The sequence below is a fragment of the Narcine bancroftii genome, chromosome 3 (assembly GCF_036971445.1).
Source record: "Narcine bancroftii isolate sNarBan1 chromosome 3, sNarBan1.hap1, whole genome shotgun sequence".
NCBI classification, from domain to species: domain Eukaryota; kingdom Metazoa; phylum Chordata; class Chondrichthyes; order Torpediniformes; family Narcinidae; genus Narcine; species Narcine bancroftii.
Window position 1 is genome coordinate 341,267,885 of NC_091471.1, and position 72,089 is coordinate 341,339,973.

Sequence of the window (72,089 nt, forward strand, 5' to 3'; positions counted from 1 at the left end):
CTACCATGGACCTCCACCCCCTAAAATGACAGAAGGAGAAGACAACAAAATAAACTGACTCAGTATATAAAAGTAAAAGATAAAAATTTCTTGTTTATTTTATTGTGACAACATTGTTTAACGGGTTTAATGTATCTTATAGATTGAACTTTGAATAAATGGGAAGCGGGGTGAGGGAGGGAGGGAAGGAAGGGGGGGAAAAGGGGAGAAAATGACACTGTATATATTCAAGAGAAAAATGTCTGTGCATTTTCATCAGTATGGTTCATAGTGTGAAAAATAAAGGATAACAATCTGAAATGTCAGTGATGGTTGCAATCGACGATACATTTGGTCCAGTGCTATCTTTGTTGAAATGATCTGATTTTGCACAATTTACAAAACAAAACACTTAATAACATGTACATTACATTTGTGGTCAATTGCATAGAGAAATTAATTCCAGAGAGTGCATCAAATCCTAACATTTTATCGTGATTAAGTGAAAAATTATCAATAAAATTTCAGAACTTGATCTCAACTGCTTTGTTTATTGTGACATACTCAGCCGATGTATGTGGTATGAATAGCACCCAACTACTTTTCATATATTAAATCATAGAGCACAAAACAGATGCCAGCCTACAGAGTTCATGTCAATCATCAACCAACCCATTTACACTAATGCTGGATTAACCCATTTATTTTATCCTCCCATATTGTCAGCAACTCTTCCCAGATTCTACCACTTGCCTGTACCAGGAGTATATTACACTGGCTAATTAACTGACACACCCATTTGATTTTTAGGAAATTGGAGAAGGCCAATGCAGTCACAGGGAGAACATGCAAACCCCACATGCACGGCCACAGAGTCGGGATTGAATCCTGCTCTTAATTGTGTGCCCGGAGGACTACCAATGGTGCCACTATGCCATCCCACAGGATCAAAATCAGTGCACTTTCAGATAACAGAATCATTGTTTCGGGCAACATGGAATATTTTGAGCAAGGGTTACGCTTCCATTGCACGTCATCACTGGTAGTTACATGGAAGAACAAGATCGATCTCAAGGGGAATGGAATGGCTGCAGGAACTCAGCAAACTGAAAAGGAGGCAGTTGGCAAAGAAAGACATGCCAAAAATAGTACTTCAATTTAAACAAAAAAATTAGACCAATAAATTTAAATTAGTGAATGGTAGGTTTTAAACATATTAAAGTGAAGTAATTTATTCAGAGCGTTAAATGTTTGGAAGAAACTGCCAGATACAATTGTGGCAAATAACAATGGACTCAGAATGGAGCTGGATGCTATAAAGGGATGGGTTACCACAGGGTTTCAATTGTTAATAACTTTTAAGATGTTTTGATCTGTAACTACATGTCCATACAAGTGTGAAACTATGAAGGAGTTTAGAAATGATTTTCCAAACTAGTTTTCTCAGAAAAAAAATTCATAAAGAGGTACAAATCATGTGGGCAATTTTGGAAAAAAATCATGGAAAGACAATGTTGCTGAAATATAAAGACAAAGGGGATTTGAAGGTTCTGAATGGTAGAATATACAAGACTTGCTGAATTAATCTATTGACAATTCTAAAAGTTAGCAAGTGAGAAAGGAATGAGTAAGAGCATGAAGAGGTTGCAAGGAACAGTGTAAAGACAGGCACTGAGTGAGTCACAGAGTGGATGAGAAAGTCACAATGATAAAATCATGCTTTTGTTCAGGAGACTGTCTGCATGAAGCTGCTTAAAGCTATCACTCCTCGGAGACAGCGCACATATTTTTGTGTCTGGCAATGAATCAGCTTGACAAAAATATGCGCAATTCAAAATCTTCTGACCCAGGAAAGAAGGTAGAATGGCAGTTGAACAAGAAAGCCCTTTTCGCACTGGCTAACCAATAGATTGGCCATTCAGTGAACCAGTTAAAGAAGCCATTGGTGCCTTTCACATTTGCCCCCTGTTAACCAGTTTCTCTGTGTCCTTCCACACTCATTACACATCTCCGGGGATAAGGGATTCTATTCTCTGCCGGCAATATCTGAGTGACACATCGAGAGATGGTGGACCTGCTCTAAAACCTGATCAACGTATTATGATCTTGAATTTAAACAAAATTATTCATGTCTAATTATAATATAATTAAGCATTATACTCAGCACAGTATGAGCCCTTCAGGCCCTGTTGTTGTGCCGACCTATAAATTTATAAAAGACTATGGGAAAGAATAGTTGCACAAATTATAAAGACCGTGGGAAAGACCGATGGCGGACCTGCCCTCCCAGAATTCCGTGCGGTTGTATCCACAGAGCACTTATGGACCATTCATGGTGGGGTTTCTCTGCTCCATGGAATTCTGGGAGGGCAGATCCGCCATCTCTCTCTCCCGTTGCATGGTCCTTTAGACATTTATAAAGATTTATATAGGTCGGCAAAATTCATGCTGTCTTTTTAATCTTTTGTTTCCTTCACGTTCCTGCACCCAAGCAAAAATGTAATCAATGTGTCGCTACTTTATTCCAGGATATCCTATTTCCCTTTCGCACTGGGTTAATCAGCACGCAGGCATCATGAGACCGAGGTAGTATCATCCCTGGCGTCTGATGACACCTGTGTGCCGATTAAAGAACTTTCACATTGGACCCTTAACCGGTAGATTGGCTGTCAATTACTCAGACAAGGGGCCAGTGGAAAAAGGGCTACTGATTGTCGTTTAATACCCAAATGTGCTGGAGAAACTCAATAGGTCATACAAAGCTCTTTATTGGAATGATATATAACCAACATTTCAAGGCTGAGCCCTTTGTCAAGGTATGTTAGTTTGGAAACTTAACAAGAGTCAATTGCAATGAAGAAAAGAATGAACTCAGGGCCTGCCTGAAATCTTCAGCTATGTATTTATCCTGAACAGACAGCAGCTGATTTAAACTTTTATCTTCCCTGTATAAATAACACTTCTGTTAATATAGCCATACTTAGCAAGTCCCTTCAAGGTTAAATTGACCAACTGCAGAATTAGACATTTGGGAAATGACTGTCATTCAATACTTGAATCACATGACCACCTTCACATTCAAATGCTCTGTAATTTGAAAAAGTTAGTGTTTTTATATAATGCAAAGTTTCTTTATTTATGTTTATGGGATAGCATGTAAGAAACTTTCAAATGGTGTAACGAGCCAATATTCCCTGTTCAAATAAAATACTGTTGAGTACAGGGGTTAGTGTAAAGTATACTGAGAAATAGACACATTTTGTCACTGAATGTAGACCTCGTGGTCAGTTCTCAGCAGGATTACCTGTAATCGCCAGGTTATAAACCACAACAGATGGAATTTGTCTATAATTGGAACTTATTCAAATATAATGCATCGGCAAAGTCATTCCGCTCATCTTACAATAGTGAAAGAAACATAGAATCCTGAAATAAGTAGATGAGAAAATACTTTGCACCTTAATAACATCAAAGTGTCACGGCCGGAAACATTTCATCGCACTGAGTCCACACCAACCATCATCCACTCACTTTTTTCTCCCCTCAAATACTAAGGGTAATTAAGAAGTCAATTAATCTGCCAGCCAATGCTCTGGAATTCAGAGCACCTGAAGGGAACCCACATGATCACAGTGGGAACATGCAAATTGCACATCGACAGCATCAGAGTCTAGCCCTTGAAGCTAAGCTGCCAGAACAGCTTTTCTCACTACACCTGAAGTTTCACACTCAGGTAAATATTATTTATTCATTAACATTCAACCTATTTTGAGCTCTTCTCTCTCATGCACAGCACTGGACTTGAAGAGGCCATGTCTGCTGAAATCCATCCTTTTATTCAGCCTGTGCTATCCGCACTTTTGAAGGTTACGACGGCAACAAGATCACAAGAACTGCCACACACGAGCCAAGAACCCAAGAGCTGCTATCATTTTTTGTCACCCTCCTGAATCAAATACCTGAGTTCACGGAACACTAGTAAGGCTGTTAGCTCTCCCAGCAGTGCTCAGTTAAGACATTTTAGTCACTCCCATCAATAGTCTCCAGTAAACAAGACCGAGGAAATAAATGAAAAAAAAGAGTTTCAAAGTGAGGAGAGGGGCTCACTTTAATTTCATTATTTTTGGTCATTCTTTTCAGATTGTTGTTTGCTGAAGGAAATAAATTAATTTGTGCTAATTATAGAAAAGACTAACAGAAAGTAAAAGGCAATTACTCATTTTTCATCAGTAGGATTTCTCTCTTTGCTCAAACTATCAATCCAATGAGAAAGATTCTGTGTGATCTTGCCCAGTACAGATAGCGTACAACGAAGCTGCTTCTATGTGAAGCAAGCACTGTGCTGTATCATTTTTAGTGCCTGGTTGATTGCAGAGTCAAACTCTCAAGACTAACCTTCATGACAAGGAGTAAACAGAAAGCTTGAGAACAGCAGGGATTACAGACGGGGAGTAGTGAGAGAGGGCTGGTGAGTCCTCCCTTCCTTATCTACCTCTTGCACGTGGGACTGTGCTCCTCTCCGGCCTCTCCACCCTACCATTTTGTTCGAGCACCTGCCCACATTTTGCTCATACCCTGATGACGGGCTCAAGCCCCAAATGTTGGTTATGTATCTTTGCTACATAAAGTCGATTCTCTGACTCTCTTGAGCTCTTCCAACACTATGTTTTTATGGTAATGTGGTTGAGTTCCCAATGTCAGCTATGTCAAGTTGAAACAAAAGTAGTCTGGAGAAGACACATCTGTCATTGATATAAGAATCAGAATTTATTATCACGAGCAAGTCATGAAATTCAGTGTTTGGCGGCAGCATCACAGCGCAAACATCCAGATAAACTTCTCACAATGATAAATAAAAAGAATGCATGAAAAGTCAAACTAACTGTGGTGCGCTGTTAGACAGAATCAAACAGACACAAGGTAAAGACTGTACAACAGGCTTTCATCCACAAAGACTTCCACAGAGCCAGGCTGGCTGTAGCTGCAGTAACTCTGAGAGACTTCGGAGGCTGGCACAGGCTTATATCCCGGAGGGTGATTGACATCCGACTGGGTGGGGCTTGATCCATTCAGGTTGACTGTTTGACAGCCAGCCAGGTGTAGTCCTGTCCCCTTTAATCTACTGCAAGTAAAGAGGTTGCCCCCTGCAGTAGGCCGGCGGTACACACCTGCAGGTACAGAGGTTGCCCCCCTGTAGTAGCCTTTGGTTCATTGATTATTCAGGAATCTGATGGCAGCAGGGAAGAGGCTGTCTTTGTGCCGCTGAGTGCTCGTCTCTCAGCTCCTGTACCTTTTTCCCAATGGTAGCAGAGTGAAGAGGGCTTGGCCTGGGTGATGCTACTTTCTTAAGACACCACCTCATGTAGGTGTCCTTGATGGAGTGAAATCTGCTGCGTGTGATGTCACATGTGTTAACAACCCTCTGGAGCTTTTTCTTGTCCTGAGCATTGGCACTTTCATGCCAGGCAGTGATACAACCAGCCAGAATGGTCTCCACAGGATACATGTAGAAATTTTTGAGAGTCTTCAGTGATGTACTGAATCTTCTCAAACACCTCAGAAAGTATAGCTACAAGTGAGCCTTCTTCGAGATTGCATTGACATGGAGGCTCAAGGACAGATCCTCAGTGATGTTAACGCTCAGGAATTTGAAATTATTGACGCTCTCCACCGAGCCCTCGTTGAGGACTGGTTTGTGTTCTCCTGATTTCCTCCTGAAGTCCACAGTCATTTCCTTCGTTTTGCTAATGTTGAGGGCAAGGTTGGTGGCCTGACACCACTTAATGAGTGATGGTAAAAGAGGTGAAAATTAAGACAAAGTGTTTTACAACTTAAAGTAAATGGCAAATGGAAATTGATGGTGGCTAAAATAGTTGTGAACCAGTATCATCCTTCTCCCAGCGAAAACACTTCCCTGTCTTTGGTCCTCCACCTCTCATTGGTTTGTTAATCTAATTGAAGTATTTTGCTTTGAAGGAGATTTAATTTTTTTCTCGATCTTAGAATTATAGAATCAGATAGCCAAGCAGCATAAAAGAGGGCCTTTGACCAAACTTGTCCATGCAGACCAAGCAGATATTTTGGGACAGTCCCATTTACCTGCATTTGGTTCACCTCCACACACATCCAATCTTGATCCATCACCTTTTCTGCTTATTCCAACCTTCTGTTCGTTTTATATTTGAAAGAAGGTGTTGTCACACCAAGAGAAATTGTTACAGTTCAGGAGACAAGTTATTCTTCAAACATTTACAAGGGGGAAAAGGCAGTTGAATTATGTTTGGAATGCTGCATCCAAGATCCAGTTCTTCAAACTGGCGGCACTGAATGAAGCCGCAGAAGATAAAAGCAAAAGATATTCTGTATGACTGGAAAAGGCTGGATGTTTGGAGGAGGATCACTGGCAGAAGTACAAACTTAGCGTTTACTAAATTAACAAACCACTCAATCTCCACTCTTCGATTTATTATGCCATCTGCACCCTTTTATTGGACTGCTGCCAACCTTTACAATATCTACTCCTACCATGTGCTGAGAAAATTTTGCTTATAGTAATTATACTTTATTTGTTACAAATTTACAGTAACTGAAAGATAATTATTAATCCAATTCTTCTGGGTTAATGACTTCATGAATCAGTGCTAATCATGTTCTCTATTACTAACATTAACTTACAAAGCTCCTGTCAACGAACAGAACAGACCTAAAACTAAATAAAAGTTAAATAAATCTCCTCATAAACTTTATAGTGCAGATTATATTTAAAAAAAAGAATAGATACTTTGGAGGAACTTCAAGGCTCTAATTCTTCTTCAGGGTTCAGATGTCACCGCTGAACTTATAAATTTCTCAAGATTTGCTGTTGTGGTTTATGATGTAACCAACATTTCCCAATGAGGTAACAGCCTCAAAATCATCTCTGTTTTCATTACCATTCTATATTATTCTATCAATCAACAGAATGCAGTTAAATAAAACCGTCCAAGTGAATTTTACTGATGTTGGTAAGGATTGGAAAACTGTTAGGACTAGATCGGTGGACAAAGTTAATTAGCACCAAGTGACAGCCACAAAATAATGTTCTAGTCCCAGTGAAATCCACAATTCCACTGATTTAGTGGCACAGAATCTTGCCCAGAGATAGCCGAATGCTTCATGCTAGCATCCTTGTATAATATAATGAACCGTGATAAGAATTGAGAAATAAATTTGAAGATCAGGTTTTCTTCATTCGTTTAGAATTTTTTAAAGATTTAGAGTAAGGTATTTGGAAAAGATGGGAGGAGAGTTGATCGCAGCACTTATATTTCATTTGTCTAAACAATGGATTAGTACAAGGGAATGTATTATCAAGTCAAGTTTATTGTCATCTGATTGTAAAAGTACAATCCGACAAAACAGTGCTCTCTAGTCCCATGCACACAACCATACATAACACATGTCCAGACAAGTAACACATAAGCAGGACAAGTACTTTATCAATAAAAATAAATAAGTGTGAGCAGTTCCTTTGGTCGTTCCGCGTTCTCACTGCCTGTGGGAAGAAGCTGTTCCTCAGCCTGGTGGTGCTGGCTCTGATCCTCCTGTTCTCTTCCCCGACAAGAGCAGCTGAAAGATGCTATGTGCAGCGTGGAAGGGATCCTCAAAGATTTTGCATGTCCTCTTCAGACAACAACCCTAGTAGATCACGTCGATGGGGGCTGGGGAAGGGAGACCCAGGTGATCCTCTCTGCTGCTCTTATGGTCCTGTGGATTGACCTCTGACCCATTTCTCTGCAGCAATTGTACCACACTGTGATGCAGCCAGTCAGGAAGCTCTCGATAGAGCTCCTAGAGATGGTTGACATAATGGTATCAACCAGTGGAGAACATTTAACATGGAAAAATCAACCCTAAGTAGATTATCAAACAAAATACAATTGAAGCCAGGCAGTTAAAGAGGTTTATATAGTTATGACTAGAGGCACCTTCTTTACAGGATAGAGCTGAAAAGCTTAATGGGGAATTTTTGGACTTTAAAGCCTTGACAAGTGAAGGCATGACCAGAAGCAATACAATGAATAAATCCAGATATAAACACGTTTAGATTTGGAGAACATCAATGCCACATTTATTCATCTTCAAGATATGTCACAGCATTTCAAAGCTTTCTTCAACAACACTTCCAAAACTCAAGAACAGTAGATGCACAAGACCATGATGAATTCCAAGTTATACTACAACATCCCATTATCGCTCCTTATAATCCTTGAATGTATCTAATTAACACAACTTTGGGTCTACTTTGACCACTTGTATCAGAGCAGTTCAAGATTACATTTTTTCTCAAATGCAATTGGGCATTTTCATTGCATAAATGAATAATAACTAAACAGCTCAAATAGAGAATTTAAAAAAAAAGTGCAATGATTAAGTGGCTTTCACATCTCATGCATGAACCTTAAATGCCAACTTTGCTGGTGGCCCCCATATTCCATGCATGAAAACGAAGCTTAAACATGGTAACTTATTTAGATATAGCAAGATCCCTCATAAAGCAAGATATAACCAGAAATTTGAGTTGTGTTGGTTTTGCTCTTGATTGACATTTCATTTATTTTGCGTACAATCTGACTTTATTCCATGTGCTATCTAGATCTGTGTGGCCCACTGCAAGATTAATTCTTGTTCAGTTTACATCGCTTATAGTCACATCAAGTCTTAATTACATCTGGTATTCTTTGGCCTAACCGGTCAACATTTAATGGTCATGCCCTAGTGAAGATTTCAGGCCCAGAAGACAGGACTGGCCCTAAATTGCTCTGCAAAATGGTGAGCATGCTCTGCACATCATCAGTGCAAAGCAGCATCCAATGTCTAAACACTTAATATCCATAATAAAATAAAGCATACAGAATTTTACATGTCCACACCACAGAGCTTCACAGCCACATGATGTACATTTAAAATGCAATTGCCATTTTCAGTCCAAAAATATCCCATTTACACTCATTTTCAGCTGATAAGAATAGTGAGAAATTATAAAGCTGAAATATAGACTCACTGGCAAAAATTCACAGTCAAAATACTGCAGATGAGGATATCTCAAATGAAATAAAAATGCTGGGAAGGTCCATCAGGTCAAACAGCAGCTAAAGAACGTGAAATAGGCTTCACATTTTAGAATTATACCTTTCATCTGAACTTTGATCATTGGAAAAGTCAGGAATTCAGGATACAGGATAATGAGAAAGTGTCCAGGAGGGAGATAGATCAGCTTGTTGAATGGTGTAACAACAACATGGCACTCAGGTTATCAAAACCAAAGAAATGATTGTGGACTTCAGAAGGAAGTCAGGGGAACGTGACCCAGTCCCATTCGAGGACTCAGTAGTGGAGAAGGTCAAGAACTTCAAGTTGCTGAGGATCTGGAGCCTCCACGTTGATGCAATCACAAAGAAGGCCCGCCAGTGGCTATACTTTGTGAGGTGTCTAAGGAGATTCAGTCTCTCATAAATTTCTACAGGTGTACTGTAGAGAACATTCTGGCTGGTTGCATCACTGCCTGGTATGGAGGCACCAACTCTCAGGACAAGAATAAACTCCAGAGGGTTGTTAACTCGGCCTGCGACATCGCAGGCACCAGGTTTCACTCCATTGAGGACATCTAGATGAGGTGGAGTCTTAAAAAAGCAGCCCCTATCCTCAAAGACCCACCACCGCCCAGACCATTCCGCCACCATCAGGAAAAAGGTACAGGAGGCTAAAGATGAGCACTCAGCTATAATTAATGAACTAAAGACACTGCCTTACTTTTCGTGCACTATTATTTTAATTTTTTTATTTATAGTAATGTTGTAAGATGGTTATAATATGAAAATTTGCACCAGAACACCAAATTTCATGACTTGTTTATGACAATAAATTCTGATTCTGAAATACTATTGCCTAGTCCTCTGTGGGTTCCATTTGAAATTATGACTTTTCAAAATAAGTCAATTTTGCAGTAATTGTTTTCATGAAATCATGGATTACTCAAAAGGTGCTTGACTTACAATTTAGATAGACCCTGTATCAAAGAATACAATTATTTTTTAAAAGTTTTCTTTTAATCTCAATTCATTTAGATGTGTGTTGCTTTTCTACTGTTCTTAAATGGCATTTTGTAAATGTATGGACAGGGGTCATTTTACTTCAGTGTGTTCCTGTTTTTTCTGTAGAGTGGTTTTCCAGTGAAGCAAAAACATGATGGTGAAAATTCTTCCAGGCCATTTTGACAAGAAGACTGGTTGATGCATAAAGTACCTCTTTCTCGCACTGAGCACCCAAGCAGAGTCTGGCTCAGGTCATGAAACTGCAAAATATAAATGAGGTAAGCTGTTAACAATGCAATGTGTTAACTGATGTATCAATTAAAAATTCTGATAATTTTCCGGTGTGTACCTCAGCACATACTCCTGCAGCCTGGAATGTGCTAGTTGACAGAGTTCTCTCACACTGGAAGAATAACAGGTTTGTGGTTGACCAAATGACATTTTTACCAAGTGGATATCTTCCTGCAGCTCTGGATGTCGGTCTCTGCACGTGTCCCCAGTAACAGGGACGTTGCTGCTGTAGATGAACCTTGTCAAGATCCCTTGCATCCTTCTCTGAGTTCTCTTAGCAAATCTATAGTCTGCAAAAAGGTGGGCGACTGTCTACTCCCTATTTCAGTTGTCTTGAGGCCATCATGCATTGGAAGGCAATTTTCCAATCATACAGGAAGGAACTGACCTAGAGGGTTTCTCTCTCTGCCGGCCAGGTCAGGCCCTGGTACTTATTTGTTAGCTCTGGTGATGAGGTATTCTACTGGATAACCTGGTCAGTCTGTTCTGGAAACCACCCCACAGTATCTATTGAGTCCTTGTCCCTCAGTGTCTGCAGGACATTATGTGCTGACCACTGCCTGATGGACTTGAGTTTAAATATGTTTGTCTGAAAAAATATTTCCGTGTAGAATAAATAGTGTGGTATCATTCAGCGAACTGGTACATGAAGGTAACAGGGCTAGGCCCATCCTTCGCAACACATAAAACAAGTAGAACCTCAGCATACAGTGGCACTGGGTACCCTCATACCATCATACACAGCTTGATGCAGCCACACATGAAGGCAATCATCAGAACGAGAGCTACATTGGGTGTGCACTTGCCACCACGTTTCAGTGACTTGCACTCGGCCAATGACCCATTGGACCTATTCCATTTTGGATCTTAAGATGAAATGGAAGGTGGCTCAGCTGTCAGTCAAGGTGGAGGCACGGGGGGTGGGTGCTGAGCAGTCCTGAGAGCACCTTGTCCTAATAACCAGATTCTTTTCTGTCATTGAATGGGAGTGCCGGTCCCACAGTCCAAATTCCAGGTGGACCTTCATTATCCACTCCAATTTTTTGTGGGATGCCTCGGTTCCCAGCATATTCAGGTAGCTGTACCTGACAGTAAACCTGACTGTGAAGGGCACGATGTCCCGGTCAGGCCAATTACCAAAGAGCATTGCCTTGCTCTTTTCCTGATTAAATCTGGCACCCACAAATGTTGATCAACATAAACACACTGAACTGCCAGAGGAACTCAGCCGGTCTTTCAGCATCCATAAGAGACAAAGCTATATTGCCGGCTCTTTCCTTGAAGAAGGGCTCAGGCCCGAAATGTTGGCAATATATCTTTGTGACTGAAAGACCAGCTGAGTTCCTCCAACATTATGCTGTGTTTTTACTACAATCACAGTGTTTTCAGACTTTGGTGTTTTATGCAGATGTTGATCAGACTGCAGATCAGTCATGTGCCTGAACAGAAGATGGTGACATCGCCCAAGTACAGGGAGGCTTTTATAGTGCCTTCAATGCCTGCCAATGTCACCGTTATGCCCTATCCTTGCTGATGGATTCAGCCATGGGCTCTATGCCGCACACAAACATGACATGAGAGAGCAGACAACCTTTTCTGACTTCATTCTTGATGGGGAAGCTCTCTGTTTTCCACCCATTGATTTGAACTGCACTACAGGTGGCTGCGTCAAGCATTTTAATCCTGTTTCTGATTCCCTCCCCATTGCCCATTTTGGAGAGCATGTCCATCATGTACATGTGCAATATTGTTTTCTCCTGGTCCAAGCCCACCCTCTTGTCCTGCAGGAAGGCATTGGTATCTCTGAGTAGCAAAATGTTTTCAACATTTTTTCTTCCAGAATAGCGCTCATTTGCATAAATCTGTGGTTGCGAAAGAAACCCGAGATAACTTGAGAGGGGCAACATTACCACCAATACTTTATTATTGTGATGTGGGACCTCATTCAAATAACATTGTTGTTGAAGAATGAGGACACAGATACGCATTATTGAACAGGCAGGGACTATCATTTGACAAACTAATTTTGCTGACCAGAATGAGGGCAGGGTTTACAAATCTTCGTCAGTGCAGTATCATGCATATCTCCTTCATTCTGGTACATACTTTGCAGCCACACTCTGCAGTAGAGAGAAGTACTTCCACAGTCAATGTTTTCAAAGGTTCCTCATCAAGGTGGCAGAGCAGTAAGGCAATGCCTTTACAGCGCCAGCAATCAGGACCGGACTGGGTTTGAATCCCGCACAGTCAGTAAGGAGTTTGTACATTCTCCCCGTGTCTGTATGGGGTTTCTCTGGAGGGCTCCAGTTTCCTCCCATCATTCAAAAAATATACTGGGGGGGCTGTTGGTTAATGAGGAGTAAATTAGGTGGCATGAACTAAATGGCCTGTTGTCGTGCTGTATGTCTAAACTTAAAATTTAAATTCCAAATCACTCCAACAAATATCATAAGAAATAGCCACATTAACAAAGTACAGGTTAACATTTCTTCCAATGCCAAAATTGATTGATGCAAATATGGATTATTGGTCACTGGCTCATGTTTCAAATCGGGTGGATGAGTGGTGGGGTACAGAACTTGAAGAATGACTCTCTGTGGAACTTAGTTTGGGGAAATAATTAAGTGAGTGTAAGGAGGACCAACATTGGCCGAGCACTTCAAAGAAGACAAGAAAGAGCAAAATTCAAACTGCTGGAGGAGCTGAGCTGGTCAGGAAGCATCCACGAATGGATGCTTGCTGACCCGCTCAACATTTCAGGTCAAAATCAGCTTCAGCACTGACAAAGGAGTGGGAAGATAGACATATCTTTTTTTTTTAAATAAATTGAGACATTCAGCACAGTAACAGGTCATTTCGACCCACAAACCCATGCTGCCCAATTACACCCAATTAACCGACAACCACCGGTATGTTTTGAAGGGTGGAAGGAAACCGGAGCCCCTGAGGAAAACCCACACAGACACAGGAAGAACATACAAACTCCTTACTGACTGCGTGGGATTCAAACCCAGTCTGGTCCCGATTACTGGCGTTGTAAAGGCATTGCCTTACTGCTCTGCCACCTTGATGAGGAACCTTTGAAAACATTGATTGTGAAAGTACTTCTCTCTCCTGTAGAGTTTGGCTGTGAAGTGTGTGCCAGAATGAAGATGCTATGCATAGTACTGTACTGACGAGGTTTTGAATCCCAGTCCCAATCGCTGGAGCTGTAACAGCATTGCGCTACACCAGCCTTGATGCCCTAGATATCAGAGAGGGGGTGAGGTCAGGGGAGTTTGGAGTCAGCTCCATCCTATTTGGGTCCATGTGCTTGTCATTTGGTTATTGAAACATAGAAAAATACAGCAGAGTATAGGCTCTTCAGCCCTCAATGTTTTGCCAACCCATATATTCTTTCCTTAGAAAGAAAAGGACTAAACCCTCCTGACCCCATAACCATCTGTTTTTCTTTCATCCATGTGTCTGTCCCCAACGTTTCAGCCTCCACCATCATCCCCAGCAAGGAATTCCAGGCACCCACAACTCTCTGTGTAAAAAACTTACCCCTGATGTTTCCCCTAAACTTCCCTCCTTTAACTTTGTACTTGCGTCCTCTGGTGTTTGCTGATCCTGCCCTGGGAAACAATGGGCTGGCTGTCCACCCTATCTATGCCTCTCATAATCTTGCAGACTCATAATCAAGTCTCCTCTCATCCTTCTACGTTCCAGAGGAAAGCCCCAGCTCCGCTAACCTGCCCATCTATTGCCATTTATGCTGCCAGATCCGCGGAATTCTTTCACCAGGTTGCTTCTTCCTCTCAATTCTGGTAACTGCAGTCTCTTGTATCTCCTGAATCTCCTCAGCTGGAAGGTGGTTTTTGTTAAAAGTATTATGCTTTGCCATTTATACCAACAGTGGAAGCCTTCACTTCACAGAAATGAAATGCAAGTAAACAATTGTGGCAAAGTGTGCATTTAACATGATTTATGTAAACTTGAAGTGCACTGAATATAGCTTTGTACAAACATTCTGATTTCAAAAGCAACATTTATACTAAGTAACGAGGCACAAGTGACCAGCATATATCCCTGAATGATTCCTGGATAAATTGCTTTTAAGTAAAATACTACTTGATATTTTGGATTTTCCAACACAAATAGCAATAACAAGACTAACTCAGGAATTATAATAAATGATTATCATTAGTTGCACAACTATTAACTCCCTATTTGCTAAACATACCAGCAATTAATATTTCTGTTTAGACAGTGATGTCACCAAGATTACACTTTCCAACCATCTTATAACCATATAACCGTTTACAGTGCGGAAACAGGCCATGTCAGCCCTTCGAGTCCACACCGGTTCACTGTAATCAATGCCAGGTCACTGGTCTGAGTGCTACTGGTACCATGTAATACAGTACTACCTGTCGCATGGTCAGGTGGTCGGCGACTTCTTTCAGGTCACCACAGAGTTCCTTTTTGTTTCACTTATTCCAAATGAAACATTAGACAGCCAGTCCTCTCCTCTTGCATGAACCACAAGGGCTTTCACTAGGCCAACTTCCAAACTGGGGCTTCTTGCCAGCTTGTCCTGTTCCAGTCCCAGCTGCTCTGCTGGCTGTAACACCATCAAGTGAACTCTGTGTGTCTCTCTCTCTGAGCAAAAAGCCTGTTTGACTCTCTCTCTGCTTCACAGAACTCTTGGCTGAATGGCAGATCTGAACAATGAATTAACTAATGAGGTGAATTTATAGATTCCAAACAACATCAAAAAAAAAATCTGTCGAATTTTGCACATTCCTACAAAGATAAAAAGCTGCTCCATATTTTTGGTTGCGTCATCCTCCATTACAATACAACATTTGGTCAATGAGCTTGCAGATCCATTCAGCAATCTTTTCCATCTCTTTCTGAGAAGGAATGCAATGGAGACAAGAGTGGCTTTGAACCTCTATTGGAAGACATCTAAATATAATCTTGCATATATATATATAAAAAAACCACGAGTACTGTATACAGTAGGAGCAACAAGGTCTGCTGCTAGACGTGCTAGTATACACGTGGAGGAAATTCCGTGTGGTGACCAAGTGTTCATTCATCAGCTACACTCCAGAGTACAATGAGACTTGGTTAAATTTACGGATGGAACAGAACGAGGTGGAACTAGGAACTTACACAATATTCCATGAATTAAACAAAGAATGGCAATGGTGTGCTGTTAAAATATTGAAGGAATTATCATTGTGTCTATGTGGAACTTCTGTCGTTTGGAGAGTCAGGAAAAATTATTATTTTTTTCTTCAGAATGAAATTCAAAATTAGATAGAGTTATAGAGGGAGAAACTTCAGGCAAAAATTATCATTATCTTTGCATATTGCGTAAATATTACAGTTGTATTTAATCATCTTTTAAAGCTTGTGCAAAGTTATTGTTGATCATCATCTTAGTTTGCGTAAAGTCAACAGGATCATCGTTTTTGAACATGCTCGGTAAGAGATTACCCTGTCATCCTTGTAGTAAATGAAGCACTAGGTATTTATCTCCACAGGAGATGACTGAAGACCACAAAGGACAGAATCCTAAGATTTTGTTCCTTTGTTACCCACAAGTGTTGATAACAACTGCCCCAAGTACTCCTCATGAGTGAATTTATCCTTCCACTCAAGAAAAGATTTCATGATGTGGATTTTACCAGATGCATATAAAACAAAGAGTATTTCGAACGGATCATGAAAATGCAAGGCAAAACGGAAATAGGAGGCCACCTTCTTTTGGGTTGGTTTGTGTTGTATAAGGGATTCGGGGCAAGGATTCTGCTCCAAGTAAAGAAAAGATGGCCACCAGTCAGGACCCTCCATAGAGCAGTGCTCATTCTGAGAGTCACGTTGGAGAAAACATCATCACTGAAGATTCCTGGCAGATTTTCATTAGTAGTTGACCTCATTATCTGGAAATGAAAATGTAAATTGGTTTTGATCAGTTTGGCACAATTTCTCTTTAAAAATGGGTTATCTCAAGTTACATATTTTAATGCTGTGATGGTTTATATCATTCTATTAAAACATATTCTTTGAAACAAAACAACTCCATACATGGATTTGATATTGATGTGATCTAGAATTAACAATTAGACTGTGAATGTGAATTGTTTTAACCGATTTATTGCGCTATTGCTTTAACTTTAACTTACTTAAAAGTTTTCCATCTATTCCTTCCACGTACAAATTTTCTTCATCTTGGAGCCTTTCCCTTCTTCCTAAAAGTACTTATTTCACGTTTATAGGAATAACAATTCAGTGCAGTTAGAAATGCAACCCAATATACATCTGGTAAAGCATTTCTAGCAGCTTTTGAATTCATTTTTCACAATATTTAGTCTTGTCTTCATTTGCATAACACAGAATGTGGTTTGGATTGCACCATTTCAAAATTGTATAAATTATTTGTCATAGTAATAAATTTTCACAAGCACATTTTGAAGATGTTCATTCCTGGTAATAGATAAAAATAAACTGACAGGATTTATATCATGAAATGTTAACACTCAGCTGTATAATTGGGAGCCAGGAGTTTGCCACCATGATTATTTGTAATGGAAAAACTCATAAATGTATTACATTATCAATCTTATTTCAAATTCTAGAAGTTGTCAGAGAAAACTTCCTGCTGCTTTTTAGATTTTTAAACATCTTATTAATTGATTCTAAATTCTTTAGGCAATAACTATTAATGAACCAACTTGCATTGGCAAAATAATAATCAATAACTTGCCATCTTTCATGATACAGAAAATAGTTTCCTCTTAAATGGCTAACCATCTTCAAAGGGTGAGCAGGAAACTGAAAATAATCCAATTTCCATCCTAAACCGAGATGAAGACATTGCAACTACATTTGATCTTCTAAGCAGAAGGAGGTGTAAGCACTTTTAGTGGAAACCTAGCATAAAATTCAGTCCAAATTCCTAACAACTTCTAATTCGTCTCACAATTATATTTGTCTGTGATTTATCTTCCAAACTTAACAGCTGTAACAGTTTGTAGAATTATAGAGAGTAAAACATCCACACATCCACTTCTTTGAAACATTCTGTGGGTGGTGTAGTCATTAAATTTAGTAAAGTGTTCTCTGGTTTATACATGAAACCCTTGGAATGCAGAGCAGGACTAAATAGACAAATTATCAACTTCTTGAGGGCAACACACACACACACACACACACACACACACACACACACATGTATATGTACGCATGGTCACACCACATGCATGCGCACTCACAAAACTTTAGAAAAAAATTAAAAATGGTCTCTCTGAAGATATCTGTAAATTAGGGGCATGGTTTTCATGGTGCACAGAGCCACCAACTTACGGGGTCATGGACAGAACCTCAACAAAGTGTTCCACAGGCCGTGTTCGATTAAGACCGGAGAACTACAAGTTATAACTGGCAAAAAAAAATGTCTGCTGATCCCAGGAAGGAGGGATTATGGAAAGGAATGAGCTGTGGTGAATTACAGTCATAGTCTGCAGAAAGAGACACTTCAACCAATTAAATTCACACTAACCATCTACACTCATCCTATACTAATGCCATTTTCACTCTCCCACATTCCCAAACACTCTCCCCAGAATCTATTATTCACCAGTACAATGACCAATTCACCTCCCAGCCGATGTGCCTTTGTGATGTAAAAGGAAATCCTCCATGTTTCCAAGGAGGAAACTCCATTCAGCGAATGGCAGCACTGCAGCTGGTGTGGATCCATGGAGAGCGAGGAGACACAGTGCTCCTCCTCAGGTTTCTGGTGCCCAGTCCGACTACAGCCAATTCTGTAAATGCTTTACAGGAGTCTTTTAAAGGAGCCAATGGTGGTTTACTATAAAATCCTGAGACCACATGGTCTAGCTTCCAGATGGCGACACTTGTGTTCAGCAGCAGTTTTCAGGAGTTGCAGACACGAGAGAAGCAGAGGACTGGTGCAGGGTATCAGAAGATGGGGAGAACACCTCCCGTTTGAGAAGGAGAAGCAGAGGAGATAACCCTATGGGACAGTGACCATGGGAGCGGACAAGTGAGGGGATCTACTGGTGAAGAACACACAGGCGATGGTGACTTGAGGCGAGGAACGCATGCAGGCTGCTAGTGACTGTGGTCAAAGTACTCACACTAGTCTGTAGACTGGCGCAAGACAAGCTGAAGTGGTACCAGTTATCGGAACCGGGTTGCGAGAGGGTAGCGAGGGTGTTGAAGGCTTCCAGATCATGTCAGCAGTTTGGATTTGGAGCTCAGGGTGCCGATGGTTTGGACTGAAGTCTGTGTGGCTGTGGAGTCTGGGGGAAGCAAATCCACGGACACAGTGGGGGGGCGGGGACTCTCTTTTGCTTCTCTTCTGACTGCAAGAGGTGCCCTGCAATTTCTGCTGATGTCTGTCTTACGGCAAACTAAAGCAAATTTTGTCTATTACATCTGTTTTATTGCATGTCCACGTCCCAGCTTGCTTGGCCACGGCACACGAACCATGGGTGTAAAGGATGGGGCCAGTACTGCGCGCACTGCACTCCACCTAAAAGCTCCTTTGCGCAGGCCCGAGGACAGGTCCACGTCCTCCCCCTCCACGTCCTCCCCCTCCACGTCCTCCCCCTCAAAAGATGCTCACAAACTCAAGCTAGCATGCTGGAACATCAGAACCATGCTAGACAAGGCTGACAGCCACCGACCTGAACGTCGGTCTGCCCTCATTGCACATGAACTCCTCAGACTTGACATCGACATAGCCGCTCTCAGTGAAGTCCGCCTGGCAGATGTAGGCAGCCTCCAAGAACGCGGCGCGGGCTACACACTCTACTGGTCTGGCAAGCCTTCGGATGAACGACGCCTATCTGGTGTAGGCTTCATGGTCAAGAGCTTCATTGCCTCCAAACTCGAAAACCTTCCGACAGGCCTCTCGGACCGAATCTTGTCCATGCGACTCCCACTTCAAAACAAGCGTCACATCACCCTCATCAGTGTCTATGCTCCAACCCTCCAGGCGGAACCAGCAGAAAAGAACAAGTTCTACACCGACCTGCGCAACCTCATCCAACGTACCCCTACAGCCGACAAGGTTGTCATCCTGGGCGACTTCAACGCTCGTGTCGGCAAAGACTCAGAAACCTGGCCAGGAATCCTGGGCAAGCATGGCGTCGGCAAGTGCAACGACAATGGGCGCCTCCTGTTGGAGCTCTGCGCAGAACAGCGGCTTATCATTACAAACACCCTTTTTCAGCAGAGGGACAGCCTTAAGACCACCTGGATGCATCCCCGATCCAAACACTGGCACCTCCTGGACTACATCCTGGTGCGAGAAAGTGACAAACGAGATGTGCTCCACACCAGGGTCATGCCTAGCGCGGAATGCCACACTGACCACCGGCTGGTTCGCTGCAAGCTCAACCTTCACTTTAAACCAAAGCCCAGGAACAATAAAGCCCCCAGAAAGAGGTTCAATGTTGGAAACCTGCAGTCAGACGAAGCGAGAGGAAACTTCCAGGCAAACCTCAAAGCAAAGCTCGACGATGCAACCCGCCTCACGGACCCGTCCCCTGAAACCCTCTGGGATCAGTTGAAGACTACCATACTGCAATCCACTGAAGAGGTACTGGGCTTCTCCTCCAGGAAAAACAAGGACTGGTTTGACGAAAACAGCCAGGAAATCCAGGAGCTGCTGGCAAAGAAGCGAGCTGCCCACCAGGCTCACCTTACAAAGCCGTCCTGTCCAGAGAAGAAACAAGCCTTCCGTCGCGCATGCAGCCATCTTCAGCGCAAACTCCGGGAGATCCAAAATGAGTGGTGGACTAGCCTCGCCAAACGAACACAGCTCAGCGCGGACATTGGCGACTTCAGGGGTTTCTACGAGGCTCTAAAGGCTGTGTACGGCCCCTCACCCCAAGTCCAAAGCCCGCTGCGCAGCTCAGACGGCAAAGTCCTCCTCAGCGACAAGATCTCCATCCTCAACCGATGGTCAGAACACTTCCAATCTCTTTTCAGTGCCAACCGCTCAGTCCAAGATTCCGCCCTGCTCCAGCTCCCTCAACAGCCCCTAAGGCTAGAGCTGGATGAGGTTCCCACCCTGGATGAGACATATAAGGCAATCGAACAACTGAAAAGTGGCAAAGCAGCAGGTATGGATGGAATCCCCCCAGAAGTCTGGAAGGCTGGCGGCAAAACACTGCATGCCAAACTGCATGAGTTTTTCAAGCTTTGTTGGGACCAAGGTAAACTGCCTCAGGATCTTCGTGATGCCACCATCATCACCCTGTACAAAAACAAAGGCGAGAAATCAGACTGCTCAAACTACAGGGGAATCACGTTGCTCTCCATTGCAGGCAAAATCTTCGCTAGGATTCTACTAAATAGAATAATACCTAGTGTCGCCGAGAATATTCTCCCAGAATCACAGTGCGGCTTTCGCGCAAACAGAGGAACCACTGACATGGTCTTTGCCCTCAGACAGCTCCAAGAAAAGTGCAGAGAACAAAACAAAGGACTCAACATCACCTTTGTTGACCTCACCAAAGCCTTCGACACCGTGAGCAGGAAAGGGCTTTGGCAAATACTAGAGCGCATCGGATGTCCCCCAAAGTTCCTCAACATGATTATCCAACTGCACGAAAACCAACAAGGTCGGGTCAGATACAGCAATGAGCTCTCTGAACCCTTCTCCATTAACAATGGCGTGAAGCAAGGCTGTGTTCTCGCACCAACCCTCTTTTCAATCTTCTTCAGCATGATGCTGAACCAAGCCATGAAAGACCCCAACAATGAAGACGCTGTTTACATCCGGTACCGCACGGATGGCAGTCTCTTCAATCTGAGGCGCCTGCAAGCTCACACAAAGACACAAGAGAAACTTGTCCGTGAACTACTCTTTGCAGATGATGCCGCTTTAGTTGCCCATTCAGAGCCAGCTCTTCAGCGCTTTACGTCCTGCTTTGCGGAAACTGCCAAAATGTTTGGCCTGGAAGTCAGCCTGAAGAAAACTGAGGTCCTCCATCAGCCAGCTCCCCACCATGACTACCAGCCCCCTCACATCTCCATCGGGCACACAAAACTCAAAACGGTCAACCAGTTTACCTATCTCGGCTGCACCATTTCATCAGATGCAAGGATCGACAATGAGATAGACAACAGACTCGCCAAGGCAAATAGCGCCTTTGGAAGACTACACAAAAGAGTCTGGAAAAACAACCAACTGAAAAACCTCACAAAGATAAGCGTATACAGAGCCGTTGTCATACCCACACTCCTGTTCGGCTCCGAATCATGGGTCCTCTACCGGCACCACCTACGGCTCCTAGAACGCTTCCACCAGCGTTGTCTCCGCTCCATCCTCAACATCCATTGGAGCGCTTACACCCCTAACGTCGAAGTACTCGAGATGGCAGAGGTCGACAGCATCGAGTCCACGCTGCTGAAGATCCAGCTGCGCTGGATGGGTCACGTCTCCAGAATGGAGGACCATCGCCTTCCCAAGATCGTGTTATATGGCGAGCTCTCCACTGGCCACCGTGACAGAGGTGCACCAAAGAAAAGGTACAAGGACTGCCTAAAGAAATCTCTTGGTGCCTGCCACATTGACCACCGCCAGTGGGCTGATAACGCCTCAAACCGTGCATCTTGGCGCCTCACAGTTTGGCGGGCTGCAACCTCCTTTGAAGAAGACCGCAGAGCCCACCTCACTGACAAAAGGCAAAGGAGGAAAAACCCAACACCCAACCCAAACCAACAAATTTTCCCTTGCAACCGCTGCAATCGTGTCTGCCTGTCCCGCATCGGACTTGTCAGCCACAAACGAGCCTGCAGCTGACGTGGACTTTTTACCCCCTCCATAAATCTTCGTCCGCGAAGCCAAGCCAAAGAAGAAAGAAGATTGCATGATAATACAGGAATCTTGAACTTCACAGAACTGGAGATCAGATTGTGGCACAGCAACTTTTATAACTGTGTCATTGTGCTGACATCAGTCCCACTCACTGCAACTCTGCTTCCAATTCTAGATATTGTTTCAGTTGGTAAGGCATACAAAGAGGAAGAAGACTATAGTTTCAAGGCTCAAGAAAACATGTAATCCTGAGGTGATTATTTAGTCATCTCATGGAGGAGAAGCAAAGAAATTTGCTTGAACTTGCAAAGAATGTCTGCCATCCCTGATATGTAATTTTAGTGCAGAATTCACACATTAAAATCCCAATTTTGGTGGCATTTTCCAAAACTTCTTGCTTTAAAGTGGCAAAGGTTTCCAAATTGGCAAGAACATTTCAGATACCCCAGAGTTAGTCCAGTGCTTGGTTTGGTATCAGAATCTAGAAAATTGACTTTGTTCATCTTGCAAAGCCATATGATGAGATTCACAGCAAGACATTGTTTCTATTTTTCCCAAACAGAACAAGACTAGATAGATTTTAGACAACTTTCGACCTCAGGTGTGATTCTATATACTAAACTGAATTAATTAGCCACACAGTCCATTGTGTTCATTCAAGAAAGTTATAATGAGTGGTTCCATACTTCTAATTTCTTGTGACAGATCTTTAAAAAACTATGGTTCCTTAATAGAGTAATGAAAAATAATCAATTATAATAATTACATGGATTATATAAAAAAAAACAAAATTTTAGGAAAGTGTAGTTGATTCAGGTGAAATGTCACTAATATCCATTTCCCTTTTCATTGATTGTACCTGACCTGTTGAGTGTTAGCAGCACTTTATATTTTATTGATTTCAGGTTTCTAACATTTGCAGGCTCTTGGGTTCGAGTTTGTTAAAAGTTGGTTAACTTTGATTGCACACCAAAGGGAAAATACATCTACTCCATGTCTTCAACTCTCACATTAGAGCCACCCATATACTCCCTTAAATATAGCTCCCCTCTAGCAGTTTGGAATAAAGAACATTCACCATTTCAAAAGTCTTTTGATAGGCAAATAAAAACTTTAATCTTTGCTAACAACCACAGCTGAAAGATCACATTCACATTTTTCTAAGTTTGGTTACACAAATATAATTGTTTAAGTTTGTTTTCCAATAACTTGGTCAATTTCCATGCAAGGCAAAAACAGGCTGATGACCATTTATTTATTGCATGGAACATGAATGGTTGCCAGTTGAAAATTACGACCTTCTCAACACTACACCACACCACACTCCACCATTTTCCAGATGGTACTGAAAATGTGAAGACACCCGGTCTGTGCGAAATAAGTCAAAGTTTGCTAACATAAAGTCAATGCAGGAATTATACTACTAATTATTCCACTAACAATTTTCAGGTACTAAGAGGCAAAGTGTAAAAAACATTTCAGAAAATCACCTAAAAGATATGACTCAGGAGATGATCCGGCCTATCATCAAAGTTCAAAGTTCCGATTTATTGTCAGAGTACATGGATGACATCACATATAACCCCGAAATTCTTTCTCCTGTGGGCCAGCCAGAATTACCATTTCTTCATAGTGCGAAAAAGCTCTACTTAAGATAAGTACTTATATATATATATATATATATATACACACACACACACACACACACACACACACACAAAATGCTTAAAAAGACTTGTTGTTTATTGTTTTTTCGACACTGTTACAAGTGACTTGCTGTTGCTACTGGGCTTTTTTTTTTAATGACCAGTTCTCCGAAAAAAAATGTTTATCTGGCACAGGCCCTGCCCCGACTATTTCAGATAATTGGAATTGTACTGTATATGTGAACAAATAAAGAAATGTAAACAGACTGATTGTGCAATACAGAGAGAAAAAGAATCAATAAAGTACAAAGGGAAGTGTCCTTAAATGATTCTCTGATTGAGTTTGTTGTTGAGTCTGATGATGGAGGGGTAGCAGATGTTCCTGAACCTGTGTATGTGCCAGTTGAAAAAAAGCAACCCAACCTCATCTTACCCTTCACCACTGCGTTCGGGACCAAGTACATATCAAGCATAACCACCTGCTTTGATATTCAGTGCTCCAACAATAAAGTGTTCTGCATTCTCTTTTAAACATATTGTCTGTTGAGACACCTTCAAGTGTATGTGAACATTTTTATTCCACGCCAGACAACAACCCCCCACCATATGATTTATATTTTTTTGCCTTGAAGTACAACCACAAATGCATAACCTCAAACTTCTTGAATGTTTTATTTTTGTTTTTTTTTTCAAAAATTTTACAGAGTTATATTTTAAATATACAATATATTAAACTTTTTCACAGTCACTCCCTCCCCCACACCTCCATACATGTAGATTTGTTCACTGTCAGAGCTTACATACATTTTAAGTATATAGAGTACCGTTGGGAAAAATATGTTTTTATATTTAATAGTTACTTTTATACTAGTATAAAAGTTACCCTTTTTCATTCCTTTTTATTACTGTATCTGGCCCTTAGGTGGTCCAGGTATGGCTGTCAGACCTTTACACAAGTGTCATATTTATTCTTTAAGTTACATGTGATTTTTTTTCCATAGGTATACAGCTGTTCATTTCTGCAATCCATTGTGCTATAAGTTGGCATTCCAAGTGATAAGTTCCTGTCTCGGTCCTACAACTGAAACACATCTCTTAAATTTTGACTTTTGATCTGTGTAACTTTTGTGGGGTAAGATATAATTGGTGTAAAAATTTATACTGAACCAGTCCATATCTTGCATTTATAATTGATGTCTTGCTGTCCTTACACCATTTGCTATTATCTTTATTCAAAAGCTTAGTCTTACTTCACATTCAACTGCATGGCCTGTACCGAGGTCTTTAGTTATGAAAGCAAAGGACATAGAACATGGCCTGAGGAAGTCCACTGTGAATTTCAGGCACAAAGGCTATCACTCTATACCTCCACCCATTGAGTGAATTTTGGATATAATTTGGTACCTTTCCTTGGAATTTTAAAGATTTTTACATTTTTTGATGATCTGATAAAAAGTCTAGAGAAAATTCACAAGAATCCATCAACAGATTACTTAATTAACCTCCTTGTAAAAATAGATAATTCTCAATCTCGACTGTCTGAAAAGTAGAAAATACCTAACCATTTGTAAATAATTATTAAAACTCCATACAAAGAAAATGTTGATGCATTAATATCCCATAATGTCTCAAAATGCCAAAAGCCTGAACAATTCAAGAAAATAACCATTTTGATGCTTTGAATCTGTACTGTTCCTTGTTGAAGGAAGATTTATATTATATACTGCCCATCTTGCCATTATAACTTACTGTGATCACAAATGAATCTAATGGCTGGTGTTTCAAAAATTATTTGAATCTTGATACGACTGCATCAATCCAGGGTTTTCCATGGATGACCATATATTCTTGGATTCTAGCTTTTAATGTTATTGCAGATTGTTATTATCCTTTGGGGCAAATTATCATGGGATGCATAGTGTCTGGATTGGTAGCCCCAAAGAATCAAAATGCTAGCAAACTAGCCTGATAGTTCTTCCAATGCTGGCTTTCAGTAGCCCTGCTCTTGACATGCTCATGATGCAACTGAAACCTTTTAAAGTTTGAAGGGATGTTTTATGAGAACATCCAAGATCAATGATCATGTTTTAATGAATCTTTGTGGTAATGATGGGAGTCTCCAAGGTTCACAGCCAAATTACTGAGGTTAAAAACCATAAACATAGAAAATGTCATGATGAAGGATTCCTTAACCTAAAATGTCAACTCTCTACTTACGAAACTGAGCCAAAATAATTTGAAAACATAACTTACCCTTTGTCTCCCAATCCACATGACCCCACTGAAAGTTAATCCTGAGGCTGTTCTATTCAACAGGGGATCCAAGAGATGAATTCTCAGCCTCAGTGCTGGATAATCACAGTGTTTGGATGCCACTGCCAGCATTAGAAGTGAAACTAGGCTCAGAACTAGTCATAGATTTAGAATAAAATTAATCAAAAATATGCTACCAATCTCTGGTAGAAATGTCCCCAGCCGCATAAGTTCAATTCAACACAGAAAGTACATGCCGTTGAAATGTAATTGTCCTGCCTCTTATATTAAAAAAAAAATTATATTTAGGAATGCAGCAACTCTAATAGACCCTTTTGGCCCAGGAAACCGTGTCACCCAGTCACACCCAATTGACCTACAACACCAGTATGTTTTGAAGGGTGGGAGGAAACCGGAGCATCTGAAGGAAACCGTCACAGACACAGGAAGAACATACAAACTCTTTACAGACAGTGCCGGATTCGAGCCCCTGTCGCTGGTGCTGTAACAGCGTTGTGCAACCGCTACGCTAACGGTGCCACCTTTGAATTTTAATTCAAGGAATTTTAAATACTACAGAATGTAAAAGTTTATTTAAAGTTGTACCTATGAACGACAAAAATAATATCTGGCTGGACATTTGCACTTTTTGCAATAACAATGTTATCAGCTTTAAGATGTGCCATTAGTATTGAAGTTCACCACAAAATAAAAAAAACGTATACAATATATTTACCTCTTAATTGTTTCTCTAATCTGGTATAAAGAAAATGGGTCATCTGGAGAAGGATACACAAATCTTTGGAGACAAAAAGGGTTGAATGCTCAACTAACATTGGATGCAAATATCAGGACAAGGGAAGTATTAATTGGCAGTATAAATTGATATAGAACTGGAATGTTGGATCAGAGTCAAACTCATTGGTGGCTTAGGAGTTACATGGAGGCAAAGTAGATTTCCACCTTGAAGGACATTCGTGACCAGACGAGGGCTTGAAACAATCTGACAGTTAAATTGTCAACATTATTGCTAATGGTCTTTTTACTTCAACTTTTTTCAATTCGCATCTCTTTTCATACACTGGAAAGATAGGCAGTGTGATGACGTGGCGTTTTCTCTTTTAAAGGATCTTTTTGTAAAAGCAGGGATGCACTCTTCACTCTCAGTGGGTTAGGAAGGCTTTAGTCCTAACAAGAGGTACAAGGACTCCCTAAAGAAATCTCTTGATGCCTGCCACATTGACCACCGCCAGTGGGCTGATATCGCCTCAAACCGTGCATCTTGGCGCCTCACAGTTTGGCGGGCAGCAACCTCCTTTGAAGAAGACCGCAGAGCCCACCTCACTGACAAAAGGCAAAGGAGGAAAAACCCAACACCCAACCCCAACCAACCAATTTTCCCCTGCAACCGCTGCAACCGTGTCTGCCTGTCCCGCATCGGACTTGTCAGCCACAAACGAGCCTGCAGTTGACGTGGACATTTACCCCCTCCATAAATCTTCGTCCACAAAGCCAAGCCAAAGAAAAAAGAAAGTCCTTGGCAAGTGATCAGACCTTTCAGTTGATTCTGAACACAAAAAGCAGAAACATAGTGGATCCAACAAAGACCACAAAGTTAATCGGAAGGTGAGAGTGGATTCAACAAAATGACAAAATTCACAGCAGCAGCGATATTTGTAATGGCTGGAAATTTTTTAGAATAAACAGAGAATACACTCAGCACTCAGAACAACATCTCCAGTTCTGATTAATTGAACAGAATGTAAAAATCTACAGCCCAGTGCAGGTCCTTTGGTTCACAGTGTAGTGCCAACCTAAAAACTTTCGCTAACAGTTGCCGAGAATTTCCCTACTGCATAACCTTCCATTTTTCTCAGTCTGTGTATCTATTTAATAGTTTCTGAAAAGGTCCTTTCCATTCTCCCTACAGCATCGACATCCTCTGTAGCGGCGGCTGCACTGCAATAACACACACACAACCAGATGGGCTGAGCTCAGTGAGCAGACTAGTTTATTGCAGGCTGCTGGGCTGCACTTATACTCCACCCCAGACCTGGCTGAGAACCGCACTGACGTCACCTGGGCGTCACGTGGTCCCCCAGCCCGGGTTTCTGAGCCCCGAGCTGGAAGGAAGGGAAACCCCCCTCGACGGCGCCATTTTGGCTGGCTGCCCCGCCACGTGGCTTACAAGCTGGGCCTTGTGGTGAGCCGCCATTTCGAACTTCTGGCATTTTCAGTTTTAGTGAAAAGCTGAGTCACAGTTACCATTCAGTACGTTAAAATTAAAAATGTCAGCTTCATGACCATCAGGGATCAATTTTTATCAAGGCCACCCTGGCACGAAAGTATGATTGCATTCCTTTCATTCAGATGTTCTATTTTTTCTATTTGACATACAAATTTTAAATCTAAGTTCAACATTCTGTCTGAGGATGGTATAAGTTTACTAATGGACTGTAGCCAGGGAAGTATGAACATTGAAGTGCTTGCAGACCTCAAGTAACAAATATAATTTAATTTATTCAAATGATTTATTTTGCATGGATCTTTGCAATTCTAAGTGACCAAAATTCATAAAAAATAGCCAAATGTTCCATGCTTCTTTCCAATTTTACTGACATGAATGCGAAGCTTATTTGGTATAAAAATGCTTTACTGTATTTCAGTTTATTCCCCCATTCCACTCATCTAAATTAAACCATTCTCTTGTTTCTTCACATGCTATCTTTCACTAACTGAAAGAGAAGTAAAGGCAGTTCCGTTTACACCTGCTTATGTTGATTGATGAGATGCAAAATAGGAATCCCAGCAATCTGCAGAGCACTGCCATCCTATGCACAAAGGAAGATTCCACCTCCCCCTTTGCAGAGCAGGAGATCTCACAGCTGCAAAAGAAAAATTACCTTGAAATTTTTTTTTCAAGAACACTTCACTTATCTTTTCCCAATGAAAATAGAGCACTGAAAGTTTGTAATTTTTGTATATTTAATGCTAGGAATCTGTTTCCTAATTGATTGCTGTTAAAAACATGAAATTCATTTATTCACTCAGGGCTTGAACCTGTTGAGGTGGTCGAATTGTGAAGTGTTAAGACTAATTTGCTTGCATCTGTGATCTCTTCATGTTAACAGAATGGAATAATGAGCAGAAACACAGACAGGGCCAACAAAGACTGTATACCAAGTAATTTAGTATCTGCTGAACAAATCCTACTGTCTGCTTTGTCGCTTGAAGATGGTGAGACCCCCTGATGCACCCAGCTCCTAAAGCTGGCTGGAGCTGCAGATTTCTAATGAAATGTGTGGGACCTTGCTGCTTGTTACTGAAATGTACTTTTAATCACTGGCATATTTAAAAACTAATATGAAAGCAAGTGAAGTGAAAAACTTACTTTAAACTAAATGAAATTACACTTAAGCAAAATAATTTAAAGAAATGTTCTTCGCCTTTGATTACTTATCCTCGGCTTTCCAATCCCAACTGAAATCAGGTTCAAGGTTCCTTTCATTGTCACGTTATAATAAATTAAAAATTTAACAGACCTGATGTACTTTTGCCTGCCATAAGGCAGACCGAGTTGCCATGAGCCTTGCAATAGCAACCCTAACAGTACAAGAGAAAGAGGCAGAGAGTCCATTCAGAGTCACTGAGTGAATGTGGATTTGCCTCCAGAGCTCCCACGGGCTCTGCAGCCATGCATCAACCTGAACTCCAGATCCAAACCTCTTACGTGATCAGGAAGTCTTCAGTGCCCAAGGCCTTTTGGAAGCACTTGGGGGAGTCCCTCTTGCTCTCAGCACCCTCTTGAATCCCAGCTCCAATTGCCAGTTCCCATGAGCAGTCCATAGCCCGTGTGGATCCCCCAACTGCAAGTCGACAGCAGCCCGCAGCCTGTGTGGGCCCTTCAGCCCGAGCCCCTCGCTGGTCTGCTGCCGCGTTCACCACTATCAAACATAGGGCACCGCCAGCTTGGGCTCAGATCTTGCAGTTGTGGAATTTTTCTTGTAAACACTGTTGGTTCCTTTAACAGGCCATTTAAAATCTCTATGGCGTCAATGGCAGTAGGACTAGTGGTTGAACCCTTTGGAGCAGCATTGTGTCTCCGCTCTCCACTAGCTCAGGTCCGCACCAGCAGGTTTAACCTATTGCGGGATTTGAGATGCTTTGTTCCTAGTTTAAGAAAAACTGGGTATGTCAGAAAGACTGAGTTCACTGTTGTATTAAGTGGTTTTCAGCAGTGGAGCTTGAAGACAGGTTGTGTTCCAAAATTTCGGCAAGTTATCAAATTCCAAGACTTATAGCTCTCAATTCCTTTCCGAACCAATGGCTTTGGCCAATGAGCTTCGGTCCAATAATTCAAAGATTTGTTTTTTTTGCAGTATGCAGTCCTGAGAGTTGAAAGTAAGTTGCCCAATTATCATCAACAAAAATAAATCATGTCTTTATACTTTTATATGTAGAAAATACCACAGAATCACATAAAAATTTACACGTTAGACAGGAAGAGGGGGAGCCATTATTAAAGGAGATTCTTAATGCAGGGCAAGGTTAATTAGATAGAGTAATTTGGCAGAGAATTCACAGTACTGAAAGGCAGACTGTCACAAATGACAAAAGTTTGCAAACATTTCCACTGAAATCTGTGAGTCAAGGGATTGACAGCAAGAGCAAAAAAAAACCAGATACTGCAAGCCTGAAGCCAAAGCAAAAAAAAAGTCCAAAAACACTCAGCACACCTTTTCCAGTTCTGAAGAAGGGTCATTCATCCAAAACATTGACTCTCCTTCTCTCCCTGTTTGCAAAACCACATGACCCCTCTTAGAAATGCAAACTGCAACCAGACAGATGGCTGGCACTAGAATCAGCTTCTGAGCCAGGGCTTCTGTTGCTTTAAGACAATAGTCCATTATTCCACAAGATCAGCTCAATTAACACCTACTTGTGAAGTCTCCATTGGCATTCTTCAACGTTTCTGTAACGTCACTGTGGACATGAAGTCTCTCCTTATGCATTTCAAATGAGATATGAAGTGTTACACTCTGTTTGTGAAGTCACCTACACTAAACCCCCACAATCTATTTCTTTTAAAGACATATTATTATAATATATAAGATATAATATAACCTGTCACAATAGGAGCTTTTAAGAATCATGAAACTTCTTGTATTGGAAACATCAGCAAGTTTCTGGACTGAGCACCCTTTGGGATTCACTCATCAACAACATGAAAACTAAAACTGGAAGGACAAGTAATGTGTTCAGGACATTTTAAATTTAATACTGCAAGCCAGTTTTACTTTGAAATACTCTTCAAGACCATTTGCCGTCATATTGGTGTGAACATTCTGGGTTCAAAGATTACAAATATGTGCCGTGTTAATAAGTGTTTTGCAAAAAGAGAAAACAAAATAAAGCACAAATATTTTGCAGGCATCATAAAAAAGGGGAGTTTGTCAGTTCCTCAGATAGAGCATTTAAAAGAAATTACTTTCATAGATCAGCAAATTACTATAAATTTCCTACACACTTGTCATTTGAGATTTCCAGCAGTTCTGCCATCTAAGGTCATGAGTATTACAACTTCTTATTGCATAAAGACAACCAAATGAAATTAAATTTGAACAACAGGTGCAATTGCAGCTTCCCATTATTTCTATATGCACATGGTTGTGACCAACAACCAAGAAAGTGCACACAGAATGGCGATGGGTAAGTTAAGTGCATGAACTTTACAAGGAGGTTTTTGAGAGAAACGTACATTTAGGTAGACAAATTATGGGATTGTCTTGATCAGCTAAATATTGTTTCATAGAATGAAATTTGACATAAAATCTGCAGGACTGCTCTATCACGATCCCCAGGTAGCTCCAACCCCACTTGCATAAGTCAAACCTTATAGGGGTAAACACGCAGGAGAATGTACCCCTGGAGTTCTCAACATTGACCACAGCCTCTCTGGACTTTCATCACAAGAGATCAATGACTGACATGGAAAATTCCTCACAGCTGAGGAATCAGTACTCCTCAATGTTGACCACCAACTTGGAAGAACCATTGGAAGTAGCAACTGTGCAAAATGTACATTGATTGGTAGATCTCAAAGCTTGGTAGAACCACATTGACTTCAGTGGGTTGAGTTCTAAAGAACACACTGGCACTCTGAGTCTGTGACGAGTAGTGAATGAAAACGACAAGACACAGTCCTCACCCATCTCTGTGATGTATAAATGGACAGGAAAGATGAGAATTGATTTGAATAGGGGAATGTCTCTATGAATGCAGAGCTGTAGGAAAGGAGGCACAGTGATAGGGGAAGGGGAGAGACAGAGGGTTTGATGAGGCGTGGGGGTGGGGGAGGTGCTGGGCTAACAGAAATCAGATGTTAATACAATTTGGTTCGAGGGGTCCGGACAGAATATGAGGTGTTCCTCAAATTTGTGGGTGGTCTTAGTCTGGCAGTGCATGAAATCATGGCCAGATGTCAGCATTGGAATTGGGCTGTGAATTGAAATGGGTTGCCACTAAGAGATCCTCGCTATTGCAACAGACGGGGTGGAGGAGATCAACAAAGTCTGCATCTAGTCTCTCCGATGGAGAGGTGGCCACAACAGGAGCAATGGATGCAGTAGAAGACCCCTGCAGGTTCACAAGTAAAGCGTGGCTTCACTTGGGAGGACTGCTTGGGGCTTGAATACTGATGAGTGAGGAGGTGTGAGTGCAAGCGTCGTATTTCTTGTAGTCACAAGGGTAAGTGCCAAGGGGCCAATTGGAAGGGAGGAGTGTACGAGGAAGTCACAGAAGGGAGTGGATCTATGGAAAGTGGATAGGGGAAGATGAGTCTGGTGATGGGATCGCGTGGTACGTGGTGGAAATGGTGGAGGATGATATTTTGGATGCAGTGGCTAGTGGCATGGTAGGTGAGGGCAAGGAGAATCCTGGCCTTGTGTGTGGGGGCTGAGGAGTCCAGGGCAATGGAAGATATGCGGGTGAGTGCCAATTTGATGATAGTAGAGAGGAAACCACATATTTGGAAGAAGGAGGACATCTCTGATGATCTGGTATGGAAGATCTCTTCCTGGAACCTGCAAGGTTTTTCTACTTTTATTTTGAGCAGTCAATGTGGGAACACCACCACTTAGAAGTTCCACTCCAAGTTCCACATATTCTGACTTGAAAATACATCACATTCCTACATTGTCGTGCCTATCCCTTCAACTATGGAAATCTCTTCATCAAGAGGAGTCCAACAGTTCAAGCAGGTGTTCTGCCAACATATTCTTGAGGGCTATTAGCAATTATTCATAAATACTGATCTTGCCAGCAATACCTAAGTCATGGAAAATAAATGAACAAAACAATAGGCAAGCCTATTAATCTGAATGTTATAAATTGGCAATTATTAAAGACATTTCAAAGAAGTGAAACAAATCCTATTACAAAAGTATTTGAGTATAAAAGTCATGTCATGTTGCAGCTGTATGAAATTTTGGTTTGGCCATCTTTGAGTTTGTGAACAGTTCTGGTCATCATACTCCAGGAAGGATCTGGAGGCTTTGAAGTGAGGGTAGAAGTGGTTCCCCAGGATGTTGCCTTGATTAGAGCGCATTAGTTCCAAGGAGAGATTGGACAAACTTAGATTATTTTCTCTGAAGCGTCGGAAGCTGCGAAACGTCATGATAGAATTATATAAATATTATGCGAGGGATGGTTAGATGGTCGAAGATGGAAATATAAAATATTCGAGGCCATAGGTTTACGGTGGCAGAGGGAAAGTTTAAAACAGTGGTTAAGCAATCATTGAGCAATCCCTGTGCCATAAGTGTGCTGTGATTAGTAAGGAATTGCTTATATGTGAGTGGGAAGGGAAGGTTGAGAACTACTGCTCAAGACTTAATTATTACTGAAATATTTTGCTTGAGAAAAATTGTCATTGACCAATTTCCTTGAGTTATGAAACCGTGCACATAACGAATCAATTAGGTAACATTAAAACAGTAGATTACAAATTTTTTCTTTGCATTCACATACCACTTTAAGTAATCCCTTATTAATCACAGAATACTTGTGGCTCAGGGATTGCTTAAGGTGAATGTGAGTTGGCGGGGGGGGGGGGGGGGTGGGGTAGGGGGCTGTTTGAAAACCACTGGTTTAAAAGAAATGATCAAGGGAAGGTTTTATTTTTATACAGAGTGGCAGGTGCTTAGACATGTTGCCATTGGAGGAAGAAGAAGCAGATAGAATAGGAACATTTAAAGAGGCATTTATTCTGGACAGATAAATGAACAGACAGGAATGGAGAGAGGTAGACCATGTACAAACAGATGTGATTAGCTGAAATTGACATCATGGATAAGAGCGACATGGTGGGCCAAAGGAGTGTTCCTGTTGAGACTATACTATGTATTTCCATTTTGATTGAAATCCAAATGAAGCACACTCTCGTGACATTTACTGTGCAAAGCAATTAAATAAATGATGGATCAATCAATAACCTTTAATCAGAGCAATTCTGATCATTATTTAATATTTATTCATTAGCAATGGCAGTATTTATTTCCCTTCAGAAAGTTGTGGTGAGCAACTGCTGAGGCCCTTCAAGTGAAGTTACTCCTTCAGGGAACAAAGATGTTTCTTTTGAGGTCATTCTTCTTCCTGGTCTATGTTACAAAGGCTGATATGGTTAGTTGCTGCAACAACTGAAATACATCGGTTAAACAAGTCATACCAAATTACCGCAATATAAATTTGAGATAGCAACAAAAATAGAAGTGGTGCTGTTATTGAGGGATTTTTGTTTTGTTTCTGTAATCCACACAGTTATAAAAACAAATAATTCAGTATGTCCTTAATTGCACATAATTATGGATAACAATCTTATTAAAAATGTCACAAAAGTTTTGAAGTGCTGTGAACCTCTTGCATCAACTGTGCTGTATCACTCTCTCAGATAGTTCATTTTTTTTGGCAAATAGATTCTGATCTTATCAAACTCTAACGTTTCCAATTTACATGCCACAAGGTCACAGGTCTACTATGGTAAATAAGTGACCTCACTTCTGGTGCCAGCTGCTGGCTAGAATAAAGGTGACTTAAATTATTACATGATAACCAAACTGATTCCAAACTGCCCTGTATGTGCTTTTCATTTGTTGATTTGTCTATTTCACTCCATGTTATGTGTGTCTTTTAACTTTTATTTCACAGGAACATGGAAATTAGAAATACACAAAGCAGTTGATGTGAACAGCAGAGGGGAATGCAGGAAACTGGGAATGGGAGCAAAGAATACAAGGAGAAGCTGAAATGGTAAGATAAAATAAGTCGGGTGAAAGATTCGACTGCAAGAATGAGAAAGAACCACCACAGCGCACCACCTTGTCACCTAATGATCCTCATGCAAACATGACATGTGGTCTGCCTTCAGGAGAATATATCCAAGGAAAGCATCTACCCTGGATGGGGTACCTGGCAGTGCCTACCAACTTACAAATGTACAGTATTCTTCAACATCTGAGTGTTGGGTGCTACCAGTTGCCCCAATAATCATGGAGACAAAGACTGAGGGGAACGATAGGCTTTATTATACAAGAGACTGCTGGCCTGGGTCAAGGCTAGGGAAAATGAGGAGAGGGAGAGGGGACTCGACCTTTATGGTCTGGGTCATGTGGGAGGAGACCAGGGAGGAGTCAAGGTGAGGATGTCATCAGGTGGGCTGGCCAACCTGAACACAACCATATCACTACACTGAGTCCGGCCGGGGATGGTACCCATCTGTTTCAAACAGGCGTCAATTGGATCGGTGCCCTAGAAGAGTGTGTTAACCTACCTATATGACGATTGACCAGTGGCATTCACATCAATAGGTGCTAAGGATGCAACTCTGTGGTGCTCCGGTACTGATGGCGATTATGGAGGTGATGTCCTTACCAATTCTCACTGATTGAGGTCTTGAAGTGAGGAAATCCAGGATCCAATTACTCATTGGAATGTTGAGTCCAAGGACTTGGCATCTTGGATGAGTTTTGAAAGGCTGGTGTTGAAGCACATCAGCTCCTGAGTGGCCACATGGATTAGTTCCAATTCACCTACTGCAGAAACAGGTCTATAGCGGCTGCCATCTCACTGGCTCAACACCAAATCGTAGAACACCTAGACAACAAATATGCATACATATGCTCCTCTACTTACAAGGGTCTAACTTACGATTTTCAAAGTTACGATGGTTGCTATCACTATATATTATAAATTTTTTTCAGTGTGGAATAAAGGTATTCAACATTTAATTATAAAATAAGCTTTATTTTAGCTAAATCTTCCCAGCTGCAGGCTATGTTAAGTGTTCTGAGCACGTTTCAGGTAGGCTAGGCTAGGCTATGATGTTCAGTGGATGCAGTATTTTTTGCCTTATGATTTTTCCAATTAAAATGGGTTTATCAGAAGGTAACCTCATCGTAAGTCGAGGAGCATATCAGGATACTCTTTTTTGACAATAGTTTGCATTCAACATCATAATACTCTCCAAGACCTCCAGCAAACTCCAAGATGCCAAGTCCTGGAACTCAACATTCCAATGAGTAATTGGATCCTGGATTTCCTCAATCAGTGAGAATTGGTAAGGATATCTCCTCCATAATCACCATCAGTACCGGAGCACCACAGGGTTGCATTCTTAGCACCTATGATTGTGTGCCATCTACAAATTCCCTGACAATACCACAATAGTGGGTTGTATAAAAAGGGGCGATGAGTTAGCATATAGGAAGAAGACTGAAAACTTGGCTGAATGGTGCACCAACAACAACCTCTCACTCAATATCACTAAAACCAAGGAACTGATTGCTGACTTCAGGAAGGGAAAACCAGAGGTGTACAATCTTGTGATCATAGGGGGATCAGAGCCAGAGAGGGTGAACAAATTTAAGTTCTTGTGAGTCACTATCTCAGAGGATCTTTCACAAGAAAGCACTTCAGGGCCTCTACTTCCTCAGGAGTTTGCGATTGGCATTACATCAGAAACACTGCTAAATTTCTACAGATCTGCGATGGAAAGTGTGCTGACCGGCTGCATCAGGGTCTGGTATGGGGACATCAATACCCTTGAGCTGAAAGCCCCGCAAAAGGTAGAGGACACAGCCCAGGACATCACAGGTGAAACCCTCCCCATAATCGAGAACATCTACAGGGAACGCTGCCGTGGGCAAGCAGGAGCAATCATCAAGGATTCATACCACCCGGCACATTCACTGATCTCACTACAACCTTCAAGAAAGAGGTATAGATTTTTTTTAAATTAAATTTTAAATTTAGACACGCAGCACAGTAACAGGCCATTTCAGCCCACAAGTCCATGCCACCCTATTTACACGCAGTTAACCTACACCCCCCGGTACAATTCGAATAGTAGGAGGAAACTGGAGCTCCCTGCGAAAACTCACAGGGAGAACGTAGAAACTCCTTACAGACACCACAGGATTCACTGTCCGATCAATGTCCCAATCGCTGGTGCTGTAAAGGCATTGCGCTAACTGCTACACCAACTGTGCCACCCATGGTGCCACAAGACTCGCACCATCAGGTTCAGGAACAGCCGCTACCCCTCCGCCATCAGACTCCTCAAGAACAAACTCAATCACGGACTCATTTAAGGATTTTTACTTTTACTTTATTTCTCTTTGTATTGCACAGTGAGTTTATTTACATTCCTTTATTTGCTTACATGTGTACATTATGTACACCTTTTTTTTGCACTACCAATAAGTGGTAATTCTGCCCCTCCTGCAGGGAAAAAAAGAATCTCAGGGTTGTATGTGATGTCATGCATGAACTCTGCCTTTAAATCTGTGATCTGAATGGACAGAGTGGTCTGTCCCCATGCCATTATTTCAAATAAAATATATTACATTTTCACTGTAAATTTTATGACACTTGAACTTGGGGAATTCAAACAGCTTCATGCAGTAAAAGTGAGCATACAATTGTATCATGCAGTAAAAGTGAGCATGCAATTGTATCATGCAGTAAAAGTGAGCATGCAATTGTATTCAAGGACTTTAAATGGAAGATGAGTGGAGATAGAACAACAATTTATAAAGTTAATTGTTGTCCTTCTGCAGAAATACAGTGCTAAGCAACAATTGAACAGGGACCCTGTTAATAGTTTCAAGTAACAATGGACTCAGAAAGTGGCTGAGAAAAAAATGAGATCAAGTGAAGTGGTGGCGGGTCTCCTGGACAATATGAACTCCAAAAGAGCATCAAAGAAAATGGGATAGAATTACATGATTTCAGGAATCTCCTTGACCTGCCCTGATTGTATCTGCAGGAACTCAGCTAGTATTGCAACATCCAAAGGAGATAAAGGTACATTACTGACAGTTTGGGCTGAAGCCCTTCTTCATGGTATAAGCAAAAAGCAGGTTCGCCTCTGAATAAAGCCTGGGGAGAGAAAGGGAGAAGAATGAGAGGGGGAAATGTCAGCAAGGAAATGGGATGGGGAATTGAAATGGGTGACTACAGGGAGATCCAAGCTATTGTGGTGGGCAGAGCTGAGGTGCTCAATGAAGTGATCTTCCAATTTGTGCCCAGTTCTCCGATGTAGATGAGCCCACAACAGAAGCACCAGATGACCCTTGTAGGTTCACAATTGAACTGTTGCATCACTTGGAAGGGCTGCGTTTGGCCCCAAATTGTGGTGAGAGAGGAAGTGTGGGTGCAAGTAGAGCATGTCCTGCAGTCACAGGGGTGGTACCAAGGGGACGATTGGTAGGGAGGGGTATGGGTGAGGGAGTCACGGAAGGAATGGTGCCAGCAGAAGGCAGAGAGTGGAAGTGAGCGGAATATGCATCTGGTGGTTGAACCACATAATAGGTGTCAGAAATGATGGAGGAGGGTATGTTGGACATTGATTGCATCAACAACAGCTGTCATATTTTATTGGAGATTTATCATGAACTCTGTTCCCCACTGAGTTCATCAGAAAAATACTTCTTAAATATCCCAGGAAAATAAGACTGCCTACACTGTCCCTTTTTCTGCCTCTATTTTTTACATGGCCTTATCTCTTCTCACCCAAGACATATTCCAAGGGAGCTGCCAATAACTGCACTTATTTATGGAGCAACAGATTCATGCAGATGGCTTAAAGAAGAGTCTTTGAAACTCTCTGCAGTCTTTAGTAAAAGGAACTCCAAAAGGCATTAAATATTTTATTGTCAAACAATGTTTGCGATTTGTAGAATACTGGGCATTCATTCTGAAATTCTGCAACAATAGCAGAGGGAATTCACTGGAGGACTGAGCTGTAATCATGTAGTAGTGTCAATATCAAATCAGCATTGCATGGTTTATTGTTGTCAGTATCAGAATATTCCTTCATTCAACTTACTGAAAGCATAAACTTTCTTTTTATGGCACCTTAATTTATGCCTTAATTGACAGGCAAGCAGCATACTAGAAATAATTTAGCATGCCCCTAAGTGAAGTTATTAGTCTGAATATAGTCAAAATTTTACTTTGGTCATGAACTTTCTATCTTCCTGAAGATTTGACCTGGGCTTTGTTGTTGTGTTCTGACAAGAGTTCAGACACTGATTGTGTAAAAATAATCTGGCCTTAGAATTTATACCAGATGTGTGGTGATTTAAAGCACTGAAGATTTGTCATATAAAAAAAGCATTTGACCAGAATAGTCCCCAGGGAAAGTCACAAACTTGTTGTCCTTTTCAGAGTCAACTACACACTTGTAAAAGATATTTAGTCAATGCTTGGCACAGGTTCAAAATTACTGCTAGGAACTGATACGAGAAATTGTGTTCTCATGGAGAGAGAGAGCAACACTTAAACATTTATTTTCTTTTAATTGTTGCATAACTGTGTCTGCATTTCCTGTAAGACTGGACAATCCCATGAACAATACAAGGGCAGAATTTCACAGGAGGTTTGGTAATGAAATAAAAAGATTAGGAAAATACACACAGAAAGTAATGATGGAGGAAAAAAAAATTCTCAAAGAAGCCGAGATTTCCATGATGGTTTCTCTTGAATGTGCACATCATAGGCTAGATCTGAGACAGACCTGTATGATCCCAGATCTCATCAGTATGTTCTACATTAGTTGATCTCAGTGGCATGGGCTAGATAGAATGTTTCAATGTTTGGCCATTTCTGATCACTTCCACTGGAAACTGTGCAGCTGTGACATTTTTAGATAAATGTGTGCACCAGCTGATCTGCAGAATCCTCCAAAATCAAGCAAACTTCCTGTGCTCACTGTCCGACGACAATTTTTATTGGGCCAATTTGTGTGTTCAAATCTGTACCCAAATGCAATAATAATCAATAGGTTAAAATCCACTCCTGAACCATCATCTGTAGGATCTCATAGCTCCAAATGGTAAAAGGGAGAAAACAGGTGAATACCATTGTGGACCTTAGTGGTCCCAGGTTATGTGGGGGAAAAAAATACATTGAGGCTTTTTGATCACCATCGAAATGTCCACAAAGAAAATACTTTTAGAAACTGGATTGGTTGTGATGTTTTGACATTTGAATAATAACGGTTGGTTGAATAATAACCAGCACGGATAGTGCAGCAGTTAGCACAACGGTATTACAGCACCAACAACTGGGGTTTGAATGTGGTGCTCTCTTTAAGGAGATTTATGCTTTCCCTGTGTGCATGGGTTTCCTCCAGGTGCTTCGGTTTCCTCCCACCATTCAAAACATACCGGGGTAATCGGTCTATTTTATGTAATTGAGCGGAATGATGGACCAAAAGGGTCGATTACCATATTGTCTAAGTTATTATAATATTGTTATTACTTGATCTAGGTACCAGCAGGCAACGGTCAGATATAAAATTACAGATCAACAGAATCACAAAGGAAAATATTTCTACTGCCATTCTTGTGAAATTGGTTTGCGGTTTCTCCAGTGGTCCAATATCCTTTGATAATATGCTCCAAACGAGGTCCAGACTAGTAACATTATTATGATGACAAATACACATCACCCTTATTTAAAGCAAAATCTTTCATCTTTCACTGCAGTCAAGTTTTGGGTCAGAGTTGAATATTTGAGTGTGTGAGAGTGGGAACATAAACGACAAACACATTCAAATGAAGCAAATCTAGCAAAACTCTTAATTATTTCTTCAAACTTAAAAGAAATGACATCACTTGGATCCTTTTTAGGTATCAGACAGGCTGTGAGTTTCTTGCTCGTGACGAGATTGGCAGAATAGCAGCACACTGCATCTTAAATATAGAAGCACTCTTTTAAGTACGTCATGTAGTGCTGTGTGGGAAAACAAAAAAAAAAGGTCAGATTGTGTCAGAGAGGTCATTCGGCTCCCAGACTCATTTTTGATCCGCATCTTGTTATCCAGCATTTGACCATCTTTTGACTTTCTGTTCTTTTTGGTTGCTCTTTGTATTGTAAAAAGTCAATAATTATTTCTATTGTCACGGCTCCCATGGAACATTATGAATTTGTATTTTCCTGAATGCGGGAATGCAAATGACCAGTTCATTCAACACCTTATGTATAAGCTTCCAGAATCTCCATCATCAATGGTTTCTCTTGTAATTTTGATGCTGTCGCCTCCTGTGACAAATAAATTCAGGCATGAACAACTGATCTCCATATTTCTCCCCCTGAGAAATTTTGTAGTGATCAAGAAAGTATGACTGCCAATCTTGATCAACCCTAATGTGTACAACCACTACCTTTACGCATCTCATTAATTAATTAACCAGTGGCAAGTGAAGGCATTCATCCAGTGACTTTGTTGTCCTGTTCTATCAAATACCAGTTATTGTGTGGAGATTAAACAGACAGAGATAGCTAAGATGTGCCGCAAGTTTGAATACTATTAAGCTTCAGGGCAATCGTTAATCCATTTTTCATTTATGTGGATTTATCTCCAGAGCCGCTTGCAGAATATGAGGGAGAAATCAGTCCAATTACGAGCGTCGAAGATGGGAGGGATCTAGGAATGGTGGTTATGCAGGTTTTATTCCAACGATTTCAGTGGAATGAGAATGAGAATGTACAAAGATGTGCAAATGGAGCCATCTGCACTCACATTTATTTTGATCCAGTGCAAAAATTTATCACCAATATTGTCTAATTTAACGTGCAATGAGACACAAACCACAATAATTTTGAACTATAAAAACATTATTAAAAGGAAAATTAAACCATATTGCTTGAGCCTTGGAGTATATATTATCATAACTCTATTCCTACAGTTGCGTGTTGAAGCCCTTCTTCTGTTGGCATGAGCACAAACTTTTAGAGCGCTTCTGCAGAAACCGATTGACCAGTTTTTCCCTGAAAGGTTTTCCGAACATTAATGAAAGATAGGATGGAACAACTCTCCCATACTACCCCACCCCACATATGTTCATTTCATTTATTAAGTATATGAATAATTAAAATAAACTGCGTCAACGAGTTTTCATGCTGATCTGTAAATTATAACAAGTTTATTTAAATGTGATGGTCGACTTTAAGGTTCAAACAATACACCTGTACGTAGTGATCTGGGAATGTATCCTGATCAGACAATAAACCAGACCAAAATAGAATTTTCTCATGTGTTCAGTACCATCCAAAAATAAACAGTAATATTAGAGGCACTCCCTCGTTACTGAGATATTTTTGCCATGGGAACTACTATATTGGGCAGGATTAAATTAACTCCCAAGTTATTTTGCACAGGATTTTACCAACATTCTCAGCATCATCTGCCCTGTTTTTATGGGTTTAGTCTCTGTACTAAGAATTGACTTGATTCAAAACTTCCAAAGTGGAAAATGTTCCCTGGATGTTTATGTACACAGATTAAATTGAGCAGCAGGGAACCATCAATGAAGATGTACTGAAAGAATCTGAATGGAATAAGGGGAATAAACGCTGTTATATAAGACAAAAAAATATGTATCTTATCAGCAATTAGAAAAGGTAAAGGTTCTATTATTGCTACGTAATACTCTTTCTTTAGCTTGGCTTCGCGGACGAAGATTTATGGAGGGGTAATACTATATTTAAATGTAACATTCGTGAAATTCTACTGTAAGACACCACAATGTCAAGCGCCCCTCCCAGAAATGAGGCACCAGAAGGAATGAACTCACAACACCTGGTTTACAAGACCAATGCTCTAACCACAGATCTAATAGAACCTCTATAGCAAGTGGTATTTTTAGTCAGGAAATGCTGACCAACCATGATATTTAAATCACATTTTTTTTAACTTAGACATACAGCACGGCAACGGGCCATTTCAGCCCATGAGTCTGTGCCAACCATTTTACATCTGCAGAAACCGATTGACCAGTTTTTCCATGAAAGGTTTTCAGAACATTAATGAAAGATGGAATGGAAGCACTCTCCCATACTACCCCACCCCACATATGTTCATTTCATTTATTTAACTTAGACACATTTTGTATGTTGAGAGGAAACCGGTGCCCCTGGAGAAAACCCTTGAAGACATGGGGAGAACATACACCTTACAGACAACACAGGACTTTAACCCCAGTCCCAATCGCTGGCACTGTAAAGGCATTGCGCTAACCATTATGCCAACTGTGCCGCTAATGAAGAACATTAGCAAAATTTTCCTCAGAAGTGAATCAATCACAAGTCAGTTTTGTGCAATATCGCTAGCTGATGGAATTATTGCAGAAGTTATCATTCAGGTCATTTTTATCCAATTTTAAAAAGGACTTTTTTCTTAATTTCTGTCATACCAGATAATGAATATCCTTTGTTATACCAATACATTCCAAATAAATGAAGTTATCTATTTATTAAATGGCATTTACAATGAACACCAGCAGGAGTTAATTAAATAAAACATATTTCAATGATCTGCACATTTTTCTGAATTATACAACCATGGTGATGTGATATTATTTTTCCTATTTTTTTAAAAATAATTTTATTTAACTTTTCTTATTGCTGTGAGTGGAAAAAAGTGCAGTGTAAAACCAAATGCCAATTTGGCACAATTTAAAGATGCCATACACCAATATCATTTAACTTGACTGACTAAATGGTGTAATTTTTCTATACTTCAAAGCTATTATTTTGCCACTTAACTCAATTTATATTATTTTGCATTTGAAAGGTTTTTTTTGCACCTCTCAACAACAAAAAAATCTCCTTAATTCAAGGATTTATGAACACTTATATTGGTTAATTTACACAAACGTTTTGCATGGGTGAGGCACTTCAGCACATAAATGAACACATATCATGCCACCAATTCAAAGTAAAATAATTACAACATTTCATGAAGACTACTGATTAGGGCAGGGATACCAGAGTCTTTTAGAGGAGCCATTCGGAATGAGGGGACTATAAGCTCCACCCGCCCTAGAGGCCACTGCACATTTAAGTTAAAGCCCTGTTTTCTATTTACCTCATGTAACATAAATATTTTTCATGTTTTTAGGTAATCAGTAGGAGAAAAATATGGAATCAACCAAAACTTGATGGCTTCACAGGGGAGCGGGGAGGGCATTAACTTTGAGCAGAGTCCTGGGGGGCCATTACCACAAAAGAAGGTGGCTGAGGTAGAGTGGCTCACAGTTGTCCACAATTAAACTTGTGTGCTATAGTAACTTTTAGATGGTCAAGAAACATTTCGAATTGCATTTTTACAAATCTGCCACCTCGCAGCTCATTATTATATTATAACAATTCACTTTATCTCAGATTTGTATTTCACACCAATTAAATTCTGGGTTTTTTTGTTTATTGTTGCAACATTATTTACATACATCAGAGCATTTTTCAAATAAATGAAAGATTATGTAAAATTAATAGAGAAACAATATGATTTCTTAATTCAACTCATGATTTGATAATGAGCAAGACAGGTACAGTAAAATCACTGGTATCCAGCATCTATGGGGATTGGTAGATGCCAGATAAGTATTTTCTGGTTGCTTGAGACTTACTCTCACAATGCCTAAGTATTACACCGGCATTAAGAATAAAGAGTTTAAAAGATAAAAGACAAAAATACTGTCCTTACACTGAACAAACTTAACTTGCATGAATATATAAAACTTAAAGCATTTTACTTTATTTTCAGTCACAGTACTTTTTAAAAAATATTTTTTTTATTTTTCACACTGTGAACCATATCAACCAAAATATATACAAACATTTCCCTCTTAAATATACACAGTGGCATTTTCTCCCCATTTCTCCCCCCTACCTTCCCTCCCCCCCTCCAAAACCAATAAACATTCAACATATACAATACAATAAAACCATTAAACAATATCATCACACAATGAAAATAAACAAGAAAAATGTGTCATCTGGTTTTACACACTGGATCAAGTCATTTTGTCTTCTTATCATTTTAGGGGGTGGAGGTCCGAGGAAAGCCCTCTCTGTTATGTTCCATGTACGGCTCCCAAATTTGTTCAAATAATGTGACTTTATTTTTTAAATTATATGTTATTTTTTTCCAATGGAACACATTTATTCATTTCCATGTACCATTGCTGTACTCTCAGGCTCTCTTCTGATTTCCAATTTGACATTATACAATTTTTGCTACAGCTAAGGCTATCATAATAAATCTTTTTTGCGCTTCATCCAGTTTGAGGCCTAATTCTTTACTTCTTATCTTACTTAGAAGAAAGATCTCTGGATTTTTTGGTATGTTACTTTTTGTGATTTTATTTAATACCTGATTTAGATCTTCCCAAAACTTTTTCACTTTCTCACATGTCCAAATTGCATGTACTGTTGTTCCCATTTCCTTCTTACAGCGAAAACATCTATCTGATAATGTTGGATCCCATTTGTTTAACTTTTGGGCCATGATATATAACCTGTGTAACCAATTATACTGTATCATGCGTAACCTTGTGTTTATTATATTCTTCATAGTTCCAGAACATAACTTTTCCCATGTTTCATTTTTTATCTTTATGTTTAAATCCTTTTCCCACTTTTGTTTGGGTTTATAGCATATTTCATCATTTTCCTTCTCTTACGGCTTGATGTACATGTTCGTTATAAATCTTTTAATTATCATTGTGTCTGTAATCACATATTCAAAGCTGCTTTCTTCAGGTAATCTCGGTCTGTTTCCCAATTTATCCTTTAAGTAGGCTTTCAGTTGCTGGTATGCAAACATTGTACCATGAGTTATTCCATATTTGTACTTCATTTGTTCAAATGTTAATAAATTATTTCCCAAAAAACCATTTTCTATTCTTTTAATTCCTTTTCTCTCCCATTCTCTAAAGGAAAGATTATCTATTGTAAAAGGGATTAGCTGATTTTGCGTCAATAATAATTTTGGTATTTGGTAATTTGTTTTTTTCCTTTCTAAGTGAATCTTCTTCCATATATTGAGTAAATGATGCAATACTGGTCAGCTTTTATATCGTTTTTCATCCCACTTATAAAGTATACGTTCCGGCACCTTCTCCCCTATTTTATCTAGCTCTATCTTAGTTCAATCTGGTTTTTCCCTTGTCTGATAAAAATCTGTTAAAACCTCAATTGTGCTGCTCTATAATAATTTTTAAAGTTTGGTAACTGCGAACCACCTTGGTTGTACCTCTGTTAATTTATCTAACGCTATCCTCGGTTTCCCCCCTTTCCATAAAAAAATTTCCTTATTATTCTCTTTAGTTCATTAAAGAATTTCTCTGTTAAGGGAATTGGTAACAATTGAAATATGCATTGTATCCTTGGGAAGACATTCATTTTAATGCAATTTACCCTCCCTATCAACGATAGAGGTAATTCTTTCCAATGTTCTAAGTCTTCCTGCAATTTCTTTATTAGTGGCTGATAATTTAATTTGTACAAGTGGCTTAAATTATTATCTAACCTAATACCTAGGTATCAGATTGTTTGTGTTTGCCATTTAAATGGTGATTCTTTTTTAAATTCTGTATAATCCACATTACTCATTGGCATCATTTCACTTTTATTTGCGTTGATCTTGTACCCCGATATTTCTCCATATTCCTTCCATTCCTTATGTCGTTCTTTTATTGATATTTCTGGTTCTGTTAAGTATACTATGATGTCATCTGCAAATAAACTGATTTTATACTCCTTTATTTTTAACCCTTTTATTTTATTTTCAGTCCTTATCAGTTCTGCCAATGGTTCTATTGCTAAAACGAACAGTGAGGGAGATAATGGACATCCCTGCATAGTTGACCTACTTAATTTAAATTGGTTCGATACATATCCATTTACTGTCACCTTCGTCAATGGTCCATTATATAATGCTTTAATCCAATTAATATATTTTTCTGGTAGATTGAACCTCTGTAATACTTTGAATAAATAATTCCAATCTACCCTGTCAAAGGCTTTTTCTGCATCTAAAGCAACAGCCACTGTTGGGTTCTTATTTCCTTGAACTGCATGAATTAGATTAATAAATTTACAGACATTATCCACTGTTTGTATTTTCTTAATAAATCCAGTTTGATCTTGTTTTACTATTTTTGGTACACAGTCGGCCAATCTGTTTGCTAATAATTTTGCTATTATCTTATAATCTGAATTAAGTAGAGATATTGATCTATATGATGCTGGTGTTAGTGGATCCTTCCCCATCCTTGGTATTACTGTAATTATTGCTGCCTTACATGAATCTGGCAAGTTTTGTGTTTCTTCTAGCTGGTTCATTACTTCCAGGAGAGGAGGAATTAATAACTCTTTAAATGTTTTATAGAATTCTATTGGGAATCCATCCTCTCCTGGTGTTTTATTGTTTGGCAGCTTTTTTTTAATATATCCTGTACTTCCTCTATTTCAAATGGTTTTATCAGTTTGTTTTGTTCCTCTTCTTGCAATTTCAGCAGTTCAATTTTAGCTAAAAGCTCTTCTATTTTATCATCTTTCCCCTTGTTCTCAGTTTGGTATAATTGTTCATAAAATTCCTTAAAGTTTTCATTAATCTCCATTGGATTATATATAATTTGTTTGCCCTTTTTCCTTGATGCCAATACAGTTCTTTTAGCTTGTTCTGTTTTAAGTTGCCAGGCTAATATTTTGTGCGTTTTTTCTCCTAGTTCATAATACTTCTGCTTTATTTTCATTATGTTCTTCTCCACCTTATACGTTTGTAATGTTTGGTATTTTATTTTTTTTGTCTGCCAATTCTCTTCTTTTTGTTGTATCATCCCTTGTTGCTAGTTTCTTTCCTGTACTTACTATCTCTCTATTTCCCGATTGTAGTCCTTTTTCATCTTAGTTACATAACTTATTATCTGCCCTCTAATGAAGGCTTTCATTGCATCCCATAATATAAATTTGTCTTTCACTGATTCCGTATTTATTTCAAAGTACGTTTTAATTTGGCGTTCAATAAATTCTCTAAATTCCTGCATTTTAAGTAGCATGGAGTTTAATCTCCATCTATATGTTCTTGGTGGGATGTCCTCCAGTTCTATTGCTAATAACAGGGGTGAATGATCAGATAAAAATCTAGCTTTATATTCCGTTTTCCTAACTCTTCCTTGGATATGGGCTGACAACAGGAACAGGTCAATCCTTGAGTATGTTTTATGCCTACTCGAATAATATGAGTATTCCTTCTCCTTTGGGTGTTGCCTCCTCCATATATCCAAAAGTTGCATTTCCTGCATTGATTTAACCATAAATTTGGCTACTTTGTTCTTTTTGCTAGTCTTTTGTCCAGTTTTATCAACCTTTGGGTCCAAATGAAGGTCAAAATCCCCTCCTATCAATATATTCCACTGCGTATCTACAATCTTCAAAAAAATACCTTGCATAAACTTTTGATCCTTCATTAGGTGCATATATATTGATCAAATTCCAAAATTCTGAATATATCTGACACTTTATCATTACTTACCTCCCTGCTGGATCTATTATTTCCTCCTCTATTTTGATTGGTACATTTTTATTGATTAATATAGCTACACCTCTGGCTTTTGAATTATAGGATGCTGCCGCTACGTGTCCTACCCAGTCTCTCTTTAATTTGTTATGTTCCACTTCAGTTAGATGCGTTTCCTGCACAAATGCTATGTCCATTTTTTTTCTTTTTTCATGAAATTTAATAGTCTCTTCCTTTTGATTTGGTTATGTATTCCACTAATATTTATAGTCATATAATTCAACATGGCCATCTCATACCCTGTTTACACCTCATTTCCGCTTCCTCACCACCACCATCCTCCTTTTCCCCATTTTCATCTCTCAGTTTTCCCTTTTTAAACTCAATGTATGACAACACATTTAAAACATAAAATACTTCAACAACTCCCAATATTCCCTAAGCCCCAAATGTTCCCCCACTCTCTGAGTTGCCCCTTATCCCTTGCCGGGCAACCACAACTCCCCTCTCCATTGGATTGCGAACCCGCTCGCAAGCGTCAACTTATTTCGCAATGACGGTTATTCTCTCCCACCCAACCCCCCCAGAAGACTTTTGTTTTTCCACATGTAACAAAGCTCACCCTCTTTTTTCCCCCTTACTTCCTTTCTTCCCTTCTCTTTCCCTTCTTTAGTTCTTACATATACATTATTTTTACATCTTTATATGCATTTTTTCACTGGTCTTCATTCTTGTTACATCTCTTCATCTCTCCTTCTGTCCTGCAGGCATTCTGCAAATTCTCATGCTTCCTCTGGATCTGAGAACAGTCTGTTTTGCTCCCCAGGGATAAATATTTTAAGCACAGCTGGATATCTTAACATAAATTTGTAACCTTTTTTCCATAGGATCGATGTTGCAGTATTAAACTCCTTCCTCTTCTTTAAGAGTTCAAAACTTATGTCTGGGTAAAAAAATATTTTTTGACCCTTGTATTCCAATGGTTTTTTGTCTTCTCTAATTTTATTCCTTGCCTGCGCCAGTATATTTTCTCTTGTAATATATCTCAAAAATTTTACTAAAACGTATCTTGGTTTTTAATGTATCTGTGGTTTCGGAGCTAGTGTTCTGTGTGCCCTTTTCTATTTCCATTCCTTCCTGTATTTCTGTCATTCCCAGGACCTTTGGGATCCATTCTTTTATAAATTCCTTCATATCTGTACCTTCTTCATCTTCCTTTAGGCCCATTATTTTTATGTTGTTTCGCCTACTATAATTTTCCATCATATAAATTTTTTGATCAAACAACTCTTGTGACCCTTTGACTTTTTTGTCACTTTCTTCCAATTTTCTTCATAAGTCATTCACTTCCATTTCTACAGCCGTTTCTCGTTCTTCCACATTTTCTAATCTATTTCTGTCATGACCAGCTCTATTCTACTCACTTTTTCTTCTGTACTTTTCATTTCACTAAATGCTAATCACAAAGGAACAGAACCAGGCCACTAGGCCCATCGAGTCTGTTCCATAAATCTACACTAAGCTACTCTACACTAGTTCTCATTTTTGGCCTTTCCCCCATAATCCCTTGATGCCCTCACTAATGAGATATTTGTCATTCTTTTTAAAATACTCCCAGCGATCTGGCTTCCACTGCAGTATGCCGCAGTGAGTTCCACACATCCACGACCCTCTGGCTAAAGAAGTTCTTCCTGATCTCTTTTATATGGATAACCTCTCATTTTCAGACTATGAATAGTATTCTGACACATTCTTTTAATGCTTTCATTTGTTCTTGAAATTTTAAAAAAATCTATATTCTGTCCATCTGTTTTACCTTCTATTTCCCTGTGCAGATCTTGGTCTTTTTCTTCCTCTTCTTCTGTGTCTGCACCTGTGTTTATGTCTTCTTCTCTTCCTTGCATCTGTGTCTCTTCTGACTTTCCTGATGAGTTGCTTGTCTCACTTGCTGGGCTTCTTCTTGCTTGGCTGCTTGCTGTTGGTCCTCTTCTTCTGGGCTACTCATCTGTTGGGCCTCCTGCTGCTGCTCTTCTTTCCTTTCACTCCCTTTCCTGTCACATTCCTCTTCTTGAGGCTGAGAGCCCTGGTGTTGGGCATCCCTCAGCTGGTCGTGTTGTGTTTGCCTGCTCCTCAACTCCTTTTCTCTACAACTTTATCTTTTATATGTTATGTTTTGTATTTCTTGAACTTTGTATTTTCTTCACTTTATTTCTTCTTTTCTGGAGAGGGCTGGTATTCCCCTGCCAGCCACTCCTCCATCACGTGACTCCTCCTTCAGTCACATTACTTGAAAACATTTAACCGTCACTGCATCTACAGATTCCTCCCCCTTCACGAAGCTGCCCAAAGAACGATTAATAACATAATAGATAATTAAGCCACCCCCCCCCACCACAAAATTTACAGATAGAGCCTCTGATCAGGGCAACTCTTACTATACAGGGATAAGGAGACATTTTAAGAGAGTCACCCCAATATTGAGCAGCAGCAACCATATTCATACTGGGCTGTTTCATGCAACTCTATTCAAATTGCTGCTACAAGCAAAACATAGTCAAGGCACTCCGCTGGCTGAATATTTGCACTCATCTTCACCAATGTTTATGCATTACTTCAGAGAACATTTACTTTTACACTTTTAAACATTAATTTTACCTATTATTTTATTCTTATTTATTTTATTTTTATTTTTTTTTTTGCCAGTAGTTTGAGACTCTCAGTTGCTTGAATTCTGGATATTAGGAGTTTTACATACTATAGGCTGAGCATGGCGAATATATTAATGAGGGTAGCTGCAAGTCCTCACTCATTGGGCAACAATAAACCAGAGTTTTGAAGGAATCTTATAAGTACCAGTCCCACAATTCCAGCTATCCCTCGCCATATTCAAGGAGAATACATTGTGAGCATAAAGCTTACTGAAGTGGCAAGAATCATTAGCTTTTTACTCTGATCGTCAGCCAATACAAATTTGGCAACGCAGTGACTTTTTCCTTTTGGATATCTCTATAATTCTGTACATTTGTCCATGACTCATTTGTGAATTCAATGATATTTTGGGCCAGAACTGTCCAATCAGTTTAAATTTTAATATGTCAGCGTCACAAAAATGTTTGTTTGATTCACAGAAAGGTTACAGCTTACACATTATTAAAATGTACTCAAAATAATCCATTAAAGGAATACTTTGAAATAATTAATCTTAAAAAAATTATATTTGCATGATACAATTCTTGTACACTGCTAAACTACATTGTCAAGGACAGAGCAATATCTAGTTTGCTGTACTTGCAAAGAAGAGCTTCATAAATCAGCCCTGACTACATCAGCATATTAAATTGAACAATTAATTTGTTCTTCATTTTGTTTCCTCTTTAGTGAGACAAATTAGTACATCAATCATACATTCAGTGAACAGTATCAGACTTTTTTTTTAAGTTACCCATTAAAGTGTCCTTGACATCATTTGCATTAATGAAAACCTGCCATTAAAATCTTAATATTCTCAGTGGCTGTAAAAGCAGATATAAGACTGCAAGACCAAGCCAGGACCACTTTAAATATCCACAAGTAGATCAAATAGAAGATCTTGGATGCATTTCTCAATATGTGGATTAGGGAGTGCTTAAAATAGACAGTGTTAATGCAGGAGAGACAATACATCTATCAACGTACAAGTAATAGAAGTATTTAGGACCAGAATGAGAAACGAAATTTGAGCAGGATTGAGGCAGACATAGACAAAACAGCTTGTTTCTGTGCAATTTCCCTCTCATGAGATGGTATGAATGATCATAAGAAAGAGAAGCAGGAGTCGGCCATCTGACCAATCGAGCCTGGTTTGCCATCGAATTGATCAATGCTGATCTAGCCATAGAACAAGGAAAAACAACCTGTCTTTCCCATAATCTTTATTTCACTTACCATGCAAAAAAAAATCTATCTGTAATTTAAATACATTCAATGAGGCAGCCTCTATTGCTTCCTTGGACATAGAATTCTACAGATTAACTACCCTCTGCAAGAAGGAGTTCATCCTTATCTCTCTTTTACATCGACTTCCCCTAAATCTTGAGCATATGTTCCCTAGTTCAGGTCTTGCCTGCCATTGGAAACAGAAGAGACCGAATCTGGAGCAAGGAACAACCTGCTGGAGCATCAGAGGAAGTTGATCAAGGAATTGATTATGTTTTGGGTCAGAACCCTTCATCAAAAATATAGACTGAAAATTGTTTTGCGTTAAATTACAAATGATGCTCTCTTTTATAAAATGGCATGAAATCAGAATTAAGAAGCCCACGTTAATTAACCTACTTTGGGGACTCTGCGGTGTAGCTTGAGATAAAGTGAATGATTCCACTCTTTTCAATGAAGCTATGGCTGACTTAGGTGTTCTTGACACTGACGTCCATCACATTTGCACAATAATGCTTCATTGTTCAGAGCACCCCCATTTCAAGGAAGTACCTGAAACCTAAAACACCAAAATCAATGAATAATAGGGTAATATATCTGTTATGCTTTGCACAGTTAACAGATTGGCAATGTTGTCAACCTAACATAGAACCATAGAAGATAGGAGCAGGAGTAGGTCATTCAACCCTTCGAGCCTGCTCCGCCATTCAACGAGATCATCTTAAAGTTCAGTACCCCGTCCCCGCCTTCTCTCCGTAACCTTTAATACCTTGAGAATCAGGAGGTGTATCTGTCATGAAATGGATAACAGGTACCACTTACTAAGGACGAATCTTTCCCACCTGCAAAGAAAAAAGAGCATCAGCAGGAAAAACACATTCAGATCCTTCCCAGAGAAAATGATGCAATAATACATAAGCAATGGGCAAATATGGCTTTTACAGGATATCTGATTGTTTACGGATGGAGTGAAAAATGGAAGCATTGCCCTTTGAATAGATTAATAAGCACGTCTGTGCGAAAGGAATTTAATGAAAGCTAGAGAAGACAATATTAACGCCATCCAGTTGGATGAAACTGTTTCTCAGTTTTATGGGTGGTCTCAGTGTGGCAGTACATGAGATCATGGACAGACATGTCAGCAAGGAAATGGGATGGAGAATTGAAATGGATGGCCACTGGGAGATCCACGCTACTGCGACGGACAGAGCCAAGGTGCTCAATAAAGTGGTCTCCCAGTCTGTGTCCAGGCTCTGATGTAGAGGAGATCACAGTGGGAGCATTGGATGCAGTAGTTGATTCCTGCAGATTCACAAGTGAAATGCTACTTCACTTGGAAGAACTGTTTGGGGCCCTGAATGGTGCTGAGGGAGGAGGTGTGGCCACAAGTAGAGCATTCCCTGCGGTCAAAGGTGTAGGTCCCAAGGGGGACGATTGGTGGGGAGGGAGGAATGCACAAGGGAGTTACGGAAGGCAGAGAGGGGAGGAGAGGTGAATATGAGCCTAGTGGAGGGGTCATGTAATAGGTGGTGGAAATAATGGAGGAGGATGTGTTGGATGCGGACACTGGTGGAGTGGTAGATGAGGACAAGAGGACTCCTGTCGTTGTGCAAGGGGGCGGAGGGGGCTGGGGCAGATGTGCAGGTAAAGGAGGATATGAGTGCCACATTGATGATGGGAGAGGGAAAGCCACATTGTTTGAAGAAGTAGGTCAATTCTGATGACCTGGTATGGAAGTCCTCATCCAGGGTGCAGATGCGACAGAGACGGAGGAATTGAGAGAATGGAATGGAATCTTTACAGGGGACAGGGTGTGAAGAGGTGTAGTCGAGGTAGCTGTGGGTGTTGGTGGGTTTATAGAAGATGTCCGTCAAAATTTGTCTCCTGAGATAGAGACAAAGAGATCGAGGAAAGGAGAGTGTTGCTCGAGATGGACCCAAGTGGATTTGAGGTCAGGGTGGAAGTTGGCAGTAAAGTGGTCATTGATGTAATGGAGGAATAGTTGAGGGATCTTGCCTGTATAGGTTTGTAGCATGGATTGCTCCACATAGCCAACAAAAGGGTAGGCATAGCTGGTGCCCATGGCTACTCCTTTAACCTGGAAAAAGTGCGATGAGTCAAAGATGAAATTATTGAAGGCGAGGACAATTTCTGCCAGTTGGAGAAGGGTGGTGGTGGAGGGGGACTGGTTGGTTCTATTGTCCAGTAAGAAACAAAGTGTTTTGAGGTCTTCAGTATGGGAAATTGAGGTATACAGATTGGATATCGAAGGTAAATATGAGGCAATTGAGTTGTTGAAGTGATGGAGGGCACGTGAAGTGTCCTGGATATAAATGGGAGGGACTGGACCAGGGGGACAAAACAGAGTTAAGGTAAGCAGAGACAAATTTGGTGGGACAGGAGCACATGGATATGATGGGTCTGCTTAGATAATTCAATTTGTAGATCGGAGGTAGGAGATAGAAACAGGCAGTACTGGTCTTGGAAATAATAAGGTTGAAGGCTGTGCCAGGGAGGTGACTGGAAGAGATGAGTTCAGAGATGGTGCGTGATATAATGGTTTGATGAGTTTTGGTGGAGTCCTGTTGAAGGGGTAAGTAAGAATGTTGTTGCCTGGCTTTGGGCAGATAGAGGTCAGTGCATCAGACTACAACAGCACCACCCTTGTCTGCAGGTTTGATGGTGAGGATCGGATTGGTGCGGAGAGAGGATTGGCATTCCGAGAGCGTGAGATTGGAATGAGTGAGGGGAATAGTGAAGTCGATGTTATGGAGGCAGTTGGAAATATAAAGGTCCAGAGCAAGTAGAAGCCTGGAACGAGGTGTCCAGGAGGAGGAAGAGAGTTTAAAGCAGGAGAAGGGATCTGTAGTTGGGGGGGGGGGGGGGGGGGAGAGAATCATGGTTGTGGAAGTAAGCATGGAGATGGAGCTGACGGAAGAAGAGTTCAACATCACGGTTGGTGCCTGGAACACGCTGTGTGGTGGTCTGGTTAAAGTAGTTACAAGAGTGATTTTACGAGCCATTTAGACTGGCATAGAAATGTAAGGGAATGGATATAGACCATAAGCAGGCATTCTGGCACAAGACATTATGGGGCAGAAGGCCTGTTCCTGTACTGTACTATTCTGCTTTACGTTCCATGAAACATGGGCTAAATAAAAAAAGAAAAACAAATTCAAGAAAGAAGAGGGAAGAAGATAAATGGGAGATAAATAAGAGGGAATTAAATAGAGGAAAAGGGAAAGCCAAGAGTTTGATGAAACAGGAATGAACAAGAATTAAGGAGAATAAAGAAAAAGTTTGTATAAGAACATAATGAAGCAAATAAGTTCAGAAGAAGATGGAACAGGATGGAAGTTAACTGATATAAAGACATAGAGCGAATTATAAAATTAAAAACTGAACATTAAGATTTTGAAATTTGATGCATGGAGTACCTTCATAAAGGTGATAGTAAAAATGTATGTTAGATATTGAGAGGGTATACTTGAAAATGATGGGTAATTCTTCTTCACTTCTTTCTCCAACTCAAAAAATTGGCTTCACCGATCCAGAAAGATGACATGATCTGCTCTGTTCACAGTCCAAAATCTGGTCAAGGACTTAATTTGGAAATAATGAAGTGCACAGCAATCTCAGTGCTATCCCAAAGCTATGCTTCAGAAATATAATTATTGGTAAGAAGAGAGGAATGCACAGGCCACCAAAGATATCCTAAGTACATCTCAGAAGAAGACAGAATATTATCAGTTACACAGACTACTTGGAAAAGGCAGAAATTACTGTAAAGCTTGGTGTTATTATTCAAAACCTTTTTTTTTAGTTTGTGACACTTGGCAAGATAGATTTATTTATGTGCTTAACTTTGTTCTGTCAACAGAATATTTCTATTGTCAACATTCTGTCAAATAAAAATTCATTTAAAAGCAAAGCAAGCAATAATATGATGCAGCCATGTTTATAATATATACAGAGCTATGTATCAACTGATAAACTAGTGCATGCAGTTCGCTAATACGAAAGAACAAAGTTGTGAGCAGTTAAATTGCTGTTTGTTATAAACTCCAGTGTCATCTATGTCTTTCACTGTCAGTCATCAGGCAGTGAATTTGCAGAATAAATATTTTCAGATGTTCTTAAAAAAATGAATATTTGTTATAATATATAATCTGAATGCCACAAATGCAATCCCAATGTTAGACAAAGGATTTATTCCTGGGAACAGTCTCCAAATCTGAAATGTTTGTTTTTTTATAGTCATCGTCATGGCTATCCCTCGTAGTCGAGGACGATGGCCTTCGCTCCGTTGATCCACCAAGCGAAGACGCCTGTGTGTGCATTTGTTTAATGTGTATTTGATGTTGCACTCCTAGAATCACACGATACCTCATAAATCAACCAACTAATTCCAATGGCATGAAAACCACGATGATTGGAGCTGATGGATTTGTTGCAGCCTTCGTCTGCTTCACAGACGTTGAGTTCAGAGTAACTTTGTCCGCCTGTTCTACCTTTGGATTGGATTGGTTGGATTGTTCTTTGTCACCCTCGACCTTACCATCATGTGTGGCCCTACCAGGAGCGTCACTCCAGACGGCATCACTCTCGGGATCTCAGGACCAATCAAGCTTCTCCGCCACAACAAAATGACAATGGATGGAAAAGTATAGTACCCCCATATTGTATTGCTCTGGGTATAGTTCTTTCATTTAATTTAATAATCAAGCTGTCTTTGTTCACAATTAAACTAATAAAAATATACTGTATCTATTCATTAATGAATGCCATCTTAAAAATGCTTGGGAGAATTTATGCCAAGCCAAATTTCTGTAGATGAGGTCATTCATAACCAACGGAGCTCCTGTACAAGATTCCATTAATCCTATAACCCATTTTAACCTCAGTCATTACTTCCTGTTAATATTCTTCTTAATCTTATGTAGTCTTTTGAGATCGATAATGGCTTAATTCTACCTTAATTTTATGAATATTGAAATGACTGATGAAGCTATTGTTGAAACCACAGACAATTTCTTCGGTGGTAGCTGATGGAAGAAGTGGGTGGGTAGATTGTGAGATGGTCTGCTCCTTCAGAGGCTTACCCAGAGTCAAAGTATTCTCCTGATGCATGGCCTCGAGGGTCTGGATACTATCCCAGAATCCTCCTTTGCCACAATGAGAGATCTTGGTGACAGGACTCGGTGTTCCATTTCTTCTTGGAGGGTCTAAAGCTGCTATTCCTAATGGGGGCCTTACGAGCCAAAGCATAAAAGCTCTGTTTTCTTTTCACCTCACATAAAATGAATAGATTTGATTTTTTGTATGTAGTCATTTGGAGTTAAGTATGGATGAACCCAAAACTTGATTGCTTCACAGGGAAGAGGACACATAAAAATTGAGCAAAGTCCTAAGGAGGCCATAGCCCAAAAAACGGTTGAGAATCCTTGATCATTTACCTCTGTCTGCCTGGTAACATAGGGAGAAGCTTTTTAACCTACAGTGACTGCACAGCAAACTTCAGCAGTTAGACTGTATTTACAATTGAACAAGCTCAGTGGCCTAGTCAAAAGTAATCAGCAATGGTTGCAATTAGAAGATGGGCTTTGTACTTAACATTCACAAGACAAGGGTTCTCTATTAAACTGCCCTGCAAGAAAGAAATTTCTGGCTTGACAATGGAAAGCATAGGCCCATCTGATATCTCAGTGAACACCTCATGGTGAAGGAAGATATTGATAAAACTGTGCTCTAGCACAGCCTCTGTCCAATTGAAGCAAAGGCTATCAGAAGATCAAGATATCCCAGCTTGTTAAAAACCACATGACGTACCAAGCCGCAGTGACTTCTGCTCTCCTTCACATTTCTGATGCCAAAAGTAGGCATCTCAAAGCATTAGAAAAATACTACCAATGCTGTCACAGCAGAATCCTCCAAACTCATTGTAAGGAAAACCAAATCAATGCCATTGTCTGTTCCCAGCCAACACCCAGAATTAAGGCCCCATTTATCATCAGTCAGCTGCTTGGAGCATTACATCGATTGTATGCCCAATTTCAAATTCCCAAAACAGAAACCTTATCATGAGTTCAGTCGTGGGAAAAGTTAATGTATGGATTATCATGAAACATGTCTGCAAAGTAACTCCAGAAATTAATTCCAATCATTATTAAATCTCAATAATATTTAAACGCACAACAATTTGACTGATATTTTAAGACAACCCTAAAAATCTGAATAAAAATGTAATGAACACCAATTTACCCCAATTAGTTGCATACGTACTGCAGAGGTTTTCATTTAGATCCATCGAGCAATTGAGAAATCCAAGCAAAAATGTTGCAGGCAACATCAGCCACAACTCAAAATAGTACAGGGGTAGTAATTAAATTAGTTTCCATTTCTCTTTATAAAATATATTTAATTGAGTTTAATATATAAGCGTGCATACAAAAATTTGAAAACCACATGACAATTCATTTGTATACAAGTAAGAACACATGAAGAATAATAAAGTAAATGAAACTACATTGAGGATGATTTGTTAATCGCAAAAACAATTAAGAAATAATCTATATAACCATGTTAAACCTGTTTATTGAAATAAATCATATAAAACATATTAAAAAAACCTAGAAACTAAAACCTTCCATTTCTATTCACATCCACTCAGCAAGTGAGACAGTCTATGTTTGCATGCAACAAAGCCCAGACAACACGGAAATTTTGGCTGATAAGTGTCAACATGTAGGTACCAGGCAGCAAACAATTTAGAGATTAAACCATTTACTTTTGCTTATCCATGACATTACCATTGTTGACCCCTAATAATTAATTTCTCAGAATAACTATTGACCAGGACCAGCCACATAAATATTGTGGTTACAACTGCCAGTTTGGACTGGAAATACTGTGATGAGCTCCTGACACCATAAAACTTTCCCACCATCTACAATGCACACTGAAGGAATGTGAAACATTCCAGGTTTTAATAAATGCAGTTATATAAACTTGCAAGTAACTCAACAGCATCTCGAATAAAGTTGCCCAGTCGACTGGCATCTTTCTATCAAAGTGCATGATAGTTCCCATGTGCATAATTAAACACCAAAGCCTTCGACACAGTGAGTAGGAAAGGGCTTTGGCAAATACTAGAGCGCCTCGGATGCCCCCCAAAGTTCCTCAACATGGTTATCCAACTGCACGAAAACCAACAAGGTCGGGTCAGATACAGCAATGAGCTCTCTGAACACTTCTCCATTAACAATGGCGTAAAGCAAGGCTGCGCTCTTGCACCAACCCTCTTTTCAATCTTCTTCAACATGACACTGAAACAAGCCATAAAAGACCTCAACAATGAAGACGCTGTTTACATCCGGTACCGCACGGATGGCAGTCTCTTCAATTTGAGGCCCCTGCAAGCTCACACCAAGACACATGAGCAACTTGTCCGTGAACTACTCTTTGCAGACGATGCCGCTTTAGTTGCCCATTCAGAGCCAGCTCTTCAGCGCTTGACGTGCTGTTTTGCGGAAAGTGCCAAAATGTTTGGCCTGGAAGTCAGCCTGAAGAAAACTGAGGTCCTCCATCAGCCAGCTCCCCACCATGACCACCAGCCCCCCCAACATCTCCATCGGGCACACTGAACTCAAAACGGTCAACCAGTTTACCTATCTCGGCTGCACCATTTCATCGGATGCAAGGATCGACAACGAGATAGACAACAGACTCGCCAAGGCAAATAGCGCCTTTGGAAGACTACACAAAAGAGTCTGGAAAAACAACCAACTGAAAAACCTCACAAAGATTAGCATATACAGAGCCGTTGTCATACCCACACTCCTGTTCGGCTCCGAATCATGGGTCCTCTACCAGCATCACCTAAGGCTCCTAGAACGCTTCCACCAGCGTTGTCTCCGCTCCATCCTCAACATTCATTGGAGCAACTTCATCACCAGCATCGAAGTACTTGAGATGGCAGAGGCCGACAGCATCGAATCCATGCTGCTGAAGATCAAACTGTGCTGGGTAGGTCACGTCTCCAGAATGGAGGACCATCGCCTCCCCAAGATCGTGTTCTATGGCGAGCTCTCCACTGGCCACCGAGACAGAGGTGCACCAAAGAAGAGGTACAAGGACTGCCTAAAGAAATCTCTTGGTGCCTGCCACATTGACCACTGCCAGTGGGCTGATATCGCCTCCAACCGTGCATCTTGGCGCCTCACAGTTCGGCGGGCAGCAACCTCCTTTGAAGAAGACTGCAGAGCCCACCTCACTGACAAAAGACAAAGGAGGAAAAACCCAACACCCAACCCCAACCAACCAATTTTGGTGTCTGCCTGTCCCGCATCGGACTTGTCAGCCACAAACGAGCCTGCGGCTGACGTGGACATTACCCCTCCATAAATATTCGTCCGCGAAGCCAAGCCAAAAGTAGAAGAATTAAATACACTGCAGTTACTCACCAAGGCTGCTCTGACAGCTCTTTCTAAAGTCTGTGATCTGAGGTCAGAGGTGCAGGCAAATCTCACCCATATCATGTTGCCTCTGACTGTAAATCACCTTATCCTCACAACCCAAGGAGAAATTTTTCCCCCCTTGCAAAAGGTTTGAGTAAAAGAGTTGCTTTGGTTTAATGTGTACAAATTGCGAATTCTGGGGGGACTTGCAGCTGTGGTGAGTATGTGAAGTGCAGGAAACAAAAGTTTTACTTGATTGATAGAAAGGATTGGTGGGAGAATGTTCAAAGTTCAGATTTATTGTCAGAGTACATACATGGTATCATATACAACCCTGAGATTCTTTTTACTTTAGGCCAGGCAGAATTTGATGGGGGTGGTGGGGGGGTGAGGCTAGTGTTACAGTAATATCACGTGAGCAGCGCACTTAATGATCCCGATCACACTTCACTGAGCCTCTTGAAGCATTGGAACTTGACCTCGTGGTCATTTGCTGCTGTCACTTTCTGAGTGGCAGTCTGGAGGGCAACCGCATGAATGCAGCACATTTCCATTTGCAGCCTCCTCCGTCAAGTCACTCATCGCACTTGTATCGCTCTTCCCAGCTGCTGAGATCACTTCCTGCACAACTGCCAGTACCTCCTGCAACAAGAGTGAAACATCCACGCAGCAGGAGCAAGCTGGCAGTAACTGGTGCTAGCAAATTTGTGACTCCTGTTTACCCACGCACCCCATGAATGGCGCTGTTCTCACTGGCCTTCAGCAGAAGCCATAATGAGCACACAGCATGAAGTTGGCATTCTCCCTGCATTGCCAACAATGGTCAAGGGTTTATTGCACATTTCAATCCCCTCATCCATTTAAGGGATTCCCAGTTAAGTCCCCAATGTTTTTGCTGAACGGATATGCCAAAATCAACTTCTGTGTTATGTCTGATATTCTCGTCACTTATGCTCCACTGCTTTATGGATGATTTTGAAAGGCTTAAGACTTAAAAACACATTTAAAATTGTTCACTGTGTAAAATGTTGCTGTGGTAATTAAGCTGTGAGATACACATACCCCTTTCAACATTATTCTTACACTAATGGATAGCAATCCTTAAAACTGATGCCAATTTTTATGCATTCAATAGCTTTATTATTCAAATTGAACTCTTCACTTTGGCACAGTGTGGAAAATGGGAGGTTAAATATTGATCATTACGATTCATATACAGTAAAACACCTGCTATCTGACACTCTATGGATATTGGTAGATGCCAGATAAGTGAATTTTTCCTGTTGCTTGAGATTGTATGCTGCGTGAATGGTGATCAAACGGTGAGGCGTGCCTATTTCAAATTTTCGTAATTTTTTTCCGCGACTTTTTTTGCTGGTTGCTTGAATTCCGGATATCAGGTGGTTTTACTGTAGACCTGTTTTCTTCCCAGTGTCCTGTAGACCAGAGGAGCCATTGAGGCCAAAGGATGAGATTGGAGGGGGTCACTTAAAATTCCTCTTTTCACAACTTAAATGGTAAATTCAAGAGCCTCAATGGTAAAAGTTTCCTTTCCTTCAGAGAGGAATAGCATAATGAAGGACCACAGGTAACTTGTGAAATTTATGTAACAGAAAATAAATGTCACTCAGAGGACTATATACATTTTACTTCAAATAATTTACCTTCTGGACCAGGGGCGGCAGGTTGTTGTAGCGGTGAGCGCAACACCATTCCAGCGCCAGTGATTGGGACTAGAGTTCAAATCCCACAATGTCTGTAAAGAGTTTGTATGTTCTCCCCGTGTCTGCGTGAGTTTTCCCTGGGGGCTCCTCCCACCGTTCAAAATGTACCATGGGGTGTAGGCTAATTGGATGTAAATTTGGCAGCACAGACTGAAATAGCCTGCTACCATGCTGTATGTCTAAAAATAAATTCATTTTGATCCACGGAAGTTAGTTGTTGGCTTTTAATGCCACTCACTTTCACATTTAAAAAAAAATCAATTGTTTTAAAATTGCCCCAATGTAAAGGTTCATCATTCTTCAAGTAAGCTCACTGTTGGTTTGGTGAGAAATGCAATAGCAGGTAAATGAAAAAGTGGCCTGAATTTTATGTTTGCTGCTGTGAATCTGCCTGGACCTGCCTTCCCACTGAAAATGCGTTTGACTTCCATCTGTTCCATGATTGATGACAGCACAAGGCAGCAACTCGTCAAGGGAAAGCATGCAAAGGTTCACTTGGTTTTTTTCCAGCAAATACATAAAATGTTTAACCAGATAAAAGCAACAGAGGATGGTTTTCAAATGAGCAGGCAGTCTCCAAAGAAGGATGAAGCTAGTATGACCAGGACCCTGCCATCTTTGCCAACAATAATGCAGGCTCTCAGAAATGGAACTGTCATCACTGATATGTCATCAGCACATGACAGTCCATGGCCCAATAGTCTAGTAATACATTCCTCAGCCATCCAGAGCCATCAAAGTTTCAGAGCCTCACATGATGTATCCCAGGCTGCAATGAGAGGTAAGTGAAGAGATTGCTGGGCTTCTGTTGGAAATTTTCATCTTCCTTGGCTGTAGAATAGGTGCCGGGAGGACAGTAATTATGGTAGCTTTATTCTAGAAGGCAGCAAGGATCAGCCAGGTTAATATGTCAAACAACAGTGACAGGAAAATTATTCAAAAAAATTCTGAGGGACAGGATTTGATACTGACTGTGACTTTGTTAGAGGGAAATCCTAGATGACCAATTTGATGGATATTTTTGAAGTGAGACTAACTGAAGGTACTGTAGACAATGCAGTAGTATTATCTACATTAACTTTAGTTAGGTCTTTCACTACACCCACTTTGAGACTGGTCCAAATTTTAGCAGGCATTTAGGTCCAGGACAATTTGGAAATTTTGATTTGAAATTAGTTTTGTGACAGGAGTGACGATCAAATGTTTTTATGATTGCATACCTGTGGCCAAGAGTGCACTGCGCGAGTTGTTGTTCCGCCTTTTTTTTTGTTTGTTACATAATTCGCAATCAGAATATAGGTGATATGAGAAGTAACCTTACAGATGATATGAGGATCATTTATGCTGTTGATAGCAAAGAAGGTAGTCTTTGGTGACAGAACAGTATTGATTAGTTGGTGAGATGGACAGAGTAATGGCAGATCCCGATGAGGGTGAGATGTTACCTTTTGGGTAGACTAATAAGACCAGGACAAACTATGAAATGATAGATTGCACTAAAGAACAGAGAATTCTTGGTAAACATTCCCAAGATGCTTGATAGCAGCAGAAAAGGTAGATAAGTTGGTTAAGAAGGGACATGGGATACTTGCCTTCAATAACAAAGATACAGGCAAGGAGCATTTGGTAAAACGTCAGTTTGGTCACAGCTGAGAGAGTAGATTCATTTCATGCTGCCTGGGGTGGAGTGATTCAGTTACCAGGAAAGACTGAATGGACTGGGCTTTTTTTCCTTGAAGTGGGAAAGGCTGACACGAGACCACAATGGGGAATAGACGATTCTGAAGGACATTAATAGGATACATAGTGAGGAACTTTTCCCCTTAGCAGGGTTGTCTATAACTAGATGTTAAAATGCTAAAAAATGTAAAGGTTATTCTCCCTGAGAGGGTGGTGGAGGCAAGTTTAAGAAGTATACAGATGAACACTAGAGATGCCAAGAACTACATAGGATGATGGATTGATATGGATAGAGAGCCAGCGTGATGGTATGAGGTATTACACCATTGTAATAAGTGTATGTACTGGTCTGGACTGCCCCTTCCTTCCCTTTGACCCCTTCCTAATAAAGGTCCCGACCCAAGAACTTGACCCCAGATCACTTCCTGCTCGGATCCAGGCCAGATGTTCTCTGAGCCCCAGCTAATGTCGAAGCTAATAAAAGCCTTTTGACTCTGATCTACTGCCTAATGGAGTCACTTGATTGCCCATCAGCCAAACATTCTACTTCATTCGATGAACAAATGACCTCAAACTATCCAATATACAGTGATTTAAACATAAATGCTAAAACCACTCAAATTCATGAAAGTAGACCATCCGGAGATCCTTAGTGTACATCTTCAGGCAATTTAAAAAAAATATTTAAAATTTTTTAGACCATATATGTAGTCAAATACAAAATTTAAAAAAACACTAATACATAAGTAGACAAATTTATGCTGCATGATGGTTGTAACCCAAACACTCCAACCCCCACCCACCCAAAAGACCCCCCAAAAAGTAGGTGAGAAGAGAAAAAGAAAGAGAGGGGAAAAATAAGAAAGGTTGATGGAAAGCGCTGTTCACTTCATGGATATAAATTCATTATTTAACTAGTCTTCTTCTTTGGAGGTTGGCGTGGGCTCGAGGACTGGAAGAAACTCAACTAAAGATTTGTAAATATGGTCTCCATATTTGCAGAAATGGGAGTCAGACTTCCAAGTAACTGCAATACACTTCCTGGCCACAGCCAATGCAATTTTAACAAATTCAACTTGATATTTAGATCATTTCAATTTTGGTCTTATCCCCATTAGATTTCCCAGTAAAAACAAATCTGGGACTTTTGGAAATGGAATTCCAATGATCTGTTCTAAAAAAAAATAAATCCCTGAATCCACCAAAAAAATGCCTCACTTTGGAACATGACCAAGTCAAGCGTAACTTCTCTCCCCGCCTCTTCTAAAACTTTTATCTGTTAAGTCTGACTTCAACTTATTTAATTTCTGTGACATGAGATATAACTGATGCAAAAAAATTGCATTGCACTAATCTATACCTTTACATTTATTGTATTTGTCATCCTGTCCTTATATAAATCAGACCAGATTTGTTCAACAATATGTACATTTAAGCCTGATTCCCATCTCTGTCTAGACTTAGGAACCCCCTGTTTAGGGGCACCCATTTGAAGTAAGAAATACATCGCTGAAGTGAATTTCTTTGTGTTTCCCTTTCGAATCAGGGACTCCACATCACTACACTTTCATAAAAACATTGTTGTCCCCAATTTTTCCCTGATGTATGCTTTTAATTGAAAATAGCAGAAGATGATGTTAAGGATTCCATATATTTTTTTCAATTGTTCAAATGACATGTTGCCCCCGATCATAGTAATTCTCAATATATCTGATCCCTTTATGAGACCAAGTCTCTAAAATTTTATTACCCATGGTAAAAGCGATAAGCCTGTTTTGAATTAGAAGTGTTTTAGGAGATAGTCACCCTTTTGTTCCAATCTCATAATTTATTTGATGCCAAATATTAATTATATGCTTTAATAAGGGGGCTTCTTTCTCATTAGATATTAATTTCACTCCCTTTATATATAAATTTTTCTGCTATTCTCTCTCCTATTTTTTCTAGTTCTATTTTTGACCATGCAGGTTTGTCTCCTTCCTCAAAAAAGGAAGTAAGAAATCACATCTGGGCCCAGGCAAAAATATTTGCTTGCAGTTTCAAAACATTTAATCGTGAAAGAACATGAAATATAGGAGTGGCTTATATGGGATGTAATCCACCTATGCTCACTCAAACATGAGTAAAGAAGTGACCTAACATTCTGACTACTTCAAAAAGTACGCTTGGGTGTCCTGAGGTAGTGCCAGGTACAGAACAAATTTTAAAAAGTTAAAACACAATGTTGGAGAAACTCAACAGGTCAAACAGTGTACTTTATATAACCAACGTTTCTAAATTTATTTTTTAAAAATAATTTTAAAAATTAGACATACAGCACAGTAACAGGCCATTTAGGCCCATGAGTTTGTGCTGCTCAATTTACACCCAATTGACCCAAAATGCCCAGTACACTTTGAAAGGTTGGATGAACCGGAGCCCCCGGGGAAAACCCACGAAGACACGGGGTGAACATATAAACTCCTTACAGACAGCGTGGGCTTCGAACTCCGGTTATAATCAGAGGCACTGTAAAGGCATTGTGCTAATTGCTATGCCAATCGTGTCACCCCTAAGGTCCCCCAAGGACCTTGATGAAGGGCTCAAGCCTGAAACATTGTGTACCTTTATCTTTGCTATACAAAGGACACTGACTTACTGAGTTTCTCCAGCATTGTGTTTTTACTTCAACCATGGTGATGGCTGAATTTTTTAATGAAATAAATGACCTCTTTTGCCTTTGCAGGTGAATGTGGTCTCCCTCCCAAAATCCAGCCTAATATCTCTCCAATATCCTCACTCTTTCTAAAAGCATAAAATTGTGTGTTGAAATTTTATTTTCATTTATCCTCCTCGAGATACTGATTCCTTAAGAAGTTAATTCCTTTTTAACTAAACATTATCTTGAAGCTGATAAATATGAACATTCTTTAGACTATCAAGGTTAAGATAGTATTTTTATACTTTGTTCTTAACTGCAGATTTCATTTTTAAATTGTTTCCAAATATTTTCCCCCCCTCAAAACAAAATTAATTCTCTTCAAAATCAAACATTTTTTTTTTAAAAAGACACCATTTGAAGGGCTGCATATCCAAAAAGTTGGCAGATTGTCTTTCCACAGATCCTGGCCAACTTGCTGGGTTTTATCAGGATTTTCTATTTTGCTTCATTCTCTTGACCCTTCCTCCAAATATTTGGGTCATGCTAATCAATCTCTGATGAACTCTTCAAAGCAGCACCCCTCTTCCCCCAATGTCTTTTCTGAGGAGAGTCAATGTGCCCCTAAAGTGTTACTGATGAGATATCAGCCCTTGAACTATTGCTCAAGATTCAAATTAACATGTTTGAAGTATAACATCAGATCTTAGGACTAAAACCCATCCAAGTTTAATTGAGCTGACTTCACTCATGCTCTGTTAATTGGCATCAAACCCTCTGAGCTCCAAATACAAGTTATTTTTCTACTAATGATTCACATGACTTTTCCAGTTTTGTTTTCAGAATTCTGATTCTGCAGTTGTTCCCACATGTGGCACACTTTCAGTGAATTCCAAGTAATTTGCATTTGATACAATGAACCCAAATTTGATAGAAATTAGTACAGATCAAAGTACAAGAACCATTTGTTCAAACTGAATTCTGTTCTTTACATCACAAATATATTTCTCAAATTCCCTTCTATCATAAACAAGACACCAAAAGTGCATAAAATAGAGCCAGATAATCTGTGCTTATAGATGCAAAGAATCAAAAAATTTTGCCAACTTGAAAACCTAGAAAATTTTACAGAGAATGTATTATCAAAATGTGGAATTGATAGACAGGAACTTTGGCCCAGATGGGTTCCAGGGCATGTGCTGAGAGCCTGTGCAGATGAACTGGTGAGTGTATTCAAAGACATCTTTAATCTCTCCCTACAAGAGGCCACAGCCTCCACTTGCTTCAAGAAGGACAGAATGAGAAGAAGACGAAATGAACTGACCTAGTGTGTAAAAGTAGATGACACAATTTTCTTGTTTATTTTCATTGTGTGAGGACATTGCTTAATGGGTTTATTGTATTGTATATGTTAAACGTGGGGAGTGGGGGGTGAAGGAGGGAGGGAAGGGAGGGGGGAAAGGGGAGAAAATGACACTGTGTATATTCAAGAGGGAAATGTTTATGTGTATTTTGGTCAATATGGTTCATAGTGTGAAAAATTTAAACATTTTTTTAAAAAGGACAGCATCATACCAGTCCCAAAGGAGAGCATAGTAACAGGCCTAAATGATCATCAACTTCTGGATTTGATGTCTGTCATCATGAAGTGTTTGGACAGGCTGTTCTTGGCCAGCCTTGAGCCAAACAGATTCACAGCAGACACCATTGCACTAGCTCTCCTCTTTGCCCTAGAATACGTAGAAGCCAAGGACAAGTGTCATTCTTGACAACAGCTCTGCCTTCAATACCAATTGTAAAATAATTGCAATTATAAAATAATACAGAGAATCTATCAGCTTATTCAACATAACATTTTTGCAAGCAATATAGAAAAAAAAATCTGTAATAAATAACGTGCAAAATAAGAGTCCTTAACTGAGTCTCTTATGCTTTTTACACAGCCACTTCGTTCCAGAATATTTGCAGCTTTTTTTACGTTATGTGTGGTGAGTAAAAAGCACCGACAAAGAATGGGAGATCATTCCAGTCCTGGCTTTTTCCCATCTGCAGAGGTAGTAACAGTACCGGAATGCCGTTTGTGTAAAAGGGGCCATCCAGCATTCCAGCACCAGGATAGGTTTGTGAATTGGTTTTTTTTAAGGGTATTTACCAGTAAGCATTTAAAATTTGGACAAAACGTCCAATTAGGACAACAGGAAAAATCTTTTCAATGATAATACTGCTGTCTTGCTCTCTCCCAGAGGTCCTCTGCCTGCTCTCTGTGGCTGTGGGCCGCTCATGGAGTGGGTGAGGGCAATCACAGTGTGGGTGGGTCCAGCACCAATCTGGCAAGGTATTATTCCCAGTTCATCACTGAATTGACACTAGGTCTGCCAGATTGAGCTGCAATTATACAACAAATGTAAAAGCCAGTAGTTCACTAGGGAATACCTGACCAGCAGGCACTTGGGTTTAGCTCATCTCGGATGTTTATTCATGCTTCATAAATGCAGAAGTATGAAATGATCTGGAGATTAAATGAGCTGGTGGTGAAATAGTGATGCATCCTGCACTAGATTCACATTTCATTAGGTGGGTGAAGCACCGATGTACTGCTGGGAGGAGAATGAGAAATGATTTAATTCATAAGCACATGGTTTCGACAGTACAGATGTGGGTTGGCTGTTGGTCTTTCAAAATAGGACTTGATCATTCATGAATACGATTTAAAAAAATGTATCAAAGGGTACTGAGTGGAATTCTACAGAGGAGGGTGTGAATGCTCAGTTCCTGAATGTATTCAAGACAATCACTGTCGGACCTTCAGCTATTAAGGGAGAGGAGATTAGTGTTAGGGAGTGGCACTGTGATACAAGTCCAGACCCCACATTGATCCCAACACCCCACTCTCAGCTGTCCCTAGGTCTCTCTAGTCATCTTGTGCTGTGAGTAAGCTGGTCTGTGGGTTTGTCCTCAGTTTGAACAGCATGAAGCCCACTGTCCCACACCCCCCTAACAGTCCGCCAACAGCCCTCAACGATAGATAGCCATGATTAGTAAGGGATTACTTAAGGTAATATGTGAGCAGAAAGAAAAAGTTTGAAATTCACTGCAATAAATCAATACTTGCATAGATTTTCTGACACTCATTTATAAATAATGCATATATGTTTTATTAAATTGTGTGCGCATTCATCCACTCTCTTCTTTAAATTGTGCATGTGTTTTATTCCCACTACGACTTTCCCACACTCTTCTATTAATTGTAGTGTGTTAATAAAAGTCACGTTTGATTTCCTCAAACCTGACATTTTCTTAATACAAGAGTGGTCACCACTGCGGTGACTGACAACGGACCGCCAGGAACGTCTTCCGAAAGTCCGCCACCAGCCCCCTGCATTGATCCTACCGCCCAGTTTCAACCCCCCCCCCATAGCCCTAATTTCAACTTTGCATAAGACTGATGGAATATTTTTGAGCCATTATTTGGGAAAAAAGTGGGTCTAACATCAAATACGGTATGTTGTACGTGACACTAGATGCCAATGATATTTTGTTACACGTCCCACCTCTTTCTCTCCCGGAAAGCTGGCCTGCCAACCTGGCATTATATCAGCTTTGTTCAGTTCACAGTAAACGACTTCAAAGACACTTAATGCCAGGTCTTCCTTACGGCAATATCGCAAAAATCATATCCAATTGACTTTGTGGCTTAGGAGTCTGATGGTGGAGGGGATGCAACTGTTCCTGCACACAACATTCCTCCTTCTCCACTGGAAAACTCCATGCATCCCTGTTCAGTTACGATAAGCACTTTGAGTATACTGAAATGAAGTTTTCAAATGTGCATCGTGACCAAAATAAAACATGTGAATGAAGGTTGAAACACCAGGGAAAGCAGCTCAAAAAGCTCAAACCTGCACGACCGAGATGGGTGAACACACAGATGATAAAAGGCTGACAAGTCAGCAATGGTGCAAATGGCCTCAGTTTCTAGTTTCCTCACATGATATAGAATTAGGGGCTGAAAGGCAAACTCCAAAGCATTTGGAGTCCTATTAAAGTTGGTAGCCAAGTATTAGAAATGACATCAAACTAATTAAAAAAAAATCCCGATAGTTTGTGCCTCAAGTCTTGCTCAAAGCATAAATTAAGCAATCTAGCCACAATACTACTGAGATATTCTACATATTTGAGTCAAAGATGTGAAAAGAAGTATCGTGTAAATATTTTCACAGAAAGCTTCATCAGCTCAGTCAGAACCTCTTAGCTGAAGGATAATTTATTCAAGCACTCACATGATTTGTGTTTATAGTTTTCTGAAGGAACAGGAGTTACCCTTCAACATAACTGCTTCAAGTTGTACATTTGGCATCAAATGATATGTATCTCAACTACACAGTGTCCAGTATAAACTTAATGGAAGCATTTTCTATGAAGTTGAACCAAAGGATTTTAGTCTATGCAAAGATTAATATTAAAAAATCAGCACGTTATCTTATTTTTTTTTAAAATGGAGATCTTTGAAGATTCTTCGGTCAGCTGAAGGACAATGGTGATCCAGTCAACTAAGTTTAGAGTCATGTACGATAACAACAGTAGCATTTAAACTTTAATGATGTAATTTTCATTCATTTGAGCAATGAATTTTTTGCCACATTTGGATACATTTTGGAGTTGCAAAATGAAGGACATTGATGGATTTTTAAGGCAGAACAATTGCTCTTCTTTCTG